The following is a 67,051-nucleotide window of genomic DNA, read 5'->3' as shown; positions in this document are numbered from 1 at the left end:
TATATATATATATATATATATATGCTATAGACAAGTTATGAAAATAAAAATGTGATTGTACTATATGCTATAGAATGCCTTTCCGCTACAGGGAGAAACCTTCTGTTTTGCTTATCTTGATTGGATATTTACTGTAGTTTTCACTTTTTTCAACTCCATTGTGGATTATAAATCCTTCACCTTAAGGGATTAAATAATCAAAGGTTGAATTAAAGGCTTTACAAGAAATTAAACTAAATTGCATTGTTTTTAAAATAAGTGCATCGTGTTTTCAAAATCTTTCCGTATCGTTTGCTTGTTCCCTTCCTAAGTTCACTCACTGAGTTTATACTCATTATTTTCAACTTCATGTTTTAGTTTTCAGGTTAGAAGGTAGTTGGATTCCTAGGTCGAGGTGCTTCCTTTTATCTATTTTTCGGTAGGTCACCTTAACATTAAATGTTAGCACCCACTCCTAGAGTCACTCTGTTGACGATGAAGGTCTTTGTATATGCACATATATGTTTAATGTGAATTGTTAAGATACATTTGACAAACTATCTATGTATATCTTAATTTATGATGCTAGTGCGAGCATTTACTTGGGTTTTACGAATTGTCTTCGAAGAAATTAGCATTCAAACACTATTAAGTATAGATCTTAAAGAAATATGAATGATAGATGGACTAATGTATAGATTCATATAGGAAGGCTTGCTTGGGCCTAATGGGCTGTGCCTATTGGGTCCTTGTGCTGGTCATGGCCCGGGATTAGGCTGTGACAGTTACTAAGGGCAACTCCACCTTTTTAGGTAACCCTTTCCTCTATAAGCCCCTGAGCGGAGAGTCATGCTTCACCACTATTCGCATGCGAGAGTTCCCAAGGATCGGGTTATAATCCCTTGCTCATACATTCAATACACGAGATGTTCCTAGCATCATGGCGCTGGACAATTATTGTTGCGGCCGTGCAACTGCTGAAAACTTCTTCCACAAGGAAGTTCTCCTACCTTCAAAGTTACTACTTCCATCCCTTTCAACCATATGGCTTTCCTTTAAGCTCTTACTCCAATTTCCATAAGCATGTGTATCCTCTCTTTACTTGTCATATGCACTAAGCCAAGTTAATATTTTCAACTCATATTATCTTTTAACACATATCATCAATCACTAAATCCCACCTTAGGACATCTTTGTTAGCTTGAAAATTATTATAGATTTGATTATGACAAAATGATCAAATTTGCTTGAACATATTTGAGTAATCTTTGACAATTTCTTGAAATGATTTAACTCCCATACATTTGTCCCTACATAGACACAAGCTTGACTCTTGAAGTTGTTGAACTATATCTATAAGCTTGTATGACTTAGGTGTATGAGTGCTTATGATTCTTATTCATTAAAGTCTAATTTAAAGATTAAAGGAAAATCTAGATGCACTCATTAAAGGGGAGTTTTAATATTTTGTTTAATGATGAAAAAGAAAAAGGAGAGAAGGAAGACTAAGTTAAATAGAGTTAAATAGGTTTTCATATTTAATTTATGTGTGTGATGCTCAGTTTTGGTTTTGTTGAATATTATGTAAGGAAAACTAGATGCATTGACTAAGGGGGAGCCACTCATTACACACAAAGATTTGAAGTATTCATATTGAACATAGACATTGCACTCTTAATCTAGGAGTGTTTTGTCATCATAAAAAATAAGAGATAAGGAATGTTGACTCTATATGTTTTTGATGATAGCAAAATGTTCCCATGTATTGATGTCTAATTATATTGTTTAAGTGTGCAGGACAAAAATTGTATGTCGAGAATAAATCAATCATTCAAAGGCACATATCAAAAATCATATGAATAAGGAGCCACAATTGATCAACAAAATAGAAGCCTTGTAGTTGGATAATGAAGGGTATTAGTCAGCTAAAATTCAAATCAAAAGTTGGCGAGCTCAAGAGTATTGAGAAACAAAAAAGACTTAGTTGACTAAGAAATGGGTTAGTCGACTAAGAGTCTATTGCTAGAAATCTGTGCTTCAAGACAAAACCAACTTAATCGACCAAGAAGTAAGTTAGTCGACTAAGAGCCTACTATTAGAAATCTAGACTTCAAGATAGAAATAACTTAATTGACTAAGAAGGAAGTTAGTCGACTAAGTGCTCACTACTAGAAACTGAGATCAGAAAACATAAATGACTTAGTCGACTAAGAGCATAGTTAGTCAACTAAGATCATTCTGTAAAAAAATTTGAATTAAGCACTAGAAGACAGATTAACGGCCAAAACTGCCACCAAACTGTTTCCAACAGTCAAAAACTGCCTAACACCTATCAGAGCTAATTTTTCAAGTATTTAAGAGGCTTCCAATGGCTAGAAATGGAATTAAGGCTTCCAAGTCCTAAAAGAGCTCAAAAACTAGCAAAAATCTTCTGCACTCTTACTGTACTTCACTCCTATCTTTGTAAAAGATTCAAGCACTTCACTTTGTACCACTTAGATCAAGTCAGTGATCATAGGTACACATTTATTTTGTGAGACCTTGATTTTTATAGACTCGTAGCTAGAAGTAGACGCGATAACACGGACTAGGGGTAATTTCATCATTTTTCTTAGTGAGCTCTTAGAAATGGGTTTTCTAATATTATTAAGGCCTAAGTAGGCCTAAGGAATAAATGAATGATGAAAATGAAGATCAAATGATGAAGAAAATAGAAATAATGATGATTTCCAAGGTAGGGGCAAAATGGTCATTTTTCATCTCTAGTCGAAATTTTTAAGTTTTTGTGAACTCGAATATTTCTAGACTAATATGGACTTTATCTCAGTGTCAAAAGAGTAAAAAGATTGCATAAAGGATTGGAGGAAGACAAAGCCAACTTGTTAAGGGCATTTTCATAATTTAAGTGAAGTTTGGATAAGCTTTAGCTATAAATATCATTTTCTAGCAACTTCTTCTCATTTTTTCAGTAGCTTCTTCTTCTTTTTCCTCCCATCTCATGTTTCTTTCATCCTCCATGCTTGAGTTGGGTCAAGATTTAACAAATACCGGTGAGTGAACTTGCATTTCAAAATGTTTTGGGAAGTGCCTACATGTTTAAATAAATCATTTGAAAGTTTCATTTGTTTTTGCTTTAAAAAAATATACTTGGGGAACAAGCCCTTGATGAAATGTTTCTATCTTGTGAAATGTGCAATATGAATAGTTCATGCGTTATCACATTATATTGATATGTATATTATGCTTTGGATGCTCATTTTGTGTGATAATGATGACCCAGCTATGTGCGATGTGAGAGTGCACATGAGCTGATGATGACCCGGCTATGTGCGAGTAGGGAGTTCACATGATGATGATAGTGCATTGTGTGTGTAAGGAGTGCACATGAGCTGAGTGTGGCGGGATGGTGTGAGACCTTGACCTTTATAGACTTGTAAAGGGAAATATACGCAATATCCCTAATAAGGGGTAATTTCGTCATTTCCTTAGTAAACCCATAAAAGTAAGGTTTTTAAACAATATTATGGTCTAAGTAGGCTTAAGGCATAAATGGATGGTGAAATTAGGGGTAAAATGGAAAGAAAACCAAAATTTTGATAATTTTCACGATAGGGGAAAAATGGTCATTTTTCACCTCGGATTAAAATTTTAAGTTTTTATGAACCCGAGTATGTTTAGACCATGTTGGACCTTGTCCCAGTGTCAAAAGAACAAAAAAGATTGCATAAAAGATTGGAGGAGAGTAAGCTAATTGGTGGAAGGGCATTTTCATAATTTTATGGGAATGGATAAGTTAGCCTATAAATATCTTGAAATTTCCAGCACCTGGTCTTCTTCTTCCCTTCTCCTCTCTCACGTTTCTTCAATTCCTCCATGGGAGTTTTCTTCAAGCTTCCATAACTTTCTCTCTCTAACTTCAATTTTCATGCTTTTAGTGTACTCTTCCATAAACCCTTATGCTCTTTCATCCTCTCACTTTAAAACCCTTCAAAAATCTGGTTTTATACTTTCTCTCACTAGTTGGGCATGCTAGAGAGAGAAAAAAAGAGTTACCCCATTGATTTGGAAGTAATTGGAAGAGAATTTGAGTACAAAGGAGCCCTAGGGTAAATGATTAACTAAGCTCAATTTTTAGCTGCAGAAAATGGCTAGTAATTGGGATTTATGAGCTGTTTATTGTTGAGTATGTTCATTACTTTTACTGATTAAGATAGTTAACATAGATGGCCATTTAATGTGGCAATTGAAAGCTAGTTTAGAGATAGCTTTTAGGGGTCATAGTGTGTAAATTGACCTATTGCTTATGCTAATGTGATCCTAGGTTCTAAGGAAGCCCCATCATCTCATTTGGATAATTAGGGGAATTGGAGCCATATAAAGGCTCTACAATCAATTGGTGAGTGGACTGCCTTTAAAACTTGTTTTGGGAAATATAATGTATTTGCACTCATTTGAATGAATTATCAAGTTTTTCATAAAGACAAGTGCCTTGGGAACAAGCTTTTGCAAAAAAAATGGTTTTATATTGTGATTTGTGAATGCTATGGATTCATGCACTATTGTAGTATGATGATATATAAATGTGTGTGTTGTACATGATGAATGATATTGTGTATAATGACTATAATCGTGTGTGTGCACGATGTGGGGGGATTCACATGCCGGTGATGATGGTGGCGTGAGAGGTGGATGATGATAGTACCCATGTGCACGATGTGGGGGGATGTACACGATGGCACTGATTGTGCACGATGTGAGGGGATGCACACGATGGTGCCGGCTATGTCCACTATGTGGGGGGATGTACATGAGCCGGTTGTGTTTATGATGATGTTGATGTTTATCTATGTAATTATGCATATCTAGACTCATGAAATGAAAACTTATGAATGTGATATATGATTGACATATATGAGAAATTTGATACATTACACTTTGGGAATTTTCATGTGCTGTATGTTGATTTTGTTGGTTTAGCAAGATGGCCTTTTTGTTGAGTGAGGGGAAACTTTTCTCTTGTTGCTCAGTTTTTGCTGCAGCGAAATTCATTCTCGCTGCAGCGAGAAACTCTCGAGTTTGAGAACCTTCACCAGAATTGGTTCTCGCTGCAGCGAGATAGTCACCGTAGCTTCTTGTTGCAGCGTAAAAGGAATCTCGCTGCAGCGAAAAACTCTTTGTTTCATCAGCAAAATTTCTCCACAGCGAGAAACCTTCTATTTCTGGGTTATAATTTCACCGCAGCAAGAAAGAATCTCGCTGCAGCGAAAAACCTTCTGTTTTGGGTCTCTTATCTTGTCTAATTACTGCCTTATCTTTCACTTCTTTACTACCATATCAAAGCATGGACTTCCTACATTACGGATTAAATGAGTTAAGTTTAAAGGGAGGAGGTTTAGTCAGAAATCCTCGGCTAGTTGAGAAACCCTTGGTCGGCTAATAACCAAATCCCAATGTCACTGCAACAAAAATTCATTCTCGCTGCAGCATAGCTATAGCAAGAATGCCTTTTCGCTGCAGCGAAGATTCGTTGTCATATTTGACTTGCTTACATATCACTGAAGCTTTCATTCTTCAAATGGTTTGTTGTGTATGGATTTATGATTTTCAAATGATCAATCAATAAAGGGCTTGGTGAGGGGTTTTTAGTAAGAATAGAAACAAATTGCATTGTTTTGAAAAAGAATGCATCATGATTTCATTAAAGATTCCTTACGGTATGCTTGTTTCCTTTCTTGTTCACTCACTGGGTTTATACTCACCATTTTCAGCTTCATATTTTCAGATCACGAGGCAGTCGATAACTAGGACGAGATGTCCTTATAGACTTGTACACATCTTTTGGTAGGTGTCCTGGCATTCAGTAGCTGTACATTCATCCGAGTCCCTCCGCTAGAAATCGAGTCTTCTTTTTTTGATGTATAGATAAACTTGATGTAAATTATTGAGATACATGTTGTAGATAATGTATGTATATTTTAAATGAGTAATGCCAATACGAGTTGGCAATGTCTATCAATATTTTGATTTAAAGTTATAAATTGTGACTTAACAATATTTGATGGAATGATGAGTGGAATAGATAGATAGGCTTGCTCGGGCTTAATAGACTACGTCTATTGGGCCCTTGCACCGGTCATGGCCCAAAATTTGGGTCCTGACAGATGGTATGCATGATGATGTATGTATATATATATATATATGTTATAGAAAGTTTATGAAAATATTTGTGATTGTGTTGTATGTTGGCCTTGTTAATTACTCCAAAATTGTTTTTCATTTCAACAAGAAAATGGCTTTTTGATGTAACAAGACCTCTTTAACTAAATTGCTCTATTTCTCGCTATAGCAAGATTCATTTCACTGCAGCGAGAAACTCTCGGGTAGGCAGCCATAATCCATGCTCTGAATTTCGCTGCAGCGAGAATGGATTCTCGTTGCAACGGGAAACTCTCGGGTGGTTCCAAAATTTTGGTGCAGTGTTTTAATTTTGACAAAGATTTTGACCACCTTCTGCTCAGAACTGGGAAAAATGATAAACATCAAAGTTGTAGCCCAGCCTCTTAGCTTTCTAATTACTTAAAAATCATATCAATTGGACTTTTGTAGTGGAAGATATTCTTGAAAAATCTAAACATATGCAAACCAAGAATGCCTTTTCGTTACAGCGAGAAACCCTTTGTTTTGCTTGTCTTGCTTGGACATTTGCTGAAATTTTTATTTTTTTCAAATTCATGGTTATCATGGATTTTTCAACGCTAAGGAATTAAATATTTAAAGGTTGAATTAAAGGGTTCTACAAGAAATTAAACTAAGTTGCACTGTTTTTAACAAAGGTGCATCATGTTTTTAAAATCTTTCCGTATCGTTTGCTTGTTCTCTTCTTATGTTCACTCACTGAGTTTTATACTCACTCTTTTAAACTTCATGTTTTTAGATTCAAAGGTAGTTGGGACCTAGATTGAGTTGTCCATGTATGCTCGCCTTCTTGGTAGGTACTATGGCATCTCATTAGCTGTACCTTCACCCTTGGTCACTCCGCTGACGGTCAAGAGTCTTATGCTTGTGTATACGTATAAATAATGTAGATCACTAAGATTCATGTTAAAAATCAAATATGTATATTTGATTATTGATGCCATTATAGGTTGGCAAATGGGTGACATTATTTTAACATAATACAAATGTGAAAATTGGGTTGCTATAAAATGTTACTGAAATATTTGTAGTTGAATTTACAATATGTGGTTTTAAAAATGATGGCTAGGAATGATGATTGGGATTGCATAAAAAGGCTTGCTTGGGCTTAATGGGCTATGACCATTGGACCCATGTGTCGATCATGGCCTGAAAATTGGGCTGTGACATATTTCTCTTCTCCTTGTATACTTGGAGTGTGGGAGACACTCTAAGGGAACTTATTCAAGCTTGGATTGCTTGATTGGGTGTATAGGTTCTAACTCAGCCTAGAAAAGTTAGTTTTGGGTTTTGGTTGATCCCGGTAAAAACCATTATTGTAGGTTATGGTTGAGCCTTTGAAAAGCCACTTTGGGTTTTGGTTGATCTTGGTAAAAACCATTGTGAAAGGTTTTGGCTGAGCTTGGTAAAAGCCATTGTCAAAGCTTGGTGAAAGCTTGTGAATTTCATCGTTCATAATGATTGGTTTGAAAAATCCTTGGTTGAACAATCAAGGTATTGGATGTAGGTCTTAGACCGAACTACTATAAATGTTGGTCTGATTGTTTGCTCTGTTTTTAGTTTTTCATTCATCTTTAAATCTTTCTTTTATCTTGCATTTGTCCCCAATTAGAAGTTAATTCTTGTAAGAGCCAAAAAGTGTTATTCCCCCCCTCTAGCACATTTATTTAGGATCAACAAGTGATATCAGAGTAAGTTCCCTATTCTTAAGATCTAACACGCATTGGGAAGATCCAAATGGCTCTTCAAAAATTAGTAATTACTGAGGGACAGTCCACAAACAGACTACCTCAGTTTGATGGCTCAAATTACCCATATTGGAGTACTAGAATGTCAATATACATTAAGGCTTATGACTATGAGCTATGGGATGTCATTACTGATGGTCCTTTCATTCCAATGATTACAAATTCGGTAAATGGTGTGAAAACTACCAAACATAGAAGTAAGTGGACAGAAGTTGAAATAAAGAGAGTACAAATCAACTCTAAGGCCATGCATACTCTCATTTATGCACTTGATTATAAAAAATACGATAAAGTGTTCATATGCAAAAGTGCCAAGGAAATTTGGCAAAAATTAAAAGAGTTATATGGAGAAACAAATATGGAAAAGGAATTGGAAGACAACTCTTGCGAGAATCAATGTTGAACAAGCAACATGGCAAATGGAGACAAGGAATCAATTGAAGATGAATTCTCAAATCAAATTGAATTATGCTCCATGGCTCTTGAAGAGATAAAGGTAACTTCTTCATCTTGTAAACTTAATTCATATGTTTTGGATGAATTACATGATACTTTTGAGGATTTAGCATTTGAGTTTGAGAAAATGAATATGAAGAACAAGAAAATCATTTCCACACTCGATGTTGAAAATGAATTTTTGATGAAAACAAAAATTGACTTGGAAAAAAAAAAAGAAAATTTGAAAAAGGATTTTAAAGCATACCAAGAGCAAATTGATATTTTGGAAAAAGGAAATTTTGATGTGAAAATAAAATTTAAAGATTTATTAAATGAGAAAGTGGAAGAAAGAGCAAACGTGTGCTTGATGGCCATAGATGATGAACCCGAGGTATCTTTTGCTTCTTATAATATTTCTATTGATGAACTTCACAAGAAATATGAATGTCTTTATGATGAATTCAAGAAACTTGCATCAAAATTTAAAACTTTGAAAAAAAAACTGCATTTCTTGAGACTGATTTGCAAAAGATAAAACATGACTTTAATTCTGTTTTTGAGCAAAGAAATTTTCTGCAAATTGAATTAGAGTATTCAAAAATAGATTTTGAAACTCTAAAAATTGGAATTGGAAAACAGAACAGGAGCTTTACAAAAAGCAGTTGAAGAAAATGCTAATCTTAAAAGTTTGAGGAAAGAAACATCAAGGAGGAACACATATTTTAAGAAAAATTCTGATAATGCTTCATTTAGATGTTATAATTGTGGAAAACTTGGACATTTATCTTATGACTATTATAATAATAAAAGCATGCAAAAAACTAGAAAAATTTGGGTTCCAAAAGGATCCTATGTTGTAGCTAACCTTCAAGGACCCATCAAGGTATGGGTACCTATTAAGAAAAACTGAAAATTTGTTTTGTAGGTTGAGCTAACCCAAAAAGAGACATGCACAAGAGCTCAACTGAAGCAAAAGCAGGCATGGCACTTGATTGTGAGATATTTAAAAATAACCCCTGACATGCATATACATGATTCATTATGCCCATTACATATTTCTTAAATCATTTAGAGCATAATGAAACAAAATTGAGTGACATTGAGCTCATGATTCTTCACAAAGCAAATATAATCGTGAATGTTTCAAGTTAAAAGTTTGCAAAGAAAGATTAAATCTTTATCAATTGATTTTCTTGCGAAATCTATTTATTCTCTTTGATTGAAATTCATTCATTGTTTTTGATGATATTGCATGGTTAAGCAAAATTGATTTGATATATGAATTGCATAAATCCCATTTTGCTTGGTATTTCTCTCATGATTGGTGAAATTAATTGAAAAGGATTTCTTAAGCATGATTTTGAGTGCGATAATTTGGCATTGATGGCATTTTTCAAGCAAAGGAAGAAATCTTCCTGTAATGCTTGAGGCTATAATGATTTCAATGATATAAAACTTGATAAAGTGTGCCTTATGTTGAAAATGCTATTATAACTTGATCTTATTGCAAATGAATGCTTGAATGACCTCAAGGGCATTTTTGTCCATATGCTAAAAAATTGTAGAAAATGCCAAATTTGATGCTTATTATGCTTAAACATTGTTTAAATGCTTGTTGTACATCTTATAAGTCATAGTCGCACATCATGATGTAAATTGAATATACTTAAGCATATTAGAGACATGATTCTTCAAATGAGCATTTTAACTTTTTAGCACTTGTGAACAATGAGCAATAAAAGCCAAAATTTGAGTTCACATGTTTTTCTTGAAGAAACTTTGATCATACATGTCCAAAAAGATGTTCCAAACATGGTTGAAATGAAATTCTAAATTGTTCTCACACGAATCCATGTTTTGAGATCATTATACCTTGGAACGTTGCATGTTTTGCACTTTTTTCTAGCTTTTCAATATGCAGGAATCAAGCATAATTGATTCCTCAGCATAGCTAGTCGACTATTGTAGAACAAAATGCAAACAATGCTGCTGGAATGATAACAAGTGGACCTAAGGGATATGTAGTAGACTCTTGAGTGCTCTAAAGCCAAAATGGATAGGTTTTGAGTTCCAAAATGTCTTCTTACTTTACTGTCTTGTCCATTGCAATATTTTATTCTACGAATTTCCTTTTCAAAGATGATTCTTGACTCTCTAAAACATGCATTATGAATATTTTCATGATCATTTAATGCAAGTACTTGTTCTTGAAAATGCAACATTTGTTGAAAAATGGGAAAACTTTCTTGATTGCTTAAATTTATCTATTCCCAAGCATGACACTCATATGGATTCCATAAATTCTCATGTATTTACAACAAAAAAATAGAAATATGAGAAATTGTTCATCAATGCTTGAATTTGTTAATCCTTTTGGATTTTCATGTGTATATATAGAAAATATCTTCTCATGAAAATTGAAATATTCAAATGCTAGTCTAGCAACAATTCTTGAAATATATTGTATCTTTGTACTCAAATGATTTTTCCAAAATTGATTTCTTGATTATGCATGCAAACTTGATTAGGATGAACTCATTGAACTTAATGAAAATATTCTTGCTTCATCTACTATATTGGTCAAGACACATGCTTATATGATTTTTCTTTATGCTTGACCTTAAGATTTGAAGTCTAAAACTTGACTTGAGCTATGCATTTGAACATGAATGTAATTGTCACGTTTGATCGTGGCATATATTGTGAGTTGACATAGTTGAAATTTATTTTGAATATGCATTTAAATGTTAACTATGTCTTCATTGAGCCTTAACATTTACATGATCTAAAGATTTTGTGTGCATCCAACTTTAGCTTATAGGTCACCATAAACAACTTGACATCTCAAATAAAATATGGCCTATAGCTTTAGCTAGCAATGAATACCTAATGTGCTTTGATTAAATATCTCTTTCTTGAATCTTGATAATTGGTATTCATTGATGATTGAATGTTCACTTTAAATACACTCATGAGTTGAGTGATTTACTTTCAATATTCTATAACAATTGATATCACTCTTGAATCATGAATTATTGAGAAATTGCATGTACCTTGAACTTCAATGGTTGCATAATTTTTCAATAGGTATATGCTTATATTGAACTCATGCTTGCATTTTGATGAGCAAAATTGGAATCATGATTAAGGAAGATAGCCATGTTATTTCTTGTAATCATGTTTGTACTTATTTGATCATAACTTTCATACATGATTGCAATAAATGCAAAATGCTTTAGTCATGCTTCATTAATAATGATATGCCTTTTGTGAAAGTTCTCCTTGAATTGACAATTTCATATATAATTTAGAGAATACATCTTGCAATGCTTGCTTTTAAATGACTTGGATGAATGTCAACTTGAAAATGCTTTGGAAGAATACTCGTTAAAAATGCTTAATGATTATATTTTTTCTAATTTCTCCTTGAGTTGCTACTTTTATATATGAATTGGGGAATTTCCTAGAAATGCTTGATTAATACTACTTGGCTGATTGATATTGAGAATAAATAATGAATGCTTGATGATGATTGATAAACTTGATGATAATTGAGAATGATGCTTGAAGACTAATGATTCCTTGCATGCCTAGGAATTACTTTGCAAATACTTCTTGAAATTATGGGTATTTGATGCATATGTTGAACATATATTCAAATGCTCATACTTTTTTTTTAGTTCCATGAATACTTGAGTATTAGGGATATAATTGTGTGAGACCTTGACCTCTATAGACTCGTAGCTAGAAGTAGATGCGATATCACTAGTCAGGGGCAATTTCGTCATTTCTTTAGTGAGCCTTTAAAGGTAAGTTTTTAAACAATATTATGGCCTAAGTAGGCCTAAGGCATAAATGAATGATGAAATATAGGTAAAATGGCGAAGGAAATAAAAAAAATTATGATTCTCTAGGTAGAGGTAAAATGGTCATTTTTCATCTCGGGTCAAAATTTTTAAGTTTCGTGGACTCAAGTACTTCTAGACTATTATGGACCTTGTCTTGGTATTAAAAGAGTAAATTGATTGCACCAAGGATTGAAGAAAATAAGTTAACTTGGTAAGGGCATTTTCGTAAATCCAAGTGGAATGGATAAGCTTGAGCTATAAATATCTTTTTCTTCCAGCAGCTTCTTCTCTTTCTTCTTCATTCCATCTCACGTTGCTTTCATCCTTCATAGAAGCATGATATGAAGCCTCCATAACTCTCTCTCTCTCTCTCTCTCTCTAGCTCTAATTTTCATGCTTTTGTCCACCCTTTCATAGAACCTTTGTGCTCTTTCACTCTCTCACTTTAAAACCCTTGGAAAATCCTACTTCCATACTTTCTCTCACTAGCTAGGTGTTTAGAGAGAGAAAGAGAGAACTCCCATAATAGCTTGGAAAATTTTTGGAAAGAATTTCAAAGTTACAAAGCTATTAAGGTAAGTAGTAGATTGGAGTTGAGTTTTAAGTGTTGAGAATGTCTAATAATCAGATTTGTGAGAGTTTATTTGTTGGGATTGTTATTCATTTAAGTGTGATTAGAGTATTGCAAACAATAGCCATTTAATGGTAGTTGGAAACTAGTTAAGAATGACGAGTAGAACCCAATTTTGAAAATAGCTTTGGAATAGTATTAATGCCAAGTTGGGTTAATGGTGATGTTGTTGTGCATGATAGGTCCCAACGAAGTCCCACAGCCTCAATTGGACCATTAGGGAAGTTAGAGTCAGCTAAAGGCTCAACAAAATACCACTGAGTGAATTTTTATCTCAAAACCGTTTTGGGAATGTGAATCTATTTGCACAAAACATTAATTGATTTTATCTAACTTTTCTTAAAAACGTGTGCCTTGGGANTATATATATATATATATATATATATATATATATATATGTATACGAATAATGTTGTGTAATGATATTGACCTGGCTATGTGCGAGTTGGAGTGCACATAAGCCAATGTTGAAACAAGTTTTGAAGGCAGTCCATTCACCAATTGATTGTAGAGCATTTAGATGACTCCAGTTCCCCTAATTGTTCAAATGAGATGATGGGGCTTCCTTAGAACCTAGGATCACATTAGCATAAGCAATAGGTCAATTTACATACTATGAACTCTAAAAGCTATCTCCAAACTAGCTTTCAATTGCCACATTAAATCCCAATTACTAGCCATTTTCTGCAGCTAAAAACCAAGCTTAATTCATCACTTACCCTAGGGCTCCTTTGTAGTCAAATTTTCTTCCAATTGCTTTCAAATCAATGGAGTAATTCTCTCGTTCTCTCTCTAAAACATCCAACTAGTGAGAGAAAGTGTAGAATTGAGATTTATCAAGGGTTTTAAAGTGAGAGGATGAAATAGCACAAGGGTTTATGGAAGGGTGCACCAAAAGCATGAAAATTAAAGCTAGAGAAAGAAAGTTATGGAAGCTTGAAGAAAACTCCCATGGAGGAATTGAAGAAACGTGAGAGAGAAGAAGGGAAGAAAAAGACCAGCTGCTGGAAATTAAAGAAGGTGCTGGAAATTTCAAGATATTTATAGGCCAACTTATCCATTCCCATAAAATTACGAAAATACCCTTCCACCAATTAACTTACTCTCCTCTAATCTTTTACGCAAATTTTTTTGTTCTTTTGCCACTGGGACAAGGTCCATAATGGTCTAAACTTACTCGAGTTACTAAAACTTAAAATTTTAACCCGAGGTGAAAAATGACCATTTTGCCCCTACCTTGAAAATTGTCAAAATTTTGGTTTTCTTTCCATTTTACCCCTAATTTCACCATCCATTTATGCCTAAGGCCTACTTAGACCATAATATTGTTTAAAAACCTTACTTTTATGGGTTTACTAAGGAAATGATGAAATTACCCCTGATCAGGGATATCGCGTATATTTCCCTTTACAAGTCTATAAAGGTCAAGGTCTCACAACTTCCATGGAGGAGGAAAAAGACCATGAGAGGGGAGGAAGAAGAAGAAGGAGAAGTTGTTGGAGATTATGAGAAAAAGTTGCTGGAAGGTTATATTTATAGCTCAAGCTTATCCAACTACACTTAAATTATGAAAATACCCTTAACAAGTTAACTTGTTCTCCACCAATCCTTGATGCAATCTTTTTGCTCTTTTAACACTGGGATAAAGTCCATAATAGTCTAGAAATACTTGGGTTCACAAAAACTTAAAAATTTTGACCCGAGGTAAAAAATGACCATTTTACCCCTACTATGAAAATTACTATCATTCTGGTTTTCTTCGTGCTTTTCATCATTATATGTCATTTATTTGTTCCTATAGACCATTTGGACTTAAATAACATTAGAAAACCTACTTTTGGGAGGATATTAAGGGAAATGATGAAAATACCCTTAGTCCATGTTATCGGGTCTATTTCTATTTACGGGTCTATAGAGATGAGGTCTCACATGCTCCCCCTATAAAAGAAATTCGATCCTTGAATTTGAATCCAACTACAAGGTAGCTTTCCTTTATGTATTAAAGAGGTGTGGATAGTTTGTCAGCATCTCCTCCTCGGTTTCCCACGTTACCTCTTCACTAGTGTGATTTTGCCACAACACTTTCATGAGGCTACATCCTTTGATTGGACCTTTTTGACTTGTCTATCAAGGATAGCCACCGGTTGTTCCTCATAAGTCAAATCATCTTTCAACTGGATGGTATCATATCGTATTACATGAGATGGATCTGGATTATACTTCCTCAGCATCAACACATGAAACACGGGGTGAATATTCGAAAGGCTTGGCAGTAATGCCAAACAATATGCCACTACTCCAACCCTTTCTAAGATCTCGAAAGGTCCTATATATCGAGGACTTAATTTTCCTTTCTTGCCAAATCTCATTACCCTTTTTGTTGGTGAGACCTTAAAAAGTACGTGATCTGCCACTTGAAACTCCAAGTCCCTCCGTCTGTTATCAGCATAGGACTTTTGTCTACTTTGTGCTATTAACATCCTCTAACGGGTCATGCGTATTTTCTCAGTGGCATCCTGCACCAACTCAGGCCCTAAGAGTTTGCTTTCTCCAACCTCAAGCCATCCAATGGGTGACCTGCATCTCCGTCCATATAATGCTTCAAATGGTGCCATTTAAATGCTAGCTTGGAAACTATTGTTGTAGGCAAACTCCACTAAAGGTATATATCGATCCCACCTGACCCCAAGGTCTATTACACAAGCCCTCAACATATCTTCCAATATTTGTATCATCCGTTCAGACTATCCATCAATCTGAGGGTGAAAAGCCGTGCTAAAATCCAACTTAGTGCCCAACGCTTCTTGCAACTTTTCCTAGAACCTACTGGTGAACTGTGCCCCCCCGTCAGATACTATAGACACAGGAATGCCATGCAATCATATTATCTCATCTACATAAAGTTGGGCATATTGGGCAGCCCTGTATTTAGTTTTAACTGGAAAGAAATAAGCTGATTTCGTTAACTGATCCACTATGACCCAAATCGAGTCATAGCCCCCACTAGTTCGAGGCAAACCTATTACAAAATCCATTGCAATATGCTCCCACTTCCATTCGGGCACTGGTAACAGCTGTAGTAGTTCTGCGGGCCTTTGATGTTCTACCTTCACTTGTTGACAAACCAGACACTTCGAGACAAACTCAGCTACATCTTTCTTGAGTCCTTCCCACCAATTCACCTCCCTCAAATCTTAATACATCTTTATAGCTCCTGGATGTACCACGTAGGCTGCCATATGCGCCTCTTCCAATATTTCTCTCCTCAATCCATCACTATCTGACACATAAAGTCTAGTTCCATACCTCAACGCTCCATCTGTGCCTTTACTAAACATCTTTCCCTTCCTTCCTTGAGGATCCTTTAAGGTCTTAGCTACGAACTCATCTTTACTTTGTGCTTCTTTAATTCGGTCCATTAGGACAGGCCTCACTCCAAAATGTGCTAGCAATGCATTTGCCTCTGAAACTTCCAAATGCACACCCATGTCTCCCAAGCTATGCATCTCCCTAATCAAGGATCTCCTATCTGTAGAGATATGAGCTAGGCTCCCCATTGATTTTCGACTCAAGGCAACTGCCACTACATTTGCCTTACCGGGATGGTAAAGAATAATACAATCATAATCCTTTAGCAATTCCATCCACCTACGTTGCCACAAGTTAAGATCCCTCTGCTGAAATATATACTTTAGGCTTTCGTGGTCTGTATATATCTCACAAGTCTCACCATACAAATAATGCCTCCAAATCTTTAAGACAAACATGATTGTTGCCATCTCCAAATCATGTGCGAGGTAATTTTGCTCATGCTTTTTAAGTTACCTCGATGCATATGCAATCACATTCCCATGCTGCATTAATACACACCCTAAACCCACTCGCGATGCATCACAAAATATCGTATAACCCCCTATGTCTTGCGGTAGGCTTAATACTAGAGCTGTGGTGAGACATGCCTTAAGCTTCTCAAAGCTATCCTCACAAGCATCGGACCACTCAAATTTTGTATCTTTACGTGTTAGCTTAGTTAGAGGGGCGGCTATTTTTGAGAAGTGCTTCACAAAATGACGATAATAGCCTGCCAAACCCAAAAAGCTTATAATCTCCATAACTGATGTTGGCCTTGGCCACCTTTCCACTGCCTCAACTTTCTTTGGGTCGACTTGTACCCCATCCTTGGATACCACATGTCCTAAGAATGCAACGCTTTCAAGCCAGAACTCACAATTTGAGAACTTGGTATACAATCGATGTTCTCTCAAAGTTTGGAGTACTATCTTAAGATGCTGCTCGTGTTCCTCTCTGCTCCTCGAGTAGATCAAGATGTCATCAATAAACACCACCACGAACTTGTCCAAATAGGGCTTGAACACTTGATTCATCAAATCCCTAAAGGTCATAAGGGCATTCATAAGCCTAAATGACATCATCAAGAACTCATAGTGCCCATATCTTGTTCGAAATGCTGTCTTTGGTATATCTTCATTCCGGATCCTCAACTGATGGTACCCAGATGGCAGATCTATCTTAGAGAAATATTGTGCTCCTTGTAGTTGATCAAATAAATCATCTATTCTTGGAAGGGGGTACTTATTCTTCACCGTTACCTTATTAAGTTGTTGGTAGTCAATGCACAATCTAAGTGACCCATCTTTTTTCTTTACAAATAGCACTGATGCTCCCCATGGTGAGACACTAAGATGGATGAAACCTTTATCCAACAAATCTTCTAACTGATCCTTAAGCACTTTAAGCTCCGCAGGTGCCATTCCATATGGGGGTATGGATATAGGTCTAGTGTTAGCAATCAAATCTATGCAAAATTCAATCTCCTACTCGGGAGGCAAACCTGATAATTCCTCGAGAAATACATCCATGAACTCATTCACTACAGACGCTTGGCTTATATCTCCAACCTTCGCCTGAGTATCCTTCACAACAGCCAAGTAACCTAAACAACCCTGTCTTAACAACCTTCTGGTAGACATGACAGATATCAAATTGGTTGGAGCATTACTCCTATCCCCCTGAATACTAAATGATGGTTTACTGAGAAAATTAAATCTAACCAATTTATGATAACAATCCACACTAGCATGGCAGGGTGTAGCCAATCCATTCCCAAGATCACATCAAAGTCTAAGGTGTCTAACACCACTAGATTCACCAAAGTCTCCTTGTCCTTGACTCGAACTACACAGGACTCATATTCTCATTCGGCCACAAATACCTCCTTTAAAGGAGTAGACACCACTAATTGTTCTTCTCTCCTAACACAATCCTTACCAAACAAGATTCAAAGCATGGAGAAATAAAAAAGTGGGTAGCACTAGGATCAAACAATACCCGAGCATCCATATTACAAACGGAAAGAGTACTTGAGACCACTGCATTGGATGCGTGGTCTTCTTGGGGGGTTAAAACATATACCATTGCTTGGCCTCTACTAGCGAAACTTTGACGTCCAGACCCCGAAGGCTTGCCTTGAGAGGAAGTGATAGCACCTTTACCTCTTGATCCACTAGCCTCCCTATCAGATGGGGCGACAAATGAAGAAGCAGACAAAGTTGGCTGGGTGGAGTCATGAGCAGAACCTTGTGATTGATGAGTCATCGGGCAATTCCTTCTAATATGTCCAGGTTGACCACACCCGAAACAAACTCCTATAGTAAAAAAACATCATCCCTTATGTCGTACCCCACAAGTACTACAAGGGTTGATAACTTGACTACTCTGCCTTGAATCTTGCTGCCTTCCCCCACCAAAGGTTTTCTGCCCTGATCCAATGCTGGCACTTGCCACATCACTCTCCCGTTAGGGTAACCGTGATTCCCTTTGTGGGCCCTGATGGCTAGAAAACGAAATACCACTGTTGAAATCCCTACGACCTTGATAACTCTCTGTCTTGGCTCTTTTTGTTCTATTCCTCACAACCCTACTCTCACTGGTCTTCATCTCAGTCCGCTGAGCGCAATCCACTGCTGCGGAGTAAGTATTGAAATCTTGAGATGCCACAACCCTAAACAATGGCTCCACTTGCCCATCCATAAACCTTTGTATCTTCATCTCCTCTGTAGAAACTAAATAGGGCACATACCTAGACAACTATGTGAATTTTATGTCGTAATCAGACACCGTCATACTCGAGGTTTGTACCAAAGCTTCAAACTCCTTAGCTCTGGCATTACATACACTGAGTGGTAAAAATCGATCTAAAAAGGCTGTACTGAACTCACTCCAAGTCAACGGTGCTGCATCCGTTGGTCTGCCTCTACATAAAGAACTATACCACTCTTGCACCACGTCCTCTAATCGGAAGGTGACTAGCTTGACTGATCGGACACTGGAACATCCCAAGGCTTTACAAATTTTCTCCATCTTATCTAAGAAAATCTAGGGTTTCTCCGATGCATCAGACCCTGAAAATGACGGAGGCTTAATCTTGAGAAAATCAGGAAGAGAAATCTCTAAATGACCCTTCTCGACCTCAAGATGTTGCCGTTCGACCTACCCTTGGGAACTAAGGAATTCTTGTACTGTAGGTCTCCCCTCCATTACTCTTTGTATATCGTCCATTTGGGCTGCCATCATCTTTACAACCCGATTAAGTCCCTGCAAGCCTGCCTCCAAGTCCTCGATGGTAATGCCACCAGTTGGTTATCTATCCACATCACTAGACGACTGTCCCTCATCTCGTCTACTCACAAACGTATCCACCCTCACCTACCTAGTGGCCCCTCCACGTCTACCTCGCCCCTTAAGGGTGGATGCCTGTGGCCTATCTGTCATCTCATTAGGGGCATCTTGCTCCCCCATCCGTCTTGAGGCAACTTGTGTCTTAGGCGATATTTTTACCTGGACAAGAGCAAACACTGGTTATTAATGTAGCTTTACAATCATATCTAAAGGAAAATGTGGTTTCGAAGATAGGGACTCCATACGGTTTCTCGGTTATGAGATGTGACATGGTTCACAGTTCATAAGCAAAGATCCAACATAAAGACCCAACACTCCGCTGGACCAAACAAGAACATCCTAGGACCTAAACAACCGAGGGCTCTGATACCAAGTTTGTCATGACCCAAATTTTTGGGCTATGACTGGCACATGGGCTCAATGGGCATAGCCCACCAAGCCCAAGCAAGCCTATTATATAATCTTGCTCAACATTCCATCAACTATTCTGAAGTCACCATTCATAAGTCCAACTTATAATCACTTTAATAATGGGTTATAGCAATCAAGAATTGCATTAATATAAACCCAAAATGATGTTAACATTTCAACTCATGGTGGCATTAACAATTAAAATATACAAATTTTGTATAAGACACGTATCTTAGTACTTGACATCACATGAACGTATTCATAAAACAAAATGACTCTTGACTTCCAGTGGAGTGACCACAGTGAAGGTGCGGTTACTAAATGCCAAAATACCTACCAAGGAGATAAAACTACATGGACACCTCGACCTAGGTTCCAATTACCTTCTGATCTGAAAACATGAAATTGAAAACAGTGAGTACAACTCAATGAGTAAACATAAGAAGGGAACAAGCAACGACAAGGAATGCTTTAAAAAACATGATGCACTTGTTTCAAAAACAATGCAATTGAGTTAATTTCCTACTAAAAACCCCTCATTTCAAACTTTGATTTATAACCCCATAGTGTTGAAAAAACCTGTGATCAATCCATGAAGTTATATGGGTGGAAAATATGTCAAAATCAAACAAGTTAGCAAGCAGGACACAAGTTTCTCATTGTAGTGAGAAATAGTCTCAATTTGCATATGTTTCGATTTTTCCAATATATCTCCCAATACAAAAGTCTAATTGACCTAATTCTTTTACCACTAGAAAGATTAGAGGCTGGGATACAACTTTGATGTTTACCACTTTGCCCAGTTCTGACCGGAAGGTGGTCAAAATCTTCGATAAAGTGGAAGCACTACACCAAAACTTGAGAATTTCTCACTGTAGCGATATTTATTCTCGCTGTAGCGAGTTGCTGGCGGCTAAAACAGAATGTTTCTTGCTGGAGTGAGAATGCTTTCTAGTTGCAGCGAGAAGCAAGGCACCTAAATGTAAAAAGGACCTCCTTTGCACTAAAACTCAATTTGGTGCAGCAATAAAATCAATTTGCAAGAAAATGGGAAATTCTCAAGATTCATCATGCCAATTTCAACATGCCATACACTCACATTTTACAATCACACACATTCTATCACATATCTATAGATATAATCATATATAACACCTACAACACCCCACTTTCCTCAGTTCTTGTGCACTCCCTACACGCACAAGGCAATACCATCATATGTGCACTCCCTACTCACACATTTCAATGTCATCATGTGTGCACTCCCTACTCGCACACCTCATTATCATCATACAACATTATTTATCATTGCACAACATACATTCAAATTTGTATACCAACACAATATAGGAGCACATGAATTCATCCTCTTTACACATTTCACACCTTTTACAACATCAAAGCATTTATCAAGGGTTTGTTCCCAAGCACCCATTTTTAATGAAAAGTTGGATAAAATCATGCACATAATTCATCTCAACACAATTCTATTTTCCAAAACAATTTTGAAATGCAAGTTCACTCACCTGTATTATTGAACCTCTAATCGACTCTAACCTTCACTAATGGTTCAAATGGGGCTGCGGGGCCTCGTCGGAACCTATCACGCACAAAAACATCACAACCAATCCAATTTACATTAATATCACTTCAAAAGCTAGTTTCTAATTCAAGTTCTACTAGTCATTCCTAATTGGCTTCCAACTATATCAAGTCATTCCTAATTGGCTTCCAACTATATCAAATGGCTATTCCTTGCACTACTCTAACTAGACTAAAAATGAATAAACAACCTCAACAAGAAAATAGCTCATAATCCCAATTACTAGCCATTATCAACAACTTAAAACCAAGCTAGTTCATCACTCACCTTAGGGTTTCTTTGTAGTTGAATTCTCTTCCAATAGCTTCCAAGAAAATGTGGAAAGTCTCTGTTTCTCTCCCTAGAATGCCCAACTAGTGAGAGAAAGTATTAAAGTAAGGCTTTTTAAGGTTTCCAAGGTAAAAAAGTGAAAGGGCATAAAGGTTCTATGACAAGGGTACAAAAATAAAAAAATTGAAGTTAATTTGAGAGAGTTATGGAAGCTTTTAGGGAGGCTTCCATGGAGGAGGAAGAAAACATGAGAGGGGAGGAAGAAGAAGAAGGAGAAGTTATTAGAGATTATGAGAAAAAGCTGCTGGAAGATGATATTTTTAGCTCAAGCTTATCCAACTCCATTTAAATTAGGAAAATACCCTTAACAAGTTAGCTTGTTCTCCACCAATCCTTGATGCAATCTTTTTGCTCTTTTAACACTGGGAGAAGGTCCATAATAGTCTAGAAATATTCAGGTTCACGAAAACTTAAAAAGTTTGACCAAAGGTGAAAAATGACCATTTTGTCGCTACTACAAAAATTACTATCATTCATGTTTCCTTCATGCTTTTCATCATTATATGTCATTTATTTGTTCCTAGAAACCACTTGGACTTAAATAACATTAAAAAACCTACTTTTGGGAGCATATTAAGGGAAATGATGAAAATACCCCTAGTCCGTGTTATCGGGTCTATAGAGATCGAGGTCTCACACATTTATTCTAGGCTCATGATTTCTCTCCTAATTCTTGATCTATTGAGGATCTCTAATAATTTGTGTTGAGCTTATGATTTCTTAAGGGGGAGTCAATCATTGTTCTTGATATCATAAGGAATTAAGATCTTCAACAGCAAGGTTTGGTGAGATTCCACATTTGGTGTTCTTCTCTACCGGAAACATTTTTCTAAACACCAAAATAGATATTGTGCCTTATATTACTTCACTTAAACTTGAATTTTGAAATGCATGATTGGTATCAAGCTTTAAGTTTTCTCAATTAGTGTCTAGCTTTAAAATTAGCATCAAGCTTTATAATTGTCTTTTCTCTCTTAAGCTTTAAATTAATCATATCTTTCTTAAATGTTTTGAGCCTTGAAGTTGATATTCTTAAAATGCTTAAAGAAAAGGGAAGTCTTTACTAGTGCTTTACCAATTGATATAATGAGCTTTAAAAAGATTCCATCTCTCATAATTGATGTTGTGCTTTTACAAAGGGAGAGATTTTACTTATATCTATCAATTGGTATATTGAGCTTTAACACTTGGTATTGGAGTTCAAACATGGCTTATGTGCTTATTGAACATCTTTATGATTATCTTTCTTGAACTTCATAATTATTATGTCCACATTTCGCTCACAGATATATATACATGTGGCTTTGATATTGATGATTCTTTTGATGAATTAATAGTTGAATGTGCTTAATGGGTATATTTCTTAATGACTTGGTTGAAGATATTAACTGCATATATATGATGACTTGGAGACTTTATGGTTACATAATCATGGTCTTAACGTTTATATTCTTGATGGATTTTGCTAACCATTATTTCTTGAGCCTAAGTGTTTAATGCTCATTCTTCTTAACCTTTTTGATATAACAAAAAAGGGGAAAAAAGTTTATGAGCAAATTTAATTTTATGCATATGTTGAGGGGAAGATTTTAAAATCATTTCAAATGCAAATTATGCTCATAGTTTTGTCATATCAAAAAGGGGGAGTGTGAGACCTTGACCTTTATAGACTTGTAAAGGGAAATATACGCGATATCCCTGATCAGGGGTAATTTCGTCATTTTCTTAGTAAACCCATAAAAGTAAGTTTTTTAAACAATATTATGGTCTAAGTAGGCCTAAGGCATAAATGGATGGTGAAATTAGGGGTAAAATAGAAAGGAAACCAAAATTTGGACGATTTTCACGATAAGGGCAAAATGGTCATTTTTCACCTTAGGTTAAAATTTAATTTTTATTAACTCGAATATGTTTAGACCATTATGGACCTTGTCCCAGTGTCAAAAGAATAAAAAGATTGCATAAAAGATTGAAGGAGAGTAAGTTAATTGGTGGAAGGGAATTTTCATAATTTTATGGGAATGGATAAGTTGGCCTATAAATATCTTGAAATTTCCAGTACCTTCTTGAATTTCCAACAACTGGTCTTCTTCTTCCCTTCTTCCCTCTCACGTTTCTTCAATTCCTCCATGGGAGTTTTCTTCAAGCTTCCATAACTTTCTCTCTCTAGCTTTAATTTTCATGCTTTTGGTGCACCCTTCCATAAACCCTTGTGCTATTTCATTCTCTCACTTTAAAACCCTTGATAAATCTCAATTCTGCACTTTCTCTCATTAGTTGGGCATTTTAGAGAGAGAAAAAGAGAATTACCCTATTGATTTGGAAGCAATTGGAAGAGAATTTGACTACAAAGGAGCCCTAGGGTAAGTGATGAATTAAACTTGGTTTTTAGCTGCAGAAAATGGCTAGTAATTGGGATTTATGAGCTGTTTATTGTTGAATATGTTCATTACTTTTAGTGATTAAGATAGTGAACATAGATGGCCATTTAATGTGGCAATTGAAAGCTAGTTTAGAGATAGCTTTTAGGGTTCATAGTGTGTAAATTGACCTATTGCTTATGCTAATGTGATCCTAGGTTCTGAGGAAGCCCCATCATCTTATTTGGACAATTAGAGGAATTGGAGTCATCTAAAGGCTCTACAATCAATTGGTGAGTGGACTGCCTTCAAAACTTGTTTTGGGAAATATAATGTATTTGCCACCCATTTGAATGATTATCAAGTTTTTCATAAAGACAAGTGCCTAGGGAACAAGCTTTTGCAAAATGGTTTTATGTTGTGATATGTGATTGCTATGGATTCATGCACCATTGTAGTATGATGATATATAAATGTGTGTGTTGTGCATGATGAATGATATTGTGTATAATGATTGTAACCATGTGTGTGCACGATGTGGGGGGATGCACATGCCGGTGATGATGGTGGTGTGAGAGATGGATGATGATAGTGCCAGTGTGCATGATGTGGGGGGATGTACATGATGGCATTGATTGTGCACGATGTGGGGGGATGCACAGGAGGGTGTCGGCTATTTGCACGATGTGGGGGGATGTACATAAGCTAGGTGTGATTATGATGATGTTGATGTTTATCTACGTAATTATGCACATCTAGACTTATGAAATGAAAACTTATGAATGTGATATATGATTGATATATATGAGAAATTTGATACATTGCACTTTTGGAATTTTCATGTGCTGTATGTTTATTTTGTTGGTTTATCAGGATGGTCTTTTTGTTGAGTGAGGGGAAACTTTTCTCTTATTGCTCTATTTTCGCTACAGCGAAATTCATTCTCGCTGCAACGAGAAACTCTCGGGTTTGAGAACCTTTACCAGAACTGGTTCTCGTTGCAGCAAAAAGGAATCTCGTTGCAGCAAAAAACTCTCTGTTTCATCAGCTGAATTTCGCTGCAGCGAGAAACCTTTTATTTCTGGGTTACAATTTCGCTGCAACAAGAAAGAATCTCGTTGCAGTGAAAAACCTTCTGTTTTGGTCTCCTATCTTGTCCAAATGCTGCCCTATCTTTCACTTCTTTGCTACCATATCGGAGCATGGACTTCTAACATTAAGGATTAAATAAGTTAAGTTTAAAGGGAGGAGGTTTAGTGAGAAATCCTCGGCCAATTGAGAAACCCTCGGTCGGCTAATAACCAAATCCCAACGTCACTGCAATAAAAATTCATTCTCGCTGCAGCTACACAGCTACGAAGATTCGTTGTCATATTTGACTTCCTTACGTATCATTGAAGCTTTCATTCTTCAAATGGTTCGTTGTGTATGGATTCATGATTTTCAAATGATCAATCAATTAAGGGCTTGATGAGGGGTTTTTAGTAAGAATAGAAAAAAATTGCATTGTTTTGAAAAAGAATGCATCATGATTTCATTAAAGATTCCTTACGGTATGCTTGTTCCCTTTCTTGTTCACTCACTGGGTTTATACTCACCGTTTTCAACTTCATGTTTTTAGATCACGAGGCAGCAGGTAACTAGGACGAGGTGTCCTTGTAGACTTATATCCATCTTTTGGTAGGTGTCTCGACATTCAGTAGCTGGACATTCATCAGAGTCCCTCCGCTGGAAATCGAGTCTTTTTTTTTAGATGTATAGACAAACTTGATGTAAATTATTAAGATACATGCTATAAACATTGTATGTATATTTTAAACGAGTAATGCCAATACGAGTTGGAAATTTCTATCACTATTTTGGTTTAAAGTTATAATTTGTGACTTAGCAATATTTGATGGAATGATGAGTAGGATAAATCGATAGGCTTGCTTGGGCTTAGTGGACTATGTCCATTGGGCCATGCGACGGTCATGGCCCAAAATTTGGGTCGTGACAGGGAGATTGTTAGCTTGAAAATTATTATAGTTTTGATTATGACAAAATGATCAAATTTGCTTGAACATTATTTGAGTAATCTTTGACAATTTCTTGAAATGGTTTAACTCCCATACATTTGTCCCTACATAGACACAAGCTTGACTTTTGAAGTTGTTGAACTATATCTATAAGCTTGTATGACTTAGGTGTATGAGTGCTTATGATTCTTATTCATTAAAGTCTAATTTAAAGATTAAAGGAAAATCTAGATGCACTCATTAAGGGGGAGTTTTAATATCTTGTTTAATGATGAAAAAAAAAAAGGAGAGAAAGAAGACTAAGTTAAATAAAGTTAAATAGGTCTTCATGTTTAATTTATATGTGTGATGCTTAGTTTTGGTTTTGTTGAATATTATGTAAAGAAAACTAGATGCATTGACTAAGAGGGAGCAACTCATTACACATAAAGATTTGAAGCATTCATATTTAACATAGACATTGCACTCTTAATCTAGGAGTGTTTTGTCATCATAAAAAATAAGAGATAAAGAATGTTGACTCTATATGTTTTTTATGATAGCAAAATATTCCTATTCATTGATGTCTATTTATATTGTTTAAGTGTGCAAGACAAAAATTGTATGCCAAGAATAAATCAATCATTCAAAGGCACATATCAAAAATCATATGAATAAGTAGCCACAATTGATCAACAAAACAAAAGCCTCTTAGTTGGATAATGAAGGGTATTAGTAAGCTAAAATTCAAATAAGAAGTTAGCGAGCTCAAGAGTATTGAGAAATAGAGAAGACTTAGTCGACCAAGAAATGGGTTAGTCGACTAAAAGTCTACTACCAAAAATCTTGACTTCAAGACAAAACCAACTTAATCAACCAAGAAGTAAGTTAGTCGACTAAGACCCTACTGCCAGAAATCTGGACTTTAAGACAGAAACAACTTAATCGACTAAGAAGGAAGTTACTCAACTAAGTGCTCACTACAAGAAACTAAGATCAGAAAACGGAAACGACTTAGTCGACTAAGAGCACAATTAGTCAAGTAAGATCATTCTGTCAGAAAATTTGAATTAACCATTAGAAGACAGATTAACGGCCAGAAATGTTAAATATGTTAGGATGAGCCCTGCAGCAAATTGGGATTGGTTAAGGCTTGATTCCAATCATGTAACAACATCATTCATGTTGAATAATTAAAGGTTTTCCTTCATCAATAAGACATCAATTATAACAAGTTATAAGTCTAATTGGATGAAGTCCATGAGATTAATAAGCCTTGCAAGGGAACTATAATGGGTTGCAGTTATGAGATCCTTATGCATCAAAGCGTAATCTTAAAATGTTCCTAGTTAATGTATCATTGAGACTGGACATCAATGATACTTAGAGACTAGTACATTCTATGTTCCTTACTTGAGAAGTAAGCAAATGATCTCATAGGTTGTAGTATAGAGACACTTGGAACTAGAATGTAGGTGTTTGCCTAGGAGAGCAAGTTCACTGAACATGACCGGCCATGAGAAGTGCATTTGGTATTTCACTCAAATGCCTATGCAATACTTCTTACGTGTCAGTTGTGTAAATACTCCTTAGACTTGAGACACCAGGTTGTCTTATGTGTGGAGTGCTATGCTTTGATTTCATCCCTATCGGCGCTTAACCAAGGATGCCAAAATAAGATGCTTTTGGGTATAACATGAAGCATGTGAAGGCAAATGAGTGGTCAAGATAGGAATCATCACCCCAAGTGATGCAGGGGACATATCCTAGCTATTCTTGGTTGATATTAGCCTGTTAAAGTCCTTGGCCAAGGCAAGTTGAAGATTATGAAAGGAGTTTCATAAGTCTTTATAAAGCTGATGATCAAACTTTAGGAATGAATATGGAGATCAATAAGAGTAGACAATGTACCATGCTCTTATCATCTCCGAGACAGATGATGAGGGAATGAATTACACTGAAAAGCTTATCACTGAAAGGTTGAGTCAAACCATCTTGACTCTTCTAACATTTTGGTGGCCATGATGAATTGCTAGATCCCAATCTTGGTCTATGAACTCTAGGCAGTTAACTTGATTAATGATAACTTTAAAGTAGTTTAAATTTATCTAATTATAAGTTTAACTTAAGAATTATATGTTGAGTTCATTGCCAACATGTTAGAAGCCTAATGGGTCACACACCTAAAATGAATGTTGAAAATAAAATGAGAGAGATGATTAAGTTGGACATAATCAAATTAGAAGTTATGAGCTTCTCAAGCACTTGATTTAAATTGTTTAATTAAGTTGTCCCTAATTAATTAAATTATTTAATTAAATCATTAGGCTTAATTAATTAAATTATTTAATTAAGTCATTGGGCCTAATTAATTAAATTAAACAATTAAGTTATTAGGCCTAATTGATTAAATTTGTTTAGTTAAGTCATTGGGCCTAATTGATTAAAATTGTTTAATTAAATTATTGGGCTTAATTAATTAAATTATTTAATTAAGTTATTGGGCCTAATCGATTAAATTAAACAATTAAGTTAATTGGGCTTCTTAATGACTTAATTAAATTATTTAATCAAATTATTGGATTAATTGGTAATTACAAAATAGTTTTGTAATTAGGGTTTAAAATTAATCCAAGGTATAAATACCTTGCTATAGCGTCCAAGCAAGAGAGTGGAAAACGGCTGAAAATAAAAAAAGGGAGTGAACGGCACCTTAGAAATTCCTTTGTCTTGCCATTCTTTGTGTGAAGAAAAATAGTTTTTTATTCATTTCTTTTTGTGTGTTCAGCCCCACAATTTTGTGTGGATTATGAGTTTATGAAACTCATCTTTGCTAGCACATTGTCAAGGCAAAGCACTCCCAATCCTTAAAGAAGGATTTTCTCATTCATTGGTGTGGATCACCATTAGGGGCTGCACAAGGATTCCTTGGACAGCTTTGGTTTGCAACAACCGAGCTGAGGTGGTTGAGCTTTTTGAAGGCTGATTTGGTGGTTTAACAAAGGATTCATCAACCTTTGTTATTTAGGTAAAGTTATATGATCATATACTTTTATTTTAATTTAATTTTGTACTCAATTTGACATGAAAGAGATCCTAGGAAGGTGAGACGTAATTTAATTTTTAAATTTATTTTCCCTGCATTTTATTTGTATTTGATGCATGATCAGCCCTCACCCAACAGTGGTATCAGAGCCCCTTTCATGCCATTTGAGTGCTTGTTCATGTTCAATGGATGCTTGATTAACAAATAGTTGTTTTATATTTTGATTTGGTGCGATTTTGTTAAAATCAATTTTTCAAAAAATCTACTTTGCCAATTTCATTTAATTCTGTCCAGCAACCTTTTTACCCTTCTTTAATCTTATCTTAACTTATTTGAATCATATATAGACTTAACTAATGTGTGTTTTACATTGTGCTAAGGAAGCAAAAGAAAAAGGGACACCATAAGGCACGGTTTTGGAGGCTGTCTTGCAAGGCAGCACACACACGGTTTTAGGTGCAGAATTTTGCTTCTATTTGTGCTTAATTTCCAGCAAATAAAATATGTAATTTTTACACATTTATTGTTGGATATGTGGACAGCAAAATCATGAAATGTTCAGGCTGATTTTAAGCAAGAAATTGGAACAAAAAGTGAAAGCAGTCCAGCTCACTGTTATGACATGAATTTCAGTTTTAATTAACAAGAAAGTCTTAGAAATTAATTCTGAAAAATTCCAGGAAAATTATCTTTATTAAAATATTCAATAAGGATTATTTCTGGAAAATATCATGTTCAAATAAGCTGATTTCGAGCAAGAAAATTGGTGCAAATGTAAATCTGTCCAGCTCACTGTTTTGGCATGAATTTCAGTATTAATTGACAAGAAATTCTCAAAAATTAATTCTGAAAAATTCCAGAAAAATTATCTTTATTAAAATGTTCAATGAGAATTATTTTTGGAAATTTTCATGGGCAAACAAGCTGATTTAAGCTATTAATTATTGAAAGTTTGAAAACAGTTCAGAAAATAGTTATAGCTTGGAAATCGGTTTTGAATGGCAAGACAATCTTGCAAAATTAATTCTGAAAATTTTAGAATATTATCCTCATTTGAAAGGTTCAATTAAAGGATAAAATTTTGACTTTGAATTAATTTTGAGTGGCTGCACACTTAACTAAATTAAAAGAATGTCCTTTACATGTGAAACCGCACTCATGACAAAGGTTATGCATGGTGCCGCCACACATGGATGCTGCACCTCCCATTGCCATGGATGCAACCGCTTTATGGAAAGAGGTTGTTTGTTGGAGAAATTGGACACTCAATGATCAGGAAGGATTCTTTCCTTAGCTGATCATTGACTCCTAAATGTTAGGGATACATGCCTAAAATCAAGGAGTTTGAATCCTTGATGGAATCAATCAATTTTGAATTGATTGATAGTAAATCTCCAAAATATTAAGTCTTCCTCATTTGATGAGGACTCCCTAAATTAAGGGATTATGATTTAAATTTATCCACATCTAATTAGATTAGATAATTTTAATTAAAATTGAAAGTCAACTTGAGTAGATTACATCCTAATCCGATTAGGATAGATTTTAATTAAGATAAATTTACTAATAAATTAGGACTTCTAATAATGATTAGAACTCTACAATTAGTGAATGGATAATACAAGATTAAAAAGGTGGATAAGGACCTTCCTAAAATTTTTAGGACACATGATTTGGATCATGAAACCTTTTTAAATGGTTTATGATAGATACTCAAACTAGGAAGTGTCACGACCCAAATTTCGGGCCATGACCTGTGCATGGGCCCAATGGACATAGTCCACTAAGCCCAAGCAAGCCTATTAATCTAACATGTTTATCATTCCATCATAAACTGCTAAGTCATATATCATAACTTAGAATCAAAACAATATTAAACATTGCCACTTCATACTAGCATACCAAACAGGTGTATATACACTGTCTACACATGTATCTTAATAATTCACATTAGATTCGTCTATACACAACAAAAGGAGACTCGATGTCCAGTGGAGAGACTCGGACGAATGTACAACTACTGAATGTCGAGACACCTACCAAAAGATGGATACAAGTCCACGAGGACACCTTGTCCTAGTTACCGGCTGTCTCTTTATCTGAAAACATGAAGTTGAAAGTGGTGAGCATAAACTCAGTGAGTGAACAAGAAGGGAACAAACATACCATAAGAAATGTTTATCGAAATCATGATGCACTCATTTTCTCAAAACAATGCAATTTGTTCTAGTTTTTAGTAGAACCCCTCATGTAAACCCCTCATGAGTAAATCACTTAAAAGATCCATACTCAACTATGGTACCAAAGAATCGAAAAATATAGCAAAACCCACAATTTAGCCAAAATGGATAAAAAGTTTCTTGCTGCAACGAACTTCATTTTCGCTGCAGCGAGAACCAGGTTTGGTGAAGGCCCTAAAACCCAAGAGTTTCTCGCTGAAGCGAATGTCAGAACATCAAGGAAAAAGTCTCATTTTCCTTTAAAACAAGCCATCCTGCTAAAATAACAATAGCAACATGTAACACATGTAAACTCTCAAATTTCAACAAATCAAATGCTCACATATTTGCATTTACAACCGTATACCATATATGTATATATATATATCAATCATCATGTACACCCTCCCATCATCATCATCTCATATGCAACGGCTTATGCGTACTCCAACTCGCACATAGTCGGGTCAGCAATGGCTTATGTGCACTCCCACTCGCACATAGCCGGGTCAGCAACGGCTTAGGTGCACTCCCACTCGCACATAGCCAGGTCCACATCAACATGCAAAGAAGCATCCAATGCATATCATGCATTTTATTATATTGTGATAACACATAAACCATTGTATAGAACATTTTCACAATATAAAATCATTTTACTAAAAGCTTGTTCCCAAGGTACATTTTCTAAGACAAGTTGGATAAAATCTTTCATATTCCCCATAACAAGTTTGAAATGCAAGTCCAATCACTAGTATTCGTTAAGCCTTTAGCTGACTCTTAATTCCCCTAATGATCCAATTGGGGCGATGGGGCTTCGTTAGCACCTACCATCAAATTAACATTTCCATAATGTCAATTTACATACTATAAACCCTAAAAGCTATCTTTTAGCTAGCTTTCAATTGCCATTTAAATGGCCATCCATTTTCACATTCCTATCACTCCAAAGTGAATTACCAATCTCAACTACAAAATATTCACAAATCAAATCTCTAGTCATTCTCAACACTTAAAACCCAATACTAGTTTACTACTCACCTTGATAGCTTTGTAACTTTGAACTTCTTTCCAAAAGCTCTCAAGCTATTAATAAAGCTTCCTCTTTCTCTCTCTAAAACACCTAACTAGTGAGAGAGTATGGAAACAAGATTTTCATCATTTTCAAGAGTTTTAAAGTGAGAGAGTGGAATAATACAAGGGTTTTAGTCAAAAAGGCACTAGGGTATGAAAATTAGAGCTAGAGAGAGAAAGTTATGAAAGCTTCACATCAACCTTCCATGGAGAAATTGAAGAAACGTGAGGGGGAAGAGAACAAGAAAAGGAAGCTGCTGGAAATCCCAAGAAGCTACTAGAAGGAGAGGATATTTATGGCCCAAGCTTATCCACTCCCTTAGAAATTACTAAAATGCCCCTCCACAAATTAGATTAATCCCTTGAAATCCCACACTTTTTCTTCAATTTTCCCACCTAGGGTTTGTGCTCTTTCCTTTCCTCTTCACTTCATGCTTTGGCCGGCCATATGGGTGAGACTAAGAGAGTTTTAAATAGATTTTACAAGGAAATTCTAGAATAATCCAAGCTTGACACATGGCATGTTTCCATTGATCCATGTGTAATACTTATCCGTTAAGCAATCTCTCTCCACCACATCAAATGTTTCAATTATCCACAATTTAAAATGTTAATGGCGGAAATCCATCGGCATGACAAGTGTTAGGTGGTGTAAAATTCCAAAATTCCATCTTTGCCCTCATAAACCCATAAAATTATCGTTTTGCCCCTAGGACTCCAAAAAATGCCAGAATTTAAATTTTTCACCTCTCAAACTCAAATCATACTCCAATGTGTCAAATGTGATAAAAATCTTTCTCTAAAAATTTCCATTTTATCCTCAGGTGACAAAATTACCATTTTGCCCCTAGAACATGAAAATCATAAAAAATTTTATTTCCTTGTCATTTCACCCATATTTTCATCATTCATTTATGCTTTAGGCCTACTTAAGCCATAATATTGTTTAAAACGTACTTTTATGGGCTTATTGAGAAAATGACGAAATTACCCCTGATTAGGGATATCGTGTATATTTCTATCTACGAGTCTATAAAGGTCAAGGTCTCACAGGAAGTTTCCTAAATTGGTTTAAGTTTCTAATCAAAGAAGTTTAATAGAAAGAACTTACTAATAAAATTAATTCAAATATGATTTGAGCTAGTTAAAGGCCTTGATATGATCAATTCCTTTACTAAGTAATTTAAAAAAAAATTACAAATCTTTTCAAACCTAAGCACCAAATGATTTGAACTATAATCCTCAATTGTTGAGTGAAATTTTTCAAATGAAATGCAAGATCATCATCATCATATTGAGCATGTTTACTTTATATGTTCATAACTAGAGTAGAAAAGTCCATAACCATCTTAGTATAACAGCATGCGATAGATTTAATTTTATGAGATATATTAAATGCTATGCATGCTAATCAAATGAGACCTTAATAAAACGAAAAGGATAAAATCCCTAAGTAAATATTGAGTCACATACCATGTATGATTAAGTTGCCTTCCACCATATAGCAAGATAACCTGGCTGCTCTTTTAATCGGAGGCTTTTTGAGCACACTCAAGGCCACACTTTTACATGAGTATGTTTGAGCTATTGGTGTGTCTTACTCAACTAGTTTCATAAAATCTGGATGCTTGGAAACTTGATTATTATGGAAACTAGAGGCAAAGGCTAGGCGAAACATATATGATATGTTTAGGCAATGTATTGTCAGCTAACTGATCTAGGAGTTGTATAGAGATATAATTGGTAAGCTCAGTTACCTACCTAATCCACCTATCATAGTTTGTTGACCACACTCAAGGCCATGACTAGATGGATGGGATCCTAGCCCACTAAGAGAATCCTAGTAGAGATCTCTCGAGGTGATATGGAGGGTTATCATCTTGTAAAAAATAGTGGAAAAACTATTTAAAATTTTTAAAACCTTGTTTTAAATAGTTTATGCATGATGTTTACTTATTGCTTTATTTTATCTATTTAGGCATAATTTATATACATGGCTAATAATCTGTCACTGCGGAGCATCTTGGATGCAAATAACCTCACTGGCCCAAACTTTCTCGATTGGTTTCGAAATCTCAAGATCATCTTGAAACAGGAGAACAAATCCTATGTCCTTGACACTTTTATTCCACCAGTCCTTGTTGCTTATGCTAGTGCTAAGGAAAAGGAAGCGTATCAATGTCATAAAGATGACGATGATCAGGCAGCATGTGTGATGCTAGCCAGTATGAGCCCTGAGCTCTAAAAGTAGCATGAACATATGGATGTCCAATCCATGATTCTTCACCTTAGAGAACTGTTCGATAAGGAAGGGGGTATTGAGAGATATGAGATCTCTAAAAAACTATTCTGATGCAAGATGGCAGAAGGCAGCATTATTAGAACCCATGTGCTGAAGATGATTGGACTCATCGAAAGACTTGGACAATTGGGATTAGTAATGGATCATGAGCTAAGTATAGACTTAGTTCTACAATCTCTTTCTGATAGCTTTAGTCAGTTCGTGTTGAATTTCCATATGAATTGATTGAAAGCCACTATTCCCGAACTTATGAATATTCTAGACAGGGCAAAGAGGTCCATCAAGAAAAATAAGGGATCATTGCTTCTTGTTTCTTCTTCCAAGGCTCATAAGGAGCAAAAGAAGAAGAAAGCCCAAGAAGGGAAGAAGGAAAAATCCCAAAATGAGGAGGCCTTGAAGCCTAGGGGAGGTGTCAAAAAGGATAAAGAGAAGGACATTTACCATCATTATGGCAAATTTGGGCATTGAAGGAGGAACTGCAAGGAGTACCTAGCTATTGTGAGCAAGAAAAAGAAGCTTATTGAAGTTTTTGATTCAAGTACCATTTGCTAAATAATTTTACTTTATATTTTAAAGGTGTATGATACCTCAAAGTTTGTTCTCATATGTTTGACATATTGCATGGACCAAAGATAAAAATGAGTAGGATCTTGGCTGAGGAGGTGACCACATGGATAGACTACCTAAAGCATTAAATGCTACATTGGATGGTTACACTCCTATTTATCTTGTCACAACCCGGTACTCTCCTCGAGCTCGGGACAACCGTCGTGATGTCCCGATGGACATTCATTACCCAGAATGCCAATCGAAACCCCGCAAGGCTTTAATATCAGTTTTCTCACCTCCCTTGCGAGCAATAATTGCTAATATCATATTTTAATAGATTATAAGCTATTTCCAAACCAAAACAATAAAAAAATAATTTTCGTCTCACAGGGGTATTTTGGTCATTTTTCCCCAAAAATTTTTAAACCATCTAAAATGTAGTATATGAGTGAAATATACATATTTCATAACCAAAAATAAGTTTAGATGTCTAAAACATTCTTTTAAAGTGAAATGATAGCTATTAGAATAAAATAAAAATATTAAATATTCCATTTTCTTATGAAACAATATTTATAGAGATATCCGTAAATAATTTTTGTAGTGTAAAAGCAAAATAAATTCGTACATATAGTAACACAGTGAGCTAGAGTGTGTAATTTAATTTACAATGACATGTGGGCCCCTGAATGACCAAAAGTAACGAAGGCTGGGAACCTACGATTTTTTAGGATGCAAAACCAACTGTAGCCTTTGACGAAATCAGCTATCTACAGACTATCCTGAGCTTAAAATGGGTGGAAAAGAGGATGGTGAGTTTATATAAACTCAGTGAGTAAACAAACATCATCTAAAATATTTAAAATCGAGTAAATGGAGACAACTTAAAATAGTTCATCGTACTATGATTCATAACATTTCAAACTCATTTCAACTAAATAAAATAAATTCATTTCACTCAAATAATCAACATGGCTTATGAATTTCTTAAAAACTTGTCTCGTGCCAAAACTTATTCTCGGAGATACCTTGGCTGAGGCATCTAACCGATCCGCCAGGGTTGTTAAAGAAAAGTTCATATACGCATAAAACACATTTTTTTGTTTAAAAGCATAGCCGTTCCTTGACGTTGGCTGAGTTCACTCTCACGTGGTGGTTTAACGTGTAGTGAACTCTAAAGCTTTACCTTAAGAGATACCCTCCGCGCCTCTCGTACTAAGGTAAATATAACAGGGTTTACTGTGCCCCTCTAATAGGCTGGTCCACGAAAACCCGCCCACTACAGTAAGCTAATCGATATCCCACCAAATCAATAAAAGTTTCGACAGCATGACATGGCAATTATATTACTACCCAACCTGTCAAGGCAAAACAAACAGTTCATTCAATTTCAACACAATTTCCAATTCAGCCATTCATGCCAATATCACCATAAGCCATTCAATTCAAACCATAAATTTACAACACAATCAAACAGTCTCCAATTACTCAATTTCTAAAATCATCATTCAATTTCAAAATGATTCATAAAACTCATTTCATTTAATTACATTTTACTTATAAAACATAAGGATTTACCATTTAAACTCATTTTTCTATAAAATCACAAAAACGAATAAAAACTACTTTAGATAATTAAGATGATAATAAGGTTACTCACAATATCGAGAATCGAGGTACTCCTAATCTCGGTCTTCGATACAATCTCCTTACCTTTATCGAAAGTTTCACCACCTAGACATAATGCACAACAAGCAATTTACTATATTTGTGCTAAACCGTTATAAAACTAATTTAGGTTTTATATGAATGCATGAAATGGGATGTGAAATGTTCGGATTATAATCTAAATACGGTGTTCTACATAGGTTCAATTGTGTATGGGGCTTAAATGGTATTGACCTAATTCATACTATATGCCAGTTAATTGGCCAAAATATCCAATTCAACTCCGAATAAATTCATTTCACTTTCAATACTCCAAATCATCAAATATAAGCTAGATAACATGAATTATAGCAAAATCATCCTCAACATTTTCTCTTGGAAAAATTCAGCCAATGGGTGTGGGTGAAGGGCATGAAATTTCTTGCTTGTTTTCCATGCTAAACATCTCCAAACAACTAAAAACACTAGAATGACATGAAATCTAGCTAAATCCAAGATCAAAACCCCTCCCCCCATGTTGAGCCAGCAAAGATGTCTTCATGCAAACTTGATTCTCAACCATGGAAAGTGAAAAAGAATGCATAGGAAAGGTAGATCACAAGCTAAAATCAAGAAATTTTACCTTTACTTGCTTTATTCCTTGAAATCCACCAATTTTCCCTTGAATTTGTGCTCACTAGGGTTTGTTCTTTCTTTCTTTCCTCTTTTTCTTGGTGAGGCCGAACATATGGGAGTGAAATGGGAGAGTCATGTGCTGATTTTAATGAAATTATAAAGAATGAAAGCTTGCCTCTCGTCACCATTCCATTGGTCCAAGTTTAACACTTAACAACTAAGCTTTCTTTCACCACCACATAAAATATCTCAATTATCCATAATATAAAATGTTAATGGATGAAATCCTTAGGCATGACAAGTGTTGGGTGATGTACCAATTTTACCCTTGGGTGGCAAAATGACCATTTTGCCCCTACGTCATGAAAATTTCAATTTGACTTCAAATCAATCCTCAAACTCCGAATTACCATATTAAGTCATTCTGGGCTTTTAAAATTCTCAATTTCATCTTAAAATCTCTATTTGGACTAGTTCGAGGCTTAATTCAGCTTAGTTGTACCACTAGGTTCACTACTGAATTTTAATGATTTTTTGGGGCTTTACAAGTATGTAAACATATTATCAAGCACATGAATGACATGGCAAATATTTTATAGAGTTGGGTTTGACAACACATGAGTTGGGGGAGGCGATGGTGGCATATGTGTATATATATATTTACAATATAGAGAGGGTTGGAATTAATTTGTGATTGCATTGACTATTGAAGCTTGATTATTGTCAAATGTGTTTAATCTGATTTTTGTTACAACAAGATTGGATTTTTATAGTAGTGGGAATTCCCCTAATTTCATCTGCCCAGCAATTTTACTGCAACAAAAATGCCTTCTCGCTGCAGCGAGAAACTCTTGGGTGGATGGCCTTAACCTTTGCTCTGGATTTCGCTACAATGAGAAACTCTCAGGTGGTTGGGTAAAATGCCTGCCCGAAATTTTGCAATAGCAAAATGCATTCTTGTTGCAACGAGAAACTCTTGGGTTATTGGTTCAAAATTTACCCTGAAGTTCGCTGCAACGAGATTTGTTCTGCTATGCTTGCCTTGCTTGAATTTCCTATATGTTTTAAAAGGAGTTGAAAAAACAGCACGACATCGAGTTTTGTTAATAATATATAAAATTGCATTGTTTTTACACAAGTGCATCATGTTTTCGAAAAACTCTCTATATCGTTTGCTTGTTCCCTTCCTATGTTCACTCACTGAGTTTATACTCACGCTTTTCAACTTCATGTTATCAAATTCAGAGGCATTTGGGACCTAGATTGAGTTGTCCACTTATATTCACTTTGGTAGGTACTACGGCCTTCACTAATTGTACTCGTATCCAGAGTCACTTCGCTGGTAGTCCAGGGACTTTTGAATGTGTACATGTACATTTGATGTAAATTGCTAAAACTTATGTTATAACCAACGTATCTATATTTTGATTGGTGACGCCACTATGAGTTGGCAATGGATGATGTTATTTTTGGGAGGATATAAATATAAGTATTTGATTGCCATGATATATTACTGCAATACTTATAGTCGAGAATTAAAAATTATGGCTTTAAGAATGATGAATAGGATCATATAAAAAGGCTTACTTGGGCTTAGTGGGCTATGCCCATTAGGCCCTTGCACCAGTCATGGCCCTGGAATTGGGCTGTGACGCCTACAATCCATGTAACCTTTAGAGTAAGCAAGATTTGGGACCTAACTTGGCACCTAAAATGTGAGCAAATAAAAAACTCAAGATAATTGCTTTGAAGAGAAACTAGACTAAGATTTGAATTGTTTTAAGAGTTCGACGTACGCTTGTAGATGGATACACTTTATCCTAGTGTGTATTTCATATTCCATGTTTATAGGAGGTAAAAGAATGGAGCTTTGGTTTTTCATCATATGAGTCCTAAAAAGGTTAATAAAACCTTCACTATGCCATTTGTGACTTTTGACTATGTCATGAGGTGGGGAATCGAGGTTTGTTACTTTGGCATGTTAACTAAGACCACAGATGATTTGTTATACGTGACATTACTAGGAAAGTGGTCTATTTTAAACTAAGAGACATGAGGGTGAATGGAAGACTATTTCATATAGCATTAGTACATTATATTCAAGGTCTACCCATTATATCACTTTAATTTGAAAGCTAAGATATAATTGTAAACATAAGTTGCAACATGAAAAAGGTTGAATTTTGCTCATCGAGGGATTTGAGATACTAAATTTGATGCAATCAAATAGGTTTGAGGCATATAAGACACTTTATTTTTAAAAAGGTTGATGTCCTTATGCTAACCCTAATGAGTTCCTAATATAAAGCTCCAAATTGAAGTATACTCCGTGAAGGTACGATCCATTAACTTATATGTGATGGGTTTGGCTATGGATGGCATGCTCAAAATACGCAGCAGAAAAAAAATTAAAACTTTATAACTAAACAACAAAAACATGACTCCACCTATGGATCACCTTGGTGATATTTAACACATAAAAGCGAAAAATAAATTATTGTTTAAAAAGTTACCTTGCCAAGTAATTTCGTAATCACAATGGCACTTTCCGAAGCAATCCCACGAACACCACAAGGAGCAAAAACCCTAGCCAATCAAGTGCTTGGCCTCCAATGGTAGTACACACGATTGCAGTTGAACCTTCAACAAAGGAGGAAGTTTTTAACTATACTTTGTGCTAGCAAAGAGAACAACAATTATCATTTTCTTCTTTTTCACAATCTTAGCCAAACCTCTCCTGAAAATTGCTTCATAAGCAATTTTCTCTTTCACACAAAGGGAGTGGTGGCAATGAAAGAAAATGTTTTTCTTTTTTTGACAAAAACTACGTTTTCTTCAATTGTGAAAAACCCTCACATGAAAAATAGTTAAAATGTGACTTATATAGTTAGGTTAAAATAACTTCAATTTTGCAATTAAGCCCTCAATATTATAACACATTATAATATTGGGCCCATTACTTAATTAAACTATTTTAATTAAGTCCTTGAAAATTAAAATCAAAATTAATTTCCTTTATATTTTGCAATCAAGGCCTTATAATTAAAACTATTTATAATTATGCCAAAAACTTAATTAAACTCTTTTAATTAAGTTTAGAGAAGTTAATTACCTAGCATGTAATTTAAGTATAACTTAAATCGTCACTTTCCCAATTTAATTCAAATGCAACATTGTGTGTGACCTATTAGGTTTCCAACATGTTGGCAATGAAATTGATTAATGACTTAATTGATTAATATAAATTTTAATCAATTAATTTATAATCAATTCCATAGACCAAGATTGGCATCTAGCAATGCATCATGACCACCCAATTGTTGGGAGAGTTAAAGGGTTCTTTGATAACCTTTCAGTGTACAGTCTATTAGTGTAATTCATTTCCTCATCATATATCCTGGAGATGATAAGAGCTTGGTACAATGTCTGCTCTTATTGACCTCCATATTTATTCCTGCAATTATAGCATTAGCTTTATGGAAAGTTATGAAACCTTTTTCATAATCTCCATGTCGCCTTGGCCAAGGACTTCAATAAGCTAATGTTAACCAAGAACTGATAGGATATGTCCTCTAAAACACTTAAGGTGATGATTCCTATCTTGACCACTCATTTGCCTTCACATGCTTCATACTATACCCAAAGGCATCTTGTTTTGGCATCTTGGTTAGGCACCCGTAAGAATGAAATCAAAGCATAGCACTCCACACATAAGACAACCTGGTGTCTCAAGTCTAGGGAGCATTTACACAATTGACACATGAGAAATGTTGCATAGACACTAGAGTGTATTACCAAATGCACTTCTCATGGTGAGTCATGTTCAGTGAACTTGCTCTCCTAGGCAAGCACCTATATTCTAGTCCCAAGTATCTCTATACTTTAATCTATGAGATCGATTGCTTACTTCCAAAGTAAGGAACATAGAATATACTAGTCTCTAAGCATCATTGATGTCCAGTCTCAATGACATTGACCATGAACGTTTTGAGATTATGCTTTGATGCATAGGAATCTCATAACTGCAATCCATTACAGTTTCCTTGCAAAGCATATTAATCTCATGGACTTCATCCAATTAAACTTATAACTCATTATAATTAATATCTTATTGATGAAAGAAAACCTCTAATCATTCAACATGAATGATACTGTTGCATGATTGGAATCAAGCCTCAACCAATCCCAATTGACTGTAGGGCTTATCCCAACAATATGAACTTTGACATTGAGACGGTTTACAAGAGTGGGGAGGATGGCTTCCCTGTCTTGTGTGAGTGGGAGATGTTGGACTTGTGGTTGACACTCACGAGAGTTCCATTCATTAGACCAAGTCTTACCTTTGGGAAAGACTTAGACTTTTTTCGTGGTAATAAATTTATAAATTACCAAGGATTATCTGATAAGGTAATTAAATAGGATTGAGTCTTACACTTAAATTACCAAGGATTACCGCCAAATTGAACTTTTCTTTTTTAAGTTATATTGTCTATCCTCCAAACGTTTTTCATCTTTGTGCGGTTCAACTAAACAAAGATATAGCTTGGCAAATATCGAAGGCCCAACCTTTATCATCACTTTTATCATATATTCCTCTGTTTTTTTTTTTTTGGTTTTTTACTTTTGAAATTTCATTTAATTATTACATTTTTTTATTTTTTAAATAAAAAATAAAAAATTAAACAAAGGAAACCTTAATTAATTATATATGAGATCCATTTGCACCAGTCAAGCGTCAACAAACATCATTGTTGGTCGGCGCCTGCAGTAAACAGCATCAATAATCTCATCCGGCGATTGAATCTTTGAACAGATAATGCAGCCAACATTACTTTGATAGAACCAAGAATTAAAGCAAGTATGTGATATAACCAAGAAAAGGTGATTGGGCTTAGTTGTTGTTTCTTCGTCTATATATAAAAGCCTAGCTATATCTAACATTCTAAGGAGAGTACAGATATACAATAACAGGAAAGGAAGAGGAAACACAGTAAATTTGGTGATGGCGTCGAAGGCTATGCCAATTGCAACCGTTCTATTGAGAATTTTCACTATTTTATTCGCAGCTGGATGTGTGGTGGTTCTGATCCTAGACAAGACTACAGACGTTGATGGCAGCAAAGTAACATTCAAGAATGTCATTGCCTACAGGTAAACCGTAACTAGTTGAGTGTCCTTTCTTTTTTTTTGGTACATGAAGATTTTGAATTATACATTGTTATGTAACTAATCCTTTTCAATCTCATAGAATTTTTCCTATTCATATCAAGATTAGCATCCAAAATTTTCCTTTTCAATGTCATAAAATTTGAATTATTAATTGTTGTGATCATAGTTCGTTGGAATTCGATGGATTTGTTGGGATGGAACTATTTCCTTTTCAAAAAAATTGTTGTTTTGTTTTAGTGCAAATAAACTTTTTTTTTATGATATTTTCCAAGATTAAAGGTAATAAATTTGCTGTAATACGTATTTAAAGCTAGTGCATGAATTAGTAAAATATTAAAAACTTCATTTTAATTGTGTTTGCTACATGCTCGTAAACTTCACCCTTTTTTTTTTAACATCTGTTCTTTCCCTTGCATAATAACTCTTTTTTTTTTCCTTTTAATATACGTGTCCTTTGCAGCAAAAGTTTGCGTTAATCACTATTATTCAAGTACATGAAACTAATTTTCTAGTTTTATATATTCTGATGTTCAAAGCAACTGAATCCATAAAATGTAATTTGGTTTGATGGATAAATAATTCATTGAAAATGTTGTTTTGAAAATTTTAAGGTTATTATTCGACATGTTTCGAAAAAGTATGAAACTTTTTGGAAAGGGCTGGTATGAAGGAACTAAGTAACATTGCTTATAATGTGAATGGTAAATTACATTCTAATGTTTAGTAGAAAGTTATTTAACTTTTCAAATAAAAAAAATCAATAATTGAATCAAATAACGCAAATCTTAATTATTGGTTGGAAAAAATACAAATAATATATCCAGGTTTTCGTACGACTTTAAGTTCTGAAATTAAAATTTTAAGTAAATCTATAAATCACGGTTCACGTTTTTAACTCAAAAGGCATATATGATAAGTGGTGAAATATTCATATTTATATTTTCAATACATACTTTATTTTTTATTACTATGAAATCAATGACAAAATAATTGATGAAATACTCGTATTTATATTTTCAAGAGGCACTCTGTTTCTTATTGATATGGAAACGATGACACAGGTATGTGCTGGCCACCGCTGTTGTTGGAGCGGCCTATTCCATTTTGCAGTTACCTTTCGCTATATATTATGCTTGCACTGAAAAGAGGCTCATTCGCGGTGGTTTCTTGCCAGCCTTTGATTTTTATGGGGACAAGGTAACGTGCTCACCACCGCATTCACACTACCAAGTAATAAGAAAAATGAGTTTAAACTAAAAACTTTTTTTACTTACTAAAGGTGATGGCCTTTCTTCTGGCCACGGGTGTCGGTGCTGGTTTCTTGGTCACTGTGGAGCTGAAAGAATTTCTGGGTGATTTGTTCAACGAATTTGGGGCAGATTTGAAAGATTCTCCGTTTGAAAGTTTCTTCAACAAGGGATATCTGGCGGTGAGTCTTCTGGCAGGAGCATTCTTATGCATGGCTGTTCTTTCAGTTTTTTCCTCTCTCCAGCGAACCACCATCAGCGGCAGAGGTTTCTTCCGATGAGATTTTATCAAATATTTCTTCTTTCAGCTCGTTATCGTGAACAAATGCCTTCCTTCTATTTATTTACAATTTTCGACTCAAAATAAAATAAAAATAAGATAAATGTCCGGCGCTTTGTAATACTAGCTAGTTAGTTTCCCCTGCCCCTGGTCTTTATTTGAGCAAACATTGTAGCATTGTAGCATTATTGCATAAAAGTAAATGAAGTGCTACTATTTTTGGATTAAATTAGACTGATAATTTTGTATATGATACAACAAAATGAATACCAACTTAAATAAATTTAAATTTAAAATAATTGTATTTTGTATATTCATTTTATCAATGCAATTAAGATAGAAAATATGAAATAATATCAGAATCTATATTAAATTAAAACAAACAAGCGGTGGAATATGAATTTTTTTTTTCCACAGCGCAATAAATTTACAAGTTTGATGTTTTATTTAACTTTGTGGTTTAAGAAAATATTTAATGTGACATTTACAATTTAAAAATATTCAATGAGTTCTGATTCGTGTAACAATTTATCCTAATACAAAATATTATTAATAAAATTAAATAACATGACAATTACTTACTTAGATGACAGGTATAATTACGTTACACGTACAATTAATGCCGGGAATAAATGACCATCCCTCCTTTTGTACCAAAATTTCTTTTGAAAAACCAGAAAGATATTGACATGTGGCGCACATGTGTGCATTACGTATGCAACACATGTCGTACACATGTATTAATTAACATAGTTCAAAGCATGACATGGAACTTTCTTTGACTATGTGTCGAATTTTGGTTAGTTGACATACACATCAACAATTCTTTTTACAGTGTTAAGGGTTAAGTTACATTGATACAATGGATTGAAAGTTCAGATATCATATTGAATTTTTTTAGTATATGTGTTATATTAGATATTTTTTTAAACTATAAAGACTGAATATGTCATTGTCTCAAATTAATATTATATCATCATTCAAGTACTATTTTTTATACTTTACCCCCACATTAATGTTTTTTTTTAGTACAAAGTTTGGATCCACAAAATAAGTCACTTTCAATACGTGCTTGCTATTAACATTGTTGAGTATTGCCCTGATGATTAGTTTCTTGAATTAAATTTATTTGCTCCAATTTGATTTTCTTTTGAGGTATCTTTCCATTAAATAAAAAAAACAAACAAACAAACATCTTCATTAAAATTAAAGACATTGCAGTTGTAGTAACAAATTTTGAAGCAACAACACTAAAAGTATATTTTCTAATATTCTTTTTTTTAACAACTATTCTTTGAGAAACAAAGTTATGATTAAATTACTAAATTAGTGTGGACAAAAAATTATTAAATTAGTAAAATAAAATTTAATTCCACATAAAATTTGATTTGAATTTATGCAAAATAAGATACACAAATATTCAATTAATGTAACATTCTAAAAATCATCCAACATTTGATATCAAATATTGAATAATATTAATTTAAAACGAAAAAAACTTAAGGTAACGTTTGGTATTGGGGGTCACTTCAAAATCTTAATGATTTGTATCAGTGATTAAATTACGATGTTTGGTAGGAACTTAGATGGAGTGAAAACCTATTGATGTTGGCTAGAGTTGGTTGGCTCAAAAAATAAAGTTCAGTGTTTCGTAATTTAACACGTCATCATACTTGAAGTATATAAAAATACCATTAAATTTATTTTAAAAGGTTCTATTCATTAAATAAGATGAAGAAAAACCTAAGTTCAGAATATTTGAAAAGAAAGGAATTGAGCCAAAACATCAAGAGATGTTACATCGTATGTTTAGTCATATTGTGGCAATCACAGAGTATGGATGGGCACCTTTTGTTACAATGTACAAGTTCGAGAACTCGACAGTTCGACGTAAATGATAAATTGTCATTAATAATTTTTTTATAGGTGATTTAGTCACTTATAATAACTAAATATATGACTTTTACCGACAAAATTTTCGTTAGTAAAAACTGAAAGTTCGTTGATAAGTTAAATTATTGACGAAATATTGATAGAATTTTTTGTCAATATTTAATTGAAAATACTTTCATCGGTAAAGGTTACTTTGTTGGTAGCGAAAAATTTCATCAATAAATCTTTAATGGAATATTTGATTGGCAAAAATTTCAATCTGTCAATAGTCGGACTAGTCGATATCTAGTTGAATCTATCGATAATTCATCAACGGAATTATTGATGATTTGCCAACTGAGCTTAGTGTTTCAAATTTTGGTAATTTTCTGTCAGTATTACCATGATTCTGTTGGTAATTTCATCATTGCTGTTGTGGAATATTAAAAAAGATATTTTACGAAAGTTGAAATTGCTTTGGTCCCTATTGTCATTTCAAATGAAAAAAAAACAAATACAAATAAATAATAATATAAAAATTATAAATATTTATTAAGATTAAAAACATTAAAAATTGCATTATTTTTATGACAATCACAACACAAAAAATCAACAAGTTATCTGGTGCCATCATCCTTTAGTCGCGCCTCATTACTAGAAGAGCGTGGCTGCTCTAATAAAGACCTGATGTGGGATGTCAACATCACGTAGCGAAAGATCTGTGTGATGCTCAACTCCAAATTTATAAGGCAATTCTTCATACTGGAGATAACTTCCTTTTAGTTTGTCATAGCCATTGGGATTTTGTGAAGGAGGGGCCATAACATTGGTAGCAAGGGTCAAACCACAAGCAGACTCCACCTCTCCAATAACATCCAACAACACTTGTAGATCAAACTTTGGCTGGGACGATGGTTGTTGACTTTTTTTCTATGATAATGTAGAAATATATGTTTCCTACAAAAAAAATAAATGGATTAGTAATTAAATTTGTAAATAACATATAACAGACAAGTCAATGATAAGCGTCTTTTAAAACATATAAAATTATATAATGAATAGAAGACTTCATTTCTATTACTTACATTAATGATTTTGGACTTGTTGTCCACATACTCTCCATTACCCTTATTTCATTTATGGGTGCAGTCGAACAACTCAGAGAATGTCACAAGTCTCTGCCTCTGACTAAAAATCAATTACAACAACATTTGTTAGCTTTGTTCTTGTTTTGAAATGAAAAAATTGATTGAACTTAATGAACTTTGAAAATGAATAAAAGATATTTTTAAATATGAAGAAAATTCTCAAAGTAGTGTTAAAGTTGAACTTAAAAGAAAGATTTATTGAAATGCTTTGATTGTTTGAACATGCTTGGAACATGAATGATCATGCTCTTAAACTTAAATAAATAACTTTTAAAGATTTCTTGTTTTCAAAATTCAAAGTGCCAACCTAAGAATCAAATTCTCAAAAGAAAAGACTTGATTCTTAAATGAAAAGAAAACAAAATCTATTTGTTATCTTATAAGATGAATTGATTCTAGAGAATAAGAAGTCAGTTCTTAAGCAGAGATCAACACTGAAAAATCAATTCTGAGAAAAGAAGAAATTGATTCTTGAAAGACAAAAGCTTCATGATTTGAGAAGAATCGACACCCCAAAGACAAAGAATTGATTCTAGAGAGACAAAATGCAAAAGGTAGAAATGTAAAGAAGAAAGAATCGATTCTACACGAAGAAGATATTTGTTTTGAAAGCGCCAAAAATACAAATCAAAAACTTGGTGATCAAGAAAATGATGGTACAACTGAACAAAAGTGGAGTGGTAAAAATCAAGCTTAAATTTAAAGTTTTGCGTTTCACCACAGTGAAGAATTGACACCTTGAGGCGAAAGAATTAATTCTCTAAGATTACAAAGGTGTCACCTTTGAACCTAGTTGCAAAGAACCAACACCTTAAAATAGAAGAATCGATTCTCCAGAGATAAAAAGCTACAGACTTTGCGAAGAACTGACAACTCAATAACAAAAAATTGATTCTATATATGCGACAGAATTCTACAAATTGGTTAGAACATACGAGAAATGATTCAAAATTTACGTCAATGGGCAAAAAATCACAGAGGCTATAAATATCTACCTTGAGGATGTTAAAGAAGGGATTTTAGAGGAATTTTAAAGAATTTGAATCATCTTTGAAGAAGAAAAGAGCAGAAAAGCAAGAGAAAAAGCTATGAGTAAAAAGTTCTCATCTTTGAGCAAGAAAAGAGCCTAAAGATTACATTTTTATCTTTAAGTTGATCCTTCTTGAGCTTAAACCTTATTTGTTCATTCATATCTTTGTGAAAGCTCTCATCTTTCTAATCCTAAACTTCTTTATCAACCTTTTTAGAGGTTTTGAGTTGGAGATTCATTGGAATCCACTATTGTGTTGGTTATACCTCCAAGCAAAAGGTAGATGGGTTTTGCGTGATCGTTTAAAAGGCTTCATCTTGTGTAGAGGTTGTACTATAACTTGAAAACGTAGTGTCTTGATAGAGGTTATGCCTAATCTTACAAAAGGCATGTGGTGAAAGTTATCCTGGATCCTGCAAAAGGCAAGTTGTAAAGGTTGTGCCTGACCCTGTTGAAAATGTAAGCTGATAGTGAATTCAAACTCCTTATGCTATCAAGAGGGAGGATGCAAGTATTAGAAGGCTGAACCTTTGTAAAAATCCTGTTGAGTACTTTTGTTTTTCTTTTTTTTTACTCATTCATCTTATACTCTATTTTGTTGTTTCATTCTTTCATATTTTTGCTTCATTTTTAAAGACTTTAAAAAAAAGGGATATTTTTTTTAACAACCAATTAACCCCCTCTTGATAGTTTTGCTTTAAGCTTATTTTTCTAACAATTTGTATTAAAGTAGATTTTCAAGTCTTTGCAGGTTTAACCACCTTTGAGAGATCTTGAATAAAAAGCTTAAAGTAACATCCGTGGCATCATCAAGCTTCATTGGTAAAGGACAATCTATGATGCGACCTTTTTTGTTCAAAGGGGAGAACTACCCTTTCTGGAAAATGAGGTTTGAGAACTTTCTACAATATGTTGATGTAGATCTTTGGATATCATTATTGATGGACCTCATATTCCTACCAAAACTATTGATGGTACGAAACATCTTCAAATAAGGGCTAAATGGGATGATAAGGATAAAAGGTTGATACAACTAAAACACAAAGCTATAATAGCTATTTTGTGTGCTTTTAATGAAGATGAATTTAATAGGGTAGTTATGTGGTCTATTATAAAAGAAATTTAAGATACATTAGAAAACTATTATCAGGGTACTAGTTAAGTAAAGGAGTCAAAGATTAGTATGCTGATACTTGACTATGAGTTTTTCAAAATGAAAAATGTAGAGTCTATAAAAGAAATGTTTAAGGGATTTATAAAGATCATAGGAAGATTTAAGGCTCTAGGAAGAGAGTTCCCAAATGCACAACTGGTGAAGAAAATCTTTCACTGCTTACCAAGGTCATGGAGACCTAAAGTCATTGCCATAAAGGAAGCTAAGGACTTAAATGACTTTATGCTTGATGAGCTCATAGGATCTTTGCTTACTTATGAAATGACTCTTAGGCATAAGAAAGAAAAAAGATGAAATAATTAGAGAAAGAATCAAAGAGAAATGATATTGCTCTTAAAGCTATAAAATAGAGTGACGAAAAGTCACTTGAAAGTGATAATCAAAAAGAGGATGATGAGGAGAGACCACTATCGACTAGGAGGTTCAATAGATTTGTGAGTAGTAAATAAGGAAACAGAAAGCCTTTTAGAAAAAAAGAGCGAAAAAGAAATCTGAGAAGAGATATTCCAAAGTTTGACCATGAAAATGAACATATTGTTTGTTATGAATGTAAGAAGCCTAGTCACACTAAATATGAATGTCCAGAAATAAAAAAGAGTCATAAAAAAACTCCAAAAGAAAAGCTATGGTAGTTGCATGGAGTGACAATGATGAATCCCAGGATGAGTAAGAAAAGGAAACTGCAAACTTGTTCTTTATAGGAGTTGCATCCTCCAGGGTATGTTCTTCAAATATTTCTTCGTATGCTCATGATTATAATGATGATGCATATACCTTTGATGAGCTTCAGGATGTATATGATGACTTGGCATTTGAATTTGAACATATGAATTTGAAATAAAAAAGTCATTTCTAAGCTTAAGATAGAAAATGATTGCATGATTAACATTAAGTCTGAGATGGAAAACAAAGTAAACATTTTCGAGAATGAAATGAATGCCTTGAAGAAGAAATTAAGGAATTAAATAAATCATTTTCTAAATGGAACATAAGCTCATAGAAACTTCACAAAAACTTAACGAGATGCTTAAACTCAAAAATCCTTTTTTGACAGAAATGGCATAGGATATGATATTGCGATGGGCTCTACAACCAATTGAGATTGGTTAAGGCTTGATTCCAATCATGCAACAAAATCATTCATGTTAAACGATTAAAAGTTTTCCTTCATTAATAAGACGTTAATTATAACGGGTTATAAGTCTAATTGGATGAAGTCTATGAGATTAATATACCTTGCAAGGGAACTATAATGGGTTTCAGTTATGAGATTCCTATGCATCAAAGCATAATCTCTAAATGTTCCTAGTCAATGTATCATTGAGAATGGACATCAATGATACCTAGAGACTGGTACATTCTATGTTTCTTCCTTGGGTAGTAAACAATTGATCTAATAGGTTGAAGTATAGAGATACTTGAAACTATAATATAGGTGTTTGCCTAGGGGACCAAGTTCACTGAACATGACACGCCATGAGAAGTGCATTTGGTATTTCACTCAAGTGTCTATGCAATACTTCTCATGTGTCAGTTGTGTAAATACTCCCTAGACTTAAGACACCAAGTTATCTTATGTGTATAGAGATACTTGAAACTAGAATATAGAGATACTTACTTGTCATGTTTCTTACTTGGGTAGTAAGCAACTGATCTAATAGGTTGAAGTATAGAGATACTTGAAACTAGAATGTAGATGTTTGCCTAGGAGAGCAAGTTCACTGAACATGACACGCCATGAGAAGTGCATTTGAAATTTCACTTAAGTGTCTATGCAATACTTCTCATGTGTCAGTTGTGTAAATACTCCCTATACTTAAGACACCAGGTTATCTTATGTGTGGAGTGCTATGGTTTGATTTCATCCCTACGGGTGCCTAACCAAGGATGCCAAAACAAGATGCTTTTGGGTATAGCATGAAGCATGTGAAGGCAAATGAGTGGTCAAGAAAGGAATATTCACCCCAAGTGATTTAGGGGACATATCCTAACAATTCTTGGTTGATATTAGCTTATTGAAGTCCTTGGCCAAGGCAACTTAGAGATTATGAAAAGAGTTTCATAAGTCTCCACAAAGCTATTGATTTAACTGTAAGAACGAATATAAAGGTCAACAAGAGTAGACACTGTATCATGCTCTTATTATCTTTTGAGATATATGATGACAGAATGAATTACACTAATAGACTACACACTAAAAGTTTGTTAAAGAATCTTTTGACTCTTCTAACAATTTGATGGCCATGATGCATTGCTAGATGCCAATCTTCGTCTATGGAATTGAATTAATTGATTAATATTACAATTTAATTCCAAATGGCACTTGTTAGGAACCTAATGGGTCACACACAAAAGTTGTACTATGAATTAAATTGGGAGTGTGATGATTTAAGCTAGACTTAAATCATACTCTACGTTTTAACTTCTAAGGACTTAATTAAAATAGTTTAATTAAGATTAAGGTTAATATTATAAATAGTTATAATATTAGAACCTTAATTGCAAACATGACAAAAGGAAATTAATTTGATTTTAATTTCCAATGACTAAATTAAAAGGGTTTAATTAAGTGTTGGGCCAATATTATAATGGGTTATAATATTAGGCCCTTAGTTGCAATTATGGGAGTTGTTTAACCTAGGTATAAATATCACCTTTAACCACTCACATATGACTATGAAAACCTAGTTATCAAAAACAATCGAAAGTTCTCAAGCCGCTTCTTGTGGTTAAGAGAAAAATCTTGTGATGAATTTCTCTAGAGTGATCCGACTTACAGTTTGTGTGAAGGCAAGGACAATTGTTGTCCACTCTACTAGCACAGAGAGTACTTAAAAGCTCCTACCTTGCTGAAGGTTCAAGTACAATTGTGTGGATACCGTTGAAGGCCAAACGCTTGGGTGGCTTGGGTAGAAACAAGAGTAGTGCTATTCTTTTCTCAATTAAGAGGATTTGCTATCGTGATTACGACATCACTTGGCTAGGTGATATTTTGATTACTTCTCTTAAATTTTGTTTGTATTAAAACGACCAAGGTGATCCACGGGTGGTGGCAGGGCATGGTATGTTTAAATTTTTATTTTCTGCCACGTATGATCATTGTTATCTCTAAGTTTCAGGCCATTTCAGCATATGATAGGACAATTCTTTGAAAAAGAAAATGAAAAGCATAGTGCTTCACATGTATGTGTTTGCTGTCATAAGAAATGACATTATATTTTTTTGTCCTTTTATAAAAGCACCCCTAAGGAAAAGACTATAAAAAAAGGTGCAAGTTCAAAGGAACCAAACCTAAATACCAAATGTTTTCCAAAATGCTTTTAGAATTAAAAGAATCGACACCCTATATTTCAAGAATCAATTCTTTAAAAGGAACCGCAAAAGTCTTGAAAAACTAGGGCATAAAAAACCGATTCTTACGATCTAAGAACCAACTCTTGTGCCTTAAGTCAGAATTATTTAAGCTTGTAAACTCACATTTATAAGATTTAAAGCTTTTCAAAAGTTAATATTTCATAATCCCATCCCTTTGAAGAAATTTTCTCTCTCTAAAAGTAGGCTTTTAAGAATCAAAAGATTGAAACTTTTTTAAAGAGCTTTTCAACTTCAAATTCACATGAGTTTCAATTAACCCATTTAAAAGTACAAGTTACCCTAGATTAATGTTCTATATTGGTTAAAGCATGATAGGCCAAACACATGAAATTATGAGGTTAATTTTGTTGATTAATTTTTGATAAGGAATACTGAGTTGCCACAATATGATGAGTTGGCAAAGCTTGGAAAGTCAGCATTGAAATAACTTTGAAATAAATTGGAGTTAATCACATTTAAATGTGCCTTGTGTGTGATGGATTAGTCAGGAATTTGACATTTGTGAAAAGATTACCACTCAAAGGAGTATTGAAGTTGGGATTAAATTTTGAGGTTATGTAATGAATTTGATATGGATAGTGTATAACCTCACTTAGACAGATTAAAATTCAGGGATGAATTTTTATAAAGAGGGGAGAATGTAACACCCCTTATTTTTGTTATGAACTGTCACGACCTAGAACTCTCATCGGGCCCATGGCAACCGTCGCAACGTCCCGATAGACACTAATTACTCAGAATGCCGATCGGAACCCCGCAAGGCTTAGCATCAGCTTCTGCATCTCCTCGGTGAGCGACAGTTATTAAATCTCGCATTTCAAGAAATCATAAGTCGTTTCCAAATCAAAACAATATAATATTATTTTCTGGCTCATAGGGGCATTTTCGTCATTTTTCTTCAAAAATATCGAAACCCGCCAAAAACATGGTGTGTGTGTGAAAAACACATGTTTCGTAATTAAAAGTAAATTTAGATGTCTAAAATAATTATTTGAAATGAAATTATAATTGTTTGAATAAAATAATAATATTCAATAAAATATTATATTTTCTAAAAAAAAAATATTTATAGAGAAATCCGTAATCAATTTCTGTAGTGTAAAAGCTAAATATATTCATACGTACTTTAAAGCAGATAACTGAAGTATAAAATTACTTTTACAGTGACACGTGGGCTCCCAACTAACCAATAAGGTGCGAGTCTATGAACCTACAATTTTGTCGATTCAAGGCTAACTGAAGTCCTTGATGCAATCGGCTATCTACCGGCTATCCCGAGCCTGAAATGTGAGGAATTGAGGGTGGTGAGATTATAAAATCCCAGTGAGTAAACAGATACCATTTAAACCATCTAAAGTTGAGTAAATGGAGACAAGTGAGATATTCCATTCCAGTATGTTTTTCATAACATCAATAATCAATTTACTCAAATAATCAACTTGGCTTATGTATTTCACAAAACTTGGCTCCTGCCAAAATCATTCTCAGGGATGCCTTGGCCTAGGTGTCTAATCGAGACCGCCAAGACTGTTCAATGTAGTACACACATGAACATATTTTTACATTTGAAAATCTAGCCATGCCTTGTTGTTGGCTGAGTCTCACTCTCACGTGGTGGTCCACGTGAAGTGCACTCAAATCTTTACCTCCAGAGACACCCTCCACACGGCTCTCTGATCGAGGCAAGGTATATCTGATTCTGTGCCCCCTCTCTTAGGCTGGTCCATAGAACCTCCACTACAGGAATTATGGATTATTTTATCTACCACCTAATTTATAAAATATTTATCTGCATGACATGGCAATTTGTCGCAACCTAGCCTCTAAAGGCTGAATACACAGTACAAATAATTCTAACACCAAAAATCAGTTTAGCCATTCATGCTCATATATTGTCATAAGCCATTCAATTTAAAATCATAAATTTACAACACATCAAGTGGTCTCCAATTACTCTATTTTCAAAACCATAATTCAATTTCAAGACAATTTATAAAATCATTTTATTTAAACACATTTTACTTATAAAACATAAGGATTTACCATTTAACTCATTTTTCATAAAATCACAAAATCAGATAAAAACCACTCTAGATAATTAAGATGACAGTAAGGTTACTCACAGTATCAGGAGTAGAAATACTCCTAGTCTCGGTCTTTGGTGTAATCTCTTTATCCTTATCAAATATCTCACCACCTATACATCATACATGACACAAAATTCAATAATTTGTGTCAATTTGCCATAAACTATTTCAGGCCCTCTAAATCTAAATGAATGCATGGAATGCTCGGTAAACCGTTTAAACGCGATGTTGACCTAATTCGGCCTGTCACCTGATTAAATTACTAACACGTCCAATTTAATCCCAAATTACTCTATTTCTTTTCTAATACCTCAATTCACCAAACATTACTCAAATAACACCAATTTCAGCATCAAAACCCTCCCATTTCTTCATGGAAAAATTCGGCCATTACAGTGCACTAATACCGNACAGTGCACTAACAACGTGATTTTTCCTATTTAATTTTCTCACCATTATTCATGATTTTCTAAGCCATTTCTCTTGAAATAATAACACTCCATCACCCACACACATCATGGAAGATTCGGCCAATGAAGATTCAATGGGGAAAATGGATTCTTTCTTGTTGTTTTGCTTCTAAATATGCTAAACTAACCTTAATCACTAGCATAACTCAAAATCAACAATTCCAACATCATTTCTCTTACCATACCCATTCGGCCTACCACTTATTCACTATGAAATCATGCTTCACAACCATAGAAATAAGAAAATAAGGCATGGGTATTGTAAATCTCAAGTAAAAATAAAGAATTTCACTTATTTTGCTTAATTCCTTGGATTTTCACACTTTCTATTGAATTTTCCTTGGCTAGGGTTTGTTTTCCTTATTTTCTTTCTTTCCTCTCTTGTTTTCTTGCTTGGCCGACCCTTATGGTGAGAATGGGCTGATTCTATACTGATTTTTATAGCTTAATAATAAGATAATAAAGCTTGACACGTGGCACTTTGTGATTGGTCCACACTTTAAATATTTGTCTTTTAATTCTTTAATCCTCCACCACACATTTTCTCATATTTATCCATTTCTTTGAAAAATAAAATCCCTTGGTCTTGATAGGTGTCGGGGGTGAAAATTTACCGATTTGCCCCCGGGGTGGCAAAATTACCGTTTTGCCCCTAGATAGTGAAAATTTTGGTTTTACTCTAAATTGATCCTCGAACTTCGAATCACCATTTTAAGTCATTCCTGAACTGAAAAATTTTGAATTTAACCTTAAAATCCCTATTTGACCTAGTTCGAGGCTTAGATAAACTTTATTGTACTTTTAGGTACAGTACCGACTTTTGTCGATTTTTCGGGGCTCTCCTAGTATGTAAACATGCTATCCATCACATGTATGTCATGACAAGTATTTTATAAGGTCGGGCTTTACATGAACTATATAATGTGAACCAAGCCAATTGATAGGCTAAATTAAATTTTTGGTGAATATGTTTAAGAGTTTAGGAGTATGCCTATGTCCATAGAGCCATGAATATGATATATGAGCATGTGAAGGCTCAAAATATTGTTGTGCATATGTTTGGCACATGAATGGTATAATGCATTGTTTGGCACTTAGATGAGTATGATGCTTAAGCAAAATTATGCTAAGTTTTGATTAGTATACTATGTGACGTAGAGCATAATGAAGATTTGAAATGGTGTGATGAGTTTATGCTTTGATATTGAGTATTCTTGATGAATTGAGGTGAGAATGATAATTGTGGCACTTAGAACACAAAATCTTGAAACTTAGCTGAAATTTTGAGGAATGGGTGATAAATCTTGAATTTTGAAGTTTAAATTGAGATTTGATTGTGTGTTAGATTAAATGAATGACGATTATGAGTTAAGATAGTCATTTTGAAGTATGAGTTGAAAGGAAAATAATTTTGGGGTGTTAAGTTTGGATTTTTTAAGTTTGGGTGTAAGAAAGGTGCAATTGGGCAAGATGTATCAATACTTTACAGATGTATCGATACATTCTAGGAAAGATGAACATGTATCGATGTATTGCCACAATGTATAGATACATTTGAAGCAAGGAGTACCTAGGACCATTCTACTCAAAATGTATCGATACATTGCCTAAATGTCTCAATATAGTCATTTGCAATTAAGGCAAATGTATTGATACATTGCCAAATGTATGAATACGTCAAAGAGGAAAGAAAAAAATAAAAAGCGGTTGCGAGCCATTTCTCCCCATTTTTCTCTCTCAACTTTTTCTTTCTTTCTCTCTCTTCTTTCTTCGAACCCTAAGCCCCTAAATGCCATTTAGTGATTATTTGAGCTAGATCCAAGCTTTGAAAATGATCCAGAGCTAAGATTATGCATTTTTACCGATTGATGCTCAATTTAATTGGTTAATAACCTCGGATCCAAATATTTTCAAATTGGGTCAAACTTTCTCCCGTTGAGTTTATTGGAGATTTGGAGCCTATATTTGGACAACCCACCTTCTAACATAAGGATTTAGCTCATCATTGAAGGATTTGAGCTTGTTTATGGAATTTGGTTATTTTTGAAAAGCTAGATATTTTTTAAATCTAGGAAATAATTATGATTTTGATGTGTCCAAGGGGAGAGTTGAGCTATTTTACTCATGGATGAGCTATAGGATGACTGGAGGCTAAAGGTTGAGATTGATTGCGGTGTGCCTCTGATTGTTGAGGTAAGTGGGATTTAATTAAATGCATGTCATGCATCTCGCATGATGTATGCATTGCCATGGTACTTCAATGTTGTGTGTATGCCTAGGCTAGAGAATTAGGATGTGTACATATATAATTGTACATGTATATGTATATGTTTGCCTAGAGGTATGTGCCTAGGCTAGAGAACGAACATGATTGTGTGCTTAGATGAGAATGCCTAGGCTAATTGGTTATCCAAGATAGGAAATTTGTGTTTGTTGGATTTGTGGTGAGCCACATGATATCATTGTGTTGGGAATCATGGTATGTAAGACTCAGAGTAAAAACCTTACACATGGTGTGATATGAATTATGGACTAAGGACTGTGCTGAATTTTGATGAATCGACTACCCAATTAGCTATATAGGCACGATTTGTATTTGGGATAATGGCACAACGATTAAGGTGATGTTCGGATAATGGCACAACGATTAAGGTGACGTTAAGTATGTGAGGCGGAAGAGCCATGATTGCTTATGGATATGATCTATGCATGAATGCCCACGTATTTGTGGTTGATTCGAGGATATGTGTACGATTGTTAAGCCACTATTGATATGACTGAATACGATTAATACCCATATGGGGTTATTGGCAAGAGGGCCTAGAGATTGATTATGTTTTGTTTGATGATGTCTTAGAGATTTGAAGGCACTTAGAATTATACTGAGCTTTGAGATGATTGAAGCTCATTAAATTTGAATATGGTTTAATGTGGACATATGAAATGTCACAAGCACGATGGCTTGATTTATGCATATGTGTTCCGTTTGAGGGATGAATTCTAGACATCGATTTGAATTGAGGTGGAGTGGAGTCATATTCCCTATGACTGTGTGCACCTATAGGGATGGTGGTAAGTAGGGACAGTTACACTAATTCGGCCTGTGATTCCCACCCACAGTGTTTTGATGCCATCCATTGAGATTACTCCAAGTGATGCCGATGTCAGGAGATTACTTCGGTTGATGATATGATTCTCTGCCTGTTGCTTTGGCACGTACGTGTTTTATTTCTTTGCCCAGGGGGCTTTGCCCTGTGTGTGATTTGTTTCTCTGTTGATTGGCCACTGAACATTATTTGACTATGTTTAGGGCAAGACCACTCATTTGATTTCGTTTGACTATGATAACATGCATCGGGGATGGTATGATTTGATTTGAAATATGAATATGTGGTGACTATTGTGAATGATATTTGATGAAATGCTTCGTAACAAGCAAATTATATATAAATGAGATTTCAGGTTGTGCTCGGCAACTAGGGTGTGCTATAAAGCCTAGTTTGATGATAACAGCTTTAAAGCTAAGCCTCGTATTGATATGAATTGTTGTGAGGCTATAGAACTTGGAAATTTATGGATATGATACACCATTGAGATGTGATCTAGCAGGACTTAACATAATGAGTTGTGGATGTAGGATATTAGGATGATCCTTGCACCTTTGAATTGGAGATTTTTTAATATGAAAGTTTTATGGCTAGATAGGTCTAAATATATTTTATATGTAAAATATTATGTTGTGATAGCATCCCCTTATTGAGCATTAGACGACTCACTCCTCTTTTGTACCATGTGCAGATAAAGAAGTTATGGGGTTACATGGCAAATGTCATCGATTGGACAAATACATAAATGGCATCTAGTAGGTCTCTTTCCCAACGTGTCACTCCACTGAGTTTATGTGAGCCTTTCGCCTTCCTAGCTTGGTTAGTTGAAAATATGTCAAGCACGATGCGCCATTTGAATTATATAAAGGTTGATATGTATGAACTTGATTGACTGGCCAGTGTGTGGCCTTATGAACATTTGTATGGACTATGAGCTAGGGATAATGTAATATATCTGAATTTGTTATGAATATTTGATTATAAATCCCTTGGCATTTGTGTTATAAGATTTTGGATTCAGAAGCTTGCTTGGGTCTAGTAGGCTTGCCTACTAGGCTCATGCGTCGGTCACGGATCCTTGAATTTGGGTCATGACAAAGTTGGTATTAGAGTGCCTAGGTTAGAGAGTCTTAGGTGAAATTTGTGTTTGTCAACAAAGTGTCGGGATTAATGTAGCGTCTTGTTTATGGTTTGTGACTGCAGCATGAACTATGAGCTAAGGGCTTCACAAACTCTTGAGTTTTTAGTAAGCCAACGTACCTTTGAATCCGATTGGTGTCACTTTGGTTCGAGTGAGTATGCCATATCGAGGGACAAGCCACTGTTAAAAGGATTTTGGGGCAAAATGCTTCTAAAGAGATGTTAACGAAAATGTGCTCCTACAACTTTTGGTCATGATGGATGAGGTGGGACTATTAGATCCACTAGAATTGGATAACATGTTAACGAAATGGTTGAGGCCTCTAGCAGTAATTTGAATTGTTGGATATGCATTGAGGCAAGTGCATTGTGTTAATGCTTGGTTGTTATACATTTGGGATTATGGATGATTGACCTAGCTGCTCTGTTTGAGTAAGCATTAGTGGATGCTCTCGTATGGTGAAGGTGTATGGGACTACTACATATATGTGTGAACGACAATGAGTCCCTAGGAATTTTTTATGCACATATGTGTTGAATATGGGTATAACAGCCTAATTGAATTTGATGTTGGTTGTAGCTGATGGTTGAGAATTTCTAATATTTGACTTGACGTGACGTGGTCTAAAGTTATAGGTATGTGAATTAGTGTGAGACCTCAACCTTTATAGGCTTGTAACTAGGCATAGACGCCATAACACGGGCTAGGGTAGTTTCGTCAATTCCTCTAATAAGTTCCCAGAAGAAATTTTTAATATATTTTAAGGTCTAAATAGGCATAAGACAGCATAAATGATGTGTAATGATGAAAAAACAAAGAAAACTAGAAGTTTCAATAATTTTCACAATAGAGGCAAAATGGTCATTTTTCACCTCGAGTAAAAACTTTTAAATTTTCATGAACCCAAGCATTTCTAGACCATTATGGACCTTGTCCCAATGTCAAAAGAGTAAAAGATTTCATAAAGGATTAGAAGAGAACCTAATTTGTGAGGGGTATTTTGGTAATTTAAGTGGAGTGGATAAGCTTGGGCTATAAATATCTCTTTCTTCCAACAACTTCTACATTCTCCAGCAGCTTTTCTTCTTCTTCTCTTTCACATTGCTTCCCAACCTCCATGAAAGCTTGATAAGAAAGCTCCACAACCTTCCTCAAATAGCTCCAAATTTCATGCTTTTGGTGCATCCTTTCCATAAACCCTTGTGCTTTTCCATTCTCTTAATTTAAAACCCTTGAAAAATCCCACTTTCATACTTTCTCTCACTAGCTAGGTGTTTAGAGAGAGAAAGAGAAAGAAAGCCCCTATAATAGCTTGAAAAACTATTAGAAAGAATTTCAAAATTTCAAGGCTATCAAGGTGAGCAGTACATTAAAGTTGATTTTAAATGTTGAGGGTGGCTAATGATTAAGCTTGTGAATGTTTTATAGTAGGATGTTTATTCATTTTAGAGAGGTTAAGGTAGTGAATATAGATAGCCATTTAAATGGCACTTGGAAGCTAGCCAAGAAATAACTTTTAGAATCTATAAGTATGTGAATTGACATAATGGTGATGCTAATGTAATGGTAGGTTCCAACGAAGCTCTATCACCCCATTTGGACCATTAAGGAAGTTAGAGTCGATTAAAGGCCTAACAACATACCGGTGAGTGGACTTGCATTTCAAAACTTGTTTTAGGAATGTGAATGCAACTGTACAAACATTTGAAAGATTTTATCCAGTTTTCCTTTGAAAATGTACCTTGGGAACAAGCCTTTGGTGAAGTGATTTTATATTGTGAAAATGTGCTATACAATGGTTTATGTGTTATCAAAATATGATAATATGCATGATAAGCATTGGGTGCTTCTTTGTATGTTGATGTGGACCAGGCTATGTACGAGTAGGAGTGTACATAAGTCGATGATGACCTGGCTATGTGCGAGTGTGAGTGCACATAAGCCGATGATGACCTAGCCATGTGCTAGTGGGGAGTGCACATGAGCTGATGACGATGGGAGAGTGTGCATGATGATGAATATATATATATACATGTATAGATATGTGTGTTATAGAAAGTTCATGAATATGAAAATGGTTGAAATGCATGTGAAATTTGACATGTTAAACTTTGGGAAATTATATGAGTTTCATGTTGTGTTGGTCATGTGAACAGGATGGCCTTTGCTTGAGGGAAATGGGAAATTTTTTCTGGTGCTCTGTTTCTCACTGCAGCGAGAAACTCTCGGGTTGGAGGGGTAAGGCTAGTTGGAAATCTCGCTACAGCAAGAATGTTACTGTAGCTTATCGCTACAGCAAGAAACTTTCTGTTTTGTGACCAAAAATTTTGCTGCAGCGAGATTGAATCTCGCTGCAGCAAAAAACTTTCTATTTTGCTCCTCATTTGATTCGGTTGCTACCTTTTTTTCCATTTCTTTGATACCATAATTGAGCATGGACTTCCAACATTAAGGAATAAATGAATTAAGTTTAAAATGAGGAGGTTTGGTGAGAAACCCTCGGCTAGTTGATAATTTAAGTCAAGTGTCATTGCAACGGAAAGGCATTCTTGCTGAACGTGTTTTGTTATGACGAAGTGAATATTTGATAACTTTATAATATAGAGTTATTTGAGCTTAATTTTGATAATAATTTGGCTTAGTTTTTGTAGTAATGTATAGAAATTAGTAGGTTTTATTTAATTATTTTAAATTAGTTATTATAGGTGAGTCAATCTAATCTTAGTTAACTTTATACTTAATTTGGTGTTAATGTGGTTAAGATAGGTTGCTTTTGATTTATTTGTGCTTTTGTAGGTGTTTGGAAGAAGAATTTTAGTAAAAAAAGGAGAGCAATTTTAAGGTGCAGATTTACACTGCACATGTTTCGGTATTTTAGTCATAACTTTCTCTACAGATCTTTAAATGAAGCTATTCTTAAACCATTGGAAAGATAAGAGAAAAATATACAACTTTTATGTTTATCACTTCACCCAGTTCAGAGTGGCAGATGATCAAAAATCTTGTTCAAGTTGATGCACTGCAGCAGTCCTAGAGCAATTACGATTTCTGTTAATTAAATGAGCAAAGCTGCGACTTGCATAGTCTGATAAGGAAATCCCAGCTGAAATTAACTTCTTTCTTCACCCAAATTGGTCTAACTTCAAAGCCTATAAAAACAACCTTTCAGAGGACTTGAGAGAAGAGGAAAAAAAGCACCAGATTGAAAGTTGAGAGTCAAGCCAGAGAGTCATTGAAGCTGAGAAGATTTTGAAGGATTCAAGAAGACTTGGAAGATCAAGATTATAATTCTTGAGTTTTATCTTTTTGATTATTCTCTTATTTTCTTAGTTTGTTTTTATTGTTTAAACTTTATTCAATGATGATGTGTAACTTGATGGGGAACTAAATTGTTAATCTAAGATTATGATTGAACTCAATATATAGTCTGAATTATTTATCTCTCTTTTGCTTATGTTTGATAAATTTAAGTTGTTTATTTTATTCTGTTCTTAATGCTTTTAATTGCTTGATCACCAATTAGATTGAATTGGAAACCTAGGTTAAACCTTGATGAAGGAGATTTGGGTAGAGATTGAATAAAATAGCCTATGATCAAATACACTTAGTTGATTAGGTGGTTTGATTTGTATATAGGGTAGACATACACGTATAAGCCATACGTAGCCAGGATTAAAGCATAAACTTAATGAATCTTTCTTTAATTTAATTAGCATAGACATATAGTAAATTAATTTGGGAGAGGTATTTTTATGAGAAACTTGACAGAGACTTGTAAATAATTTAGGACTCTATGTTAGCAACTTAATTCATTAAATTGAGTTAAGAGAGAGAGACAATAATCAGATGAAGTATTGAGGGATATTATAATCTTAGGTTTGGTAGTTGATTGAAGTTTCAGTTTAGCAGTTTTAATATTTCTTTTTAATAATTTTAAAATTTGGTTGTTTGAATAAAATTAGGGTGTGTTAATTTTAGTAGTTAATAGTAGGAATTAAACAATTCTCTGTGAGAACGATACTCTACTTCATTATTATATTACTTGTTAACGAAACATGCAGTTGCGTGAGAAATCAACAACAATATTTGATACTATATGGGGAGGATCGTTATTTTCAATGTTTTATATGGGCGACTTTGATTTGAATGAGCTTCCCAAGATTTGTTTGGTTAGCAAATCTGATTAAGCTACAAGATATGAGCCTAGATAAGGAGGTTGTTTACTAGGGTGAAAGATATATCTGATAAGATAATATTGAGCCTAATAAGGGGAATGAATTTGAACGGCCATGAGTGACTTGTGAGCAGTTGGGTAGTATATAAGTATATATACCCGTGATGAGAGCTATGATCAATGGCTAAAAGTGGAACCCTAGAATTGTATGGTCACTGCTTTAGGCATTAGACCACATATTACGAACTTGTGTCCATTCTATGAATGCCTTTGGTGAAGTAGTTTGAGAAGTTCCTCCCGAAGTGGAAAATGTTAAAGCTCAAGGAGCTAATGGATATGTATGAATGTTGGAGCGTTGGACTAACATGTCGTGCAATATATGGACTTATTGTAAGGATAAGAATACACAAGAGTGTGGTTTTGAGGCAATAATTTCTACCATTATGTAGAATTGACAATGTTCCGGTCTTAATGTGCCTATGGATGTAGAGCACACAAAGGTGAAGGATTGCCTGATAAAGATAAGGCAAATGTTGGATTGTGATCCATCGTAATTGGAGCTATGATTGTAAGTCGGAAGGGACAACTAAATAAGTTTGTAGTCATGCTTATGGTCGACATTTTGTGCTCAAAAAGAAAAAAACACTGATTGTGTGTTAAGTCGCTGATATGAATTTGATACGCAATAATGGCTTTTGAAAATATGTGATGTCTGAAGGTAGGGTACAAGTAGACCTTAGTAAGTGGAAGCAGTGAAGGAATGACCAAGGCCCAAGGCTAGTAAACCAGACATGTGAATTATTAGAAGGGCTGGTCAACTATTCCAATGATTTGTTTAGAACTCCACTTAGATGTATTCCTTTTGTATGTGCAGACAAAAAAGGGGTGTTGTCGATTTTGCACACGCAAGTACACGTATCGAACAAGTAATATAGGGATGAAGTAAAGTATAGTCCCACGGAGATTTGTTTCTAAAGTTTCAATAAGCACTAAAATTATAAAACAAATTAATCTTATATAAGTAATTCAAAAATTGAACAAACACTAATTAAAAACAATTAAAAATCAACACTAAATAAACTTAGAAACTAAATAAGTTAAGAAAAGCAGTATGTTAAAGACCTAGGATTATGGGTTCATTCAACATTTCATCCGATACTAGGTTTTTCTGTTATTTATCTTTCATGGGTGGTTTTACTAACATAGGATCCAAAGCTTTAGACAAGTAGTTGCTTGTACAAATACCTAACTTAATTAGTTCATTAAGCAAGTGTCCTAATGTGGCTATGTATGGCAATTGGCGTATGTCTACCCAAATCGCGAATCAAATCACCTAAGTGACGTGAACATACACTATTCAAACCTTAGTCCAATCTAAAATCTCTCTGTTGAGTCTCAATTAAATTCACAAATTAGTTAATTGTTGGCCAAGCAATCAAAAGCATTAAGAATAGATTTGAATAAGCAAAACTACACCCATTCATGATAAGTAAAAGAGAAACTAAAATTCAAACTACATGTTGAAATCCACCACAATCCTAGAAAGATAATTTAGCTCATAATAACTAATATAAACAACATCCAAAGAAATTTAGCCATGAATCCAAGTCGAAGAAAATAAAAGAAGCACAAAAGTAGAGAAAGAAACTAATTATTGAAGCTTTGCAATCTCAATTCTCTCTAAAATTCTCTTGTTTTCTTGCTTTGTTCTTGGTTCCAAATCTCCAGAATAGTTAGTTGCTGCCTCCTACTTTAAACCTCCAAGTAACCTAATTTCCAAAATCTTGTCAACTTTTTATTTTTGGAAAATCACCCAGCACTGCATCACTACTTCTCCAGCACTATGGCACTGAGCTCTCAAGAAAATGTGTTATGTTTCCTTTCACCAGTGCTGCAGCCTTGTTCTCCTAGAACTACAGCAGTCTATCAACTTTAAATATGATTTTCACCCTGATTTGCTCTGAACTGGGTAAAGTGATAAACATAAAAGTTTTATTTCTATCCCTTAACTTTCTAATGGATCAGGAGCAACATCAATTGGACTTCTAGATTGAAAGATATACTCAAAATACCTCATCATGTTCAGTCTATGCATGCTACTGTAGAGCTTCAACTTAGACAAATATTTTGACCATGATCCAATCAGAACTGGGAAAGGTGGCAAACATAAAAGTTGTAGGCCTTCCTCTTAGCTTTCTATTGATCTAAGATTCACTTCATTTAAAGTTCTTTAGAGAGAGATATGGTCAAAATACCGTAATGTATATGAATGAAACCATCACCATACCTGCACGAGTTTTCATCAAATGAGCCTTTTTCATCAAATTTTCTACAAAGGCAATGAAAGAAACAAGCAATAAATACTCTTAAAGTAATTTAAAACAAAATAACATAAAATTTAACTAAAATACTTAAACTAACTACTCAACTTGTAATCAAAATTAAACTAGAAAAACACCTAACATGCTACAATTTGAACCTAAAATCTCAAAGATGTAGCTAGTTAAGCCTCCAAAATGTGTCAAAATAACTCTATATAATAGAGTTATTAGGGGGCATTAATTATTAATTGGTTTTGGAAAGGCCGTAAGAAGTGCCTTAAGTGCCAAATCGAGGCATTAAAAATGGTACGACATCCACAAGTGGATGGTCGATACGAGCTCAAGAGATGGACGCTCAAAATATGCTAAGAGTTGATATGCTAGATGATGTAATCTCTCAGAGATTATTATGAAGATTTGATAAAAATTTGACTAGACTGATGATCTTAAGTCTAAAGGTCCATGGAGCCATATGACATTGTGATGTGCAATGTTTTGGGAATGGAGATTAATGTTCTATATTAGCTAAAGCTTGATATGCCTATCACATGAAATTATGAGGTTAATTGTGAGACCCTGTCAAGCTCTATTAAAAGACGGTATTGTATCGAGTGGTAAAACTAAGTTAAATCGAGCCTTGACCTAGTTCAAATAGAAATTCTAAGAGGAATTTGAAAATTCTAAAATCCACAAAATGGCTTAGAATAGTGATTTGGAGTTCAAGGTCCAGTTTGGAGTCCAATA

The 67,051-nt window shown here is 34.6% G+C and overlaps 1 protein-coding gene and 1 long non-coding RNA gene across 2 annotated transcripts; one reads left to right on the top strand and one right to left on the bottom strand.

The window, feature by feature from the left end:
• LOC108661216 lies at positions 31,347-37,825 on the bottom strand. Its single transcript, XR_001926965.1, has 3 exons — positions 37,720-37,825; positions 37,090-37,163; positions 31,347-31,384 (listed from the first exon to the last, which is right to left on the bottom strand). It is a non-coding gene; the product is annotated as an uncharacterized LOC108661216 (long non-coding RNA).
• Positions 42,715-44,421, top strand: LOC18604471 (CASP-like protein 4D1). The gene is made up of 3 exons (XM_007036977.2): positions 42,715-42,863; positions 43,943-44,078; positions 44,161-44,421. Exons 1-3 carry the CDS (start codon positions 42,715-42,717, stop codon positions 44,407-44,409), a joined length of 534 nt encoding a protein of 177 aa, XP_007037039.2. The 3' UTR covers positions 44,410-44,421.

The sequence above is a fragment of the Theobroma cacao genome, chromosome 3, assembly GCF_000208745.1.
Source record: "Theobroma cacao cultivar B97-61/B2 chromosome 3, Criollo_cocoa_genome_V2, whole genome shotgun sequence".
NCBI classification, from domain to species: Eukaryota; Viridiplantae; Streptophyta; class Magnoliopsida; order Malvales; family Malvaceae; genus Theobroma; species Theobroma cacao.
This window is presented reverse-complemented; position numbering and strand designations above follow the sequence as displayed.

Bases quoted from the DNA above. Each gene is read 5' to 3' on its own strand.
- LOC18604471 (XM_007036977.2), top strand. From the start codon at position 42,715: ATGGCGTCGAAGGCTATGCCAATTGCAACCGTTCTATTGAGAATTTTC. The intron at 42,864-43,942 runs GTAAACCGTAAC...ACGATGACACAG, and splicing joins AAGAATGTCATTGCCTACAG to GTATGTGCTGGCCACCGCTG. The intron at 44,079-44,160 runs GTAACGTGCTCA...TACTTACTAAAG, and splicing joins TTGATTTTTATGGGGACAAG to GTGATGGCCTTTCTTCTGGC.